This window comes from Saccopteryx leptura, chromosome 1 (assembly GCF_036850995.1).
Source record: "Saccopteryx leptura isolate mSacLep1 chromosome 1, mSacLep1_pri_phased_curated, whole genome shotgun sequence".
NCBI lineage: Eukaryota > Metazoa > Chordata > Mammalia > Chiroptera > Emballonuridae > Saccopteryx > Saccopteryx leptura.
In genome coordinates, this window is record NC_089503.1 from 198,792,195 (window position 1) to 198,863,759 (window position 71,565).

At 47.2% G+C, this 71,565-nt stretch overlaps 1 protein-coding gene and 2 non-coding genes across 3 annotated transcripts; 1 reads left to right on the forward strand and 2 right to left on the reverse strand.

Annotated features, from left to right (window-relative positions):
* Positions 1-111: 111 nt before the first annotated feature.
* On the reverse strand, positions 112-187 carry TRNAT-AGU (transfer RNA threonine (anticodon AGU)). The gene has a single exon. It is a non-coding gene; the product is annotated as a tRNA-Thr (tRNA).
* Positions 188-21,274: 21,087 nt separating this feature from the next.
* QRFPR (pyroglutamylated RFamide peptide receptor) lies at positions 21,275-52,703 on the reverse strand. The gene is made up of 7 exons (XM_066360164.1): positions 52,337-52,703; positions 33,173-33,331; positions 30,571-30,632; positions 24,998-25,233; positions 23,399-23,496; positions 22,364-22,703; positions 21,275-21,386 (listed from the first exon to the last, which is right to left on the reverse strand). Exons 1-7 carry the CDS (start codon positions 52,701-52,703, stop codon positions 21,275-21,277), a joined length of 1,374 nt encoding a protein of 457 aa, XP_066216261.1.
* Positions 52,704-66,861: 14,158 nt separating this feature from the next.
* Positions 66,862-66,938, forward strand: LOC136389784 (small nucleolar RNA SNORD58). Its single transcript, XR_010748357.1, has one exon. It is a non-coding gene; the product is annotated as a small nucleolar RNA SNORD58 (small nucleolar RNA).
* Positions 66,939-71,565: the final 4,627 nt, after the last annotated feature.

Here is a 71,565-nt window from a genome sequence, read left to right on the forward strand (position 1 = left end):
GCGCCTGGGCCATCTTTGCTCCAATGGAGCCTTGGCTGCGGGAGGGGAAGAGAGAGACAGAGAGGAAAGCGCGGCGGAGGGGTGGAGAAGCAAACGGGCGCTTCTCCTGTGTGCCCTGGCCGGGAATCGAACCCGGGTCCTCCGCACACTAGGCCGACGCTCTACCACTGAGCCAACCGGCCAGGGCCCAGAAATGATTCTTGTGCATTGTGTTATTCATAGGGAAAACTTGGTAGCTAAAAACATCTCGCCTGTTCTGAATGAAGTATTACATACAGTAATAAAGTGTGTTAATGCTATTAAAGCTAGTGCCAAATGTGAGCGTCTTTTCAAGCTATTTTGTGAAGAACAAAATGAAGACCATGTGAGACTTTTACTTCATACTGAAGTAAGATGGCTATCTAAAGGAAACTGTTTGAAAAGATTTATGGAACTGTTTGATACTCTTAGTGATTTTTTAAGCGACAAACCTGAAATGAAGTATCTGTTAACAATAGGTGGTAAAGCATTTGTGAGTTATTTAGCCGATATCTTTGAAAAACTAAATATATTAAATAAGCAACTTCAAGGAACAAATAAAACTCTTGTCGATGCAAAAGCAAAGATATTTGGTTTCATTACCAATATTGACTTATGTCAGAAACATATTAACAACAAAAACTTTAAACAGTTTCATTGGCTCCAAAAATGTGAAGTAACTGATGCCGCTTTACTTGTTATTGTCAATCATTTGAATATTCTATCGGCTGATTTAAAAGAAAGATTTTCTGATTTAAAATAAATTGATTTCCCAACATGGATGATGCAGCCAATGTTAGTGGATTTGTCTGATATATCAAATATGCAGTATCAAGAAGAATTAGCAGAATTGCAAAATGATGAGTCAGTTAAAGCTTTATTTAATATCAAAGGAGCGATGGCATGGCTTTGTGAGGAAACAGAAATCAAATACCCAAATTCAACCAAATGTGCAAGAAAACTATTGCTACCATTTCCATCTTCATTTTTAGCTGAATGTGGATTTAGTGCTGTAAATGATTTACTGGTAAAAAAAAGAAATCGGCTGGATATAACACAACGTGGAGAGTTGAGACTAAAGCTAACCAAATTGGAACCTAATATAAAATCTCTGTGCAGCAAGCATCAAGCTCAAGGATCACACTAAATTAAAATAATAAATTAATATAGAAAAATCTGCATTAAAATTATTTGGAATTTAAATTTCTGTTTTTCATTATATGTTTTGAAATTTTACTTACTGTGTTTTGTTACCAATTTCATAGTGATTTCTTCCTAGAACCTATCATTTATGTTTATTAAGTGAACAAATCAATTTTTTAATGTTAAAAATTATGTATGTTACATAGGGGGGGACATAAAAATTTTAGAAAGGTTAAGGTGGGGCATGGCACAAAAAAGGTTGGGAAACACTGGCCTAGGGTGTTTCTTCCAAGAAGCAGGTAAACTGATCTCATTTGCACAAGGGCCACTTAACTATGTCTTGCCTGAATAGTCAGGTTTTTTATTCTTCCCTCAAAGATCTCTGTTGTGGGTGTTGATAGTCCTATTTTCTGCTGCTTTGTTTAATATATAGTGTTTCCTTTATTCCTCCTACCTCAATGTCCCACTCATATTTCAGGCTGGGACCTACTCCTAATTTAGAGCTCTCTTTCCCCCTTTTGCCAACTTCTATTATGAATCTACTTTGCCACCCAGCTTAGTGTATCCCAAGGTTCTATTTACCAAGCCACAGTCGCAGAGCTCCAGGGAAAAGCAACCTGGTCTCATCTCTCCAGGCAGAGGGGAACAGAAGCTCCATCTCCACACATGCTGCAGATGGCTTTTCCAGTCTACCTGAATCATTACCAGCTAGAAGCAGCATTCATTGGGACTTGGACGTGAGCTGCAAAGTATAGAATTGTGACAACAATTCCAGTGCCATGTGGACTTTTCCTGGACTCCTGCTCTTTGAGACAGCTCCTAACAGACTGAACTGGGGTTGGGTTGCACTTTTCAGGGATTTGGCATGGTGTTGGGGTCAACTTGGACTTGGTAAACATGTTAAGGACACTACTCTTTTACGGATTCTTGCTGTATTGGCCAAGAGTTTGCTTAAAGGCTTTAATCACTGTAAAAAAAAAAAATGAAGACTGGATAAAGAAGATGTGGCACATATACACCATGGTATACTATTCAGCCATAAGAAATGATGACATCGGATCACTTACAACAAAATGGTGTGATCTTGATAACATTATACGGAGTGAAATAAGTAAATCAGAAAAAAACAAGAACTGAAAAATTCCATACATTGGTGGGACATAAAAACAAGACTAAGAGACATGGACAAGAGTGTGGTGGTTATGGGGGGTGGGGGGAGGGAAGGAGGGAGAGGGGGAGGGGGTGGGGGAGGGGCACAAAGAAAACTAGATAGAAGGTGACGGAGGACAATCTGACTTTGGGTTAAATGTATGCAACAGAATTGAATGATAAGATAACCTGGACATGTTTTCTTTGAATATATGTACCCTGATTTATTGATGTCACCCTATTAAGATAAAAATTCATTTATAAAAGAAAAGAAAAGTCACTTAAGTTCTCTGTGCTGAATGTCCTCGACTGTGATGTGACGACAATGGGACTGTTGTGAGGTTTAAATGAGCCACCGCACATGAAGCTCCCAGAACAGGGTCTGGTACCCGGTGAGCCCCACAGGCGCGTTCTTTCTCCTTAGGCACAGTTAATGCTTTCAACGCACCCTCTTTCTCTGTAATCGCAATCACCTCCCGATACCCAGCGGGAACTCCTGTGCCCAGGTACCGTAGTCTACAATTCTCTGTCCTCCCCAGGGCCTCTGGGCGGGGACAACCTGCGTGGTGGTTCACTGAGTCCTGACTGTGGTTTGATGTGTGACCTGGGTGTGCACCCTCACCTCCTCAAGATGCAATTATGGTCACACCTCTCAGGTCAGTGCCATCACTCAGGGCTCCTTCCACCTGCCCTCAGGGCCTTCTGTGTTCTAGAATGAGTCAGCTCCACCTCCAGATACCAGGCAGTAGCTCTGGCACGGCTGCTGGGATCCTGCACACACTGGTGGCCCCTGCTGCCGCATCCACACAGGACATCCCTGCTGCCCAGGCCCCCATGCACACCTCCCTGGTGCCCGTGCTGGGCTCCCGGGTCACCTACAAACTCTGTCCTTGTTCCCTAGCACAGCACTCCAGCTGAGCCCAGAGGGGACTGAACAGGCCACGTGGAAGAATCAGCCCAGGCCATTACCTTTGGGCCATCTGCTGACATCATACCCCTTCCTGTAAGGACACAGAGATGTTCCAGTGTGCCCTCAGCTTGTGGTCAGGGCCACATCCTTTCACCAGGCCCGTTTCCCTATGTTGGGCAGATAAAATATATTATGCTCACTTTGTTAAAGATGGTGCTGCCCACATGGAAGCTGTCGCCCAAGTGATATTAATGTGTGTTGGGGGTGGGCTGTGGGCAGGCAAAATCCTTGTAGCCTGGGGCTTGGTTTTGGGATTAAGCCTTTCCCACCCTTTTTGATGTGGGGTGGTACAATCCCATCATGCCCCAGATGGGTGGCTTTGTATTAGAGACTTCCCTATTTTGTATATTGGATTAAAGGTTTTGATTTCTACACTATAAAATGGGGGGCAGAACGGAAGCTTTCTCTCTCTTGGTTCCTGAGATTATCATTAGAGAAGACAGCAGAGAGGAGAGCAGAGAGAGGCCACGTGGAGGAGGCCAGGAGAAGCAGCCAAGATGGCGGAGTGCTAAGTGAGCAGCCAGTTTGTGCAGAGTTTGTGCAGGGAGAAGGAAATAGATAGGAAACAGAGGTGAATAAAGTCTAGTGAGCTAGAAACCTTTGATTCTAGGAAACTGGGATAAGTCAGTAGCTTTGTGAGCACTGAATGTGAGTGGGTTTTGGAGCCCAGTGTGTGTTTTACTTGCCCGCCGGGTGCAAGTTAGGATTAAAGATGATGGCCCACCAGTTTTTGGCTCCGTTGTTTCTTTACCGACTGTCCAAATCCAATGTGAACCTGCATGGGCCAGGCAGCTGTGATGGTAGCCCTGGCTATTGGCTTTACACCCTAACTTCAAACTGCAAGGAGCAGAGGTTGGTGGAGCAGGGCGGGAGCTTTCTCTGACCTTTCCTCCCCAGAATGTTTCTGGGCTTCTTATGCAAATTTATCCACCCCTTCCCTAAACTCTGAGCATCAGAGGGCAAGGCTACATTAAAAAAAAAAAAAAATTTAAACCCAAAATCTGAATCACAGCCTCCAAGGGCAAGACGTGTCCTTGGCCGCTCCGAGGAGTCTGCCTCCCCCCCCCCCCTCAGCAGCCCTCCATCAGAGGGGTTCTGTCCCAGATGACCCAGCAGGTCTGGAGCAGGGACCTCTCAGGGGGCTGCTGGACCACCTCTATGGGTTATTTTAACAGCCGCTCTCCAGCATGCATGGCGATTCTGAGTCTTGAGTACTGTTTCTCGTTTTGTCTTGAACGCATTACCCAAAGCACAAAAATTAGATTATAAAATGCTGAGGGGGAAAAAAAAGCAATAAATAAAATCCTGTTCAGACAAGCTAGACCTGGCAGGGGCTGTGCCAGTTTTAGCTGTGAACTGTGTGACACCCAAATGTAATTTTTGTCTCTATTCTGGGTTTTTGTGTAAATGAGTCAGGATGTATACAAGTGAGAATTGTGGCAGAAACAGGCAAAGTGAGGGCCGCTGCTTCACATGGGTCATCTGGCCCCGGCCGGGTGCTCAGAGGGGTAGAGGGACGTCCTGATGCCCCAAGGTTCGCAGGTTCGATCCCAGGCCAGGGCACATACAAGAATCAACCAGTAAATGCATGAATAAGTGGAACCACAAACTGATGTTTCTCTGTCTCTTTCTCTCTCCCTCCCTCTTTCTCTCAAATCAATAAATTTAAAAATGTTTAATTAAAAAAATGTATATCTCTTCATCTTAGAGGTCAGGGAGATCCTTCAGCAAGAAAAACTGCTGAAGGGCTCCCCCCTCACTGAGAGAATAGTTACGATTATTGTCATTACTTGTATCCCAGCCACCTGTCAAACTGCACAGAGCACACCGCGATTTCTTCACACAAGCAGGAAACAAGTCTGCAGCAGCGAGTCCTGTTTGACGACGGAGATAAGAAAAGCAGAAAAAGACTGTGCTTTAAGTTGCTTCCCAAAGGAAAAAGAGTGAATGTGTCCTTCCCTGGGAAGAGGGCTTGCACAGCCCGGACTGTGTGGCCCTCTCCTTCCTGTCCTGGTGGGGGACCACACGACTGTTATGGTTATGGTTAGAGTGACTCCGCATCCCAGTTAACCAGGGGCAGTCCCGTGTGGCTAAAACCGGACCTCTCAGTGCTGCTATAAAGCGTCCACTTCATTATATGTTGAGCTTTAATGAATGACATGGTCACTTTTCTTTCTAAAGCACATGTGGCTGGGGACAGAAAGAAAATGAAGGAAACGAGTCTCGCTCAACTTCCTTGATTTCTTACAGGAAAAAAAAAAGGAAAACTTCTGACAGCAGAGGATTGGTTAAAATAGGTCACTCAGTTGAATCTGTTTATAAGGAAATGAGAAAGGAATCTTTCTGCGAGAATGCTAGCGTGAGCTGCCCTGCGCCCCAGCCGTGGGCGCGGCCTTGAACACACAGCCCTGTGGCCAGGCCGGGTGTCCAGACGCCTGCGCTGATCGGTAGCCCTTCATGAGTTCCTGTTCCGTGAAGGAGCTGCACTTTTACCCCTACGATGATCAAATGAGGAGCCCGTTCCAAAATGTGTCAAAAAAAAAAAAAGACACATTTAAAACTTCTGTTTCAACTAAGGGTAGAGCAGATGTTCGGGGGAGTACAGGGTGCCGTTTCGCTGATCTAATTGAGTGGTTGTGTGCAACTCGATCCTCCTTTGGGACACAATGGCTTGGTCAGCACGGGCCCCCGTTTTATTGGTGGTAGCATTCTGGGACACACCGGTGTCAGGAGAAAGGAGGCTATGTGTTGCATTGGAAAGAGCATGCTATCTGATAGAGGCCAGAGCTAAAATGGACCAGGGCCCCTGAATGTGGCCGTCATTCCAACCACTCGATGTGCAGCCTCTAATCCCACGGCAGCCTGGCTTCGGAGGAGCCCGAGAGACAATGTGGCATCCAACAGGGGGCATGCCCCAGTCTGCCCCCCACCTTGGGGTCCCAGTGGTTTTTTCCCGTGGGTGTGTCAATGGCACAGCCTGCCAGCCCTGTCCACTGTGGGGAAGGATGCCCCTGAGGGTGGTGACAGTGTGAAAAGGGTGGAAATGACCACAGGTAGATGAGAGGCATTGTGAGAGCAGGTGGGACAGGGTAAATGCTCTTTGTCCTGTAGACCCTGAGCGCTGGCGGGCGAACCATTTGAGGAAGTTAAATCTGATGCCTGAGGGATCAGCCCGAAGGAAATGGCTTGTGGTGGTAAGTGAACCACAGGTCAAGGCAGAGAACCAGAGGTTAAGGGGGTGGGTGGGGGCTAGTGCAAACCCTCAGAAAAATCCCCTGCATGGGTCTGAGGCCCTCTTGACATGAGCCAAGTCTGTGTTTTTCCTTCTAAAAGAACCAATTGGGTTCAACAGGCCATGACTTTTATTGATTGCTCAGTAAGCATGTTCATGGTATCCATACTATTTTCAAGAGTAAAACAAAAAGAAATACACACACACACACACACACACACACACACACACACACTACGTATTACCTGAGGAAAAGGAGCAAGTAGCTTCTGCAAATCTACTTAAAATTCATTGTGCTGATAAATCTTGCTTGCCTGGAATTTTGTTCCCTATAAAACAAACAAAAATAAATAGTTTCCCCCTAGGTAATCCAAATATGACAGAAAAAAAAATGTGATTGAATCTTATTAGGGGTCCAGGATGCAGTAGAGGTAGTGAAGAGGGTCAGAAGCCAACCGTCTCTACCTACCGGGGGGAACAGTCCCCAGGTGTCCCCACACTGGGCTGGCCTCAGTCTGCTAGGGGGGCGGGAGGAGGGACCCGTCTATATTCTCACCAAGGGCCCAGAATGTGGGCATCAAAAAAGAACTCTCCACTCACGGGGCATCACATTGGATGGAGGCATAAGAAGGGAATCAAAACTTGTGGCTAGCTGCTGCTCCTTGGTGTCCTTCATTTTCTAAATAAAAAGGACTGATGGCCAACATCACCCGGAGCTGGTCAATGCTCGCATGTTCCAACCCAGAGGGGTAGCTCCACAGACCAGGTGTGGGGGTAGGACCCTCAATCCAGCCTGAGCATCTGCTGCCTGGCTGGCAAGAGACATACGCAAGCTCAAAACTACTTACAATCCAGCCACTCCCAGCTGAGTGGCTAAATGTTCTGAGCAACGCCTCCAAGGGCATGAGTCCAGTGAACACCTTCTACCCTGAGATCTCAAGAATCTTCAGTCATGTATGGAGATGACCATAGACGTGTCCCCTCGCCAAAGCACACAGTAACTGGCAGTGTGGCCCTCTCCCTCCTCACAACCCTCTGTTCCCTGAGGTCAGTGGACCAGGAGTGGGAAGAGGGTACAATGACGTCACTTAGAAAACACTAAAATCCACTTTTTTTACTTCAGGTTCTAGCCTTAACTAAGATCTCAGTATGAAGAATGAAGGAGATGTGCTAGGAAAATTCTATTAGTTGACTAAAATTCAATTCAAATGTTGTGTGTGTGTGTGTGTGTGTGTGTGTGTGTGTGTGTGTGTGTGTGTGTATGAGAGAGAGAGAGAGAGAGAGAGAGAGAGAGAGAGAGAGAGAGAGAGATCACTTTGATTTTACATGTGGAACAAATCTGAACCTTGTACGCAAATTAACTTGCTAAGCCAGGAGTCTCATCCAGGTCTGTACCTACTCTAAGATGTATTCCTCTCACCACACAAATTTAGAGCCACTCAGAGTACATTATTTCAGCTATGCTGGTGGTGAAGGTGCAGAAAAAATAGGGCAAAGCACTTTTACATCCCTCATCTACTGAACGGGGACAAATGCTCGCATACCACTCAAAGGCTGGGGTGTCGACAAGTCTTCATCTTAGGCACGAAGGCTAACATCACAGGAGGCGCCTTTCTCAGTACTTAGCTCCTAGTTGCTAACAGGCCAGTAATCTAAAACAAATTTATATCACTAAATGTACCCTAAGAGGGTTGTTGTCTCCTGGAAGTTCAAAAGGACGCTTTTATTCATAATGACCCTAAGAGGGGAGAGGATGTCTATAGAGTAAAGACACATTTCCTGATGAATCATTCCTGATAGCACCATTTTTCTAAAGTTTGACGGATGGGGATTTTATGAAAACAAGTCTACTTATACATGTAGGAGGCTGGTCCAAACTGGGCTCAGGGCTTATGCTCTCTTGAATATTCTAGATGCATCTCCCTTTCTGCCCTAGAAGTAAGTGAGTCTCAAACAATGTTTTGTGGAGGTTCTCCGAGTACAAAAACATGTGTAACATCTTTGCTTTGCAGGAGGAAAACCAATTTATAGCTAGAGAAGCCCTTCTGGTATGAGCCTATAAATATTGGTGTCAATAATAATTTCTTTAATACAATTCTGAACTATTTGAAGTCAAAGCTTCTCCTCTGGGCTTTTTCACATCATTTTAATCTGCTGTTAGGAACAGCCCCTACCTTCCCATGGTCTCCAAGCTCTTCCCCACCCCTCCATACCAGAGTGACCACAACGAGGGGCCACTGTCCTCAAGAAGTCGCTTTAAATTTTACTTGCTGCATCTCAGATAGATTCCACCACCTGCTCAATTCCCTTGATACTTTACATTGAAACGTTTATAACACTCAGAAAAAGAAGCATGCAGCATGTCCACATGCAAAGGAGGCTAGCTCAGACAGAACCGGGCCAGCTCAAAGATGATTTTTTTTTTTTTTTTTTTTTTGCCCAACATGTACCCTGTTCCTCTAGTGTGGTTCACAAGCCACATGTGGCTCTTTGGCCCCTTGAGTGTGGCTCTTCCACAAAATACCACATGTGGGCGCTACCTCGATAAGGAATGTGCCTACCTATATAGTTTAAGTTTAAAAAACTTGGCTCTCAAAAGAAATTTCAATCATTGTACAGTTGATATTTGGCTCTCTTGACTAATGAGTTTGCCAACCACTGCTATTATGAGATATCTTCAGAAGGCCAGTTTGAGTCTTCTCTTAAGAAAGGAAGAAGACTGGGGAGGGAAGGCACTGTGGGTTGAGGCTTCATCAGAAGGCAGTAGTCAAGGGGCTTAGATTCTAGGGTTTCAAAATCCCAGTGTCCACTTCTCACCCTCAGCCAGCCCTTCCATTCACTTCCAATTCTGCGAGAGCCATGATTTCAGAATTGCACCAGTGGTCCCAGGAGGGGAGCCTCATTCTTTCTGGTGTCTAGCTTCAAGTGGCTTATTCCAGGACAAGCTTCCAAAAACCTACCCAGGCTTGGAGTGGGTTCTAAAGCATTTAGGAATTCAGATTCTCAAGTCTTGCCTCAAACCTAACTCCCTCGTCATCTCAGCAGGCGGGATCCTGAAGCGTCTGCTTTACGATACAAACACCACTCTTCCAGGCTACACTGGGTTTTCTGTTTGTTTCTTTTTCTTTTCTTTTCTTTACTTTTTAAAGCATAAACCGACAAAAATCTTTACCTACTGAGAATGTACTCACACTGTCGAACTATTTTCTTTCAAGCACAGAGCAGATCACAGCATTGGAAAGACAGTGAATTTCCCTCGAAGAGCAGACCTCAGAGCCATGGCGGGGTGACCCTCCCTGGTCGGTGCACATGGGGGCGATGGGGCTGTTGTTCATTTCGCAGTCTGAGTAGGTGGTTAGTGCAGCTGCACAGCCGGACCAATGCATGGCAGCTCGATTTCCAAGCAGCTTTTCTAGGACTGATCACCCACCCCACCTACACTCACATGTGCTATAGAGTTTCCAGAGTGGAAAGGAAGGCTCCTTCAGGTGCATGCCCGGCTCTACGCCGCGGTGGATGAGTCTCAGTGTTCCTCTGTATCTGGGCTTCATTGCTTATATTCAGATTCCACTTCCATTGTTCTTCCAAAAAAAGAAAAAAAAATGAAGTTTTGAAGGAAGGATTTATTCCATAAAGCCAAAGTCAGAAAGAGACACAATCAGTGCGTCGTCCCTGAGGTCAGCTGGAGGTGGCATGGACGTGAAGGACCCCTCCCTCACAGTCCCGCCTCTTCCTACCTGGGCAGCTCTCTCAGCTCGGCTTCCCATGGGCTGTGACGGTCTCCGGAGCAGGGGGGCATGCTCTTACACCAGCCCAGGGGAGCCCTGAAAAGAGCCAAATTGGGCACAGGTGGGGCTGTCCAGAGCGTCCCCACCGAACGCCCTGGCACTCACGGCACCTGCTCTCTTGTGACGAACCCACTGGGGACTGCCACACCTCCAAGCCTGTTTTAGCTTTCACTTTCCAGACAGTAGAGACAACCGACCAACATCTAACCGCGTACCAAACTTGAAAACGCTTAGCCTGGGCCCAGCCCTCTGCTGCGGTTCCAGGAGCCTCATGTTCTCTGAGACTTCATTCCTTTGCCCCTGAGCGGCCACTGTGCTGCACTACCGCCATCTACAGGACAAGGTGAAAAATGAGACCGAGGTCAGATGGGGGGTGAGGGGCAGAGGGAACAAATGTCTTTTTTTTTTTTTTTTAAAGTATAGTCCAGCCTGACCAGGCGGTGGCGCAGTGGATAGAGCGTCGGACTGGGATGCCGAGGACCCAGGTTTGAGACCCCGAGGTTGCCAGCTTGAGCGTGGGATCATCTGTTTTGAGCAAAAAGCTCACCAGCTTGGACCCAAGGTCACTGGCTCGAGCAAGGGGTTACTCAGTCTGCTGAAGGCCCACAGTCAAGGCACATATGAGGGGGCAATCAATGAACAACTAAGGTGTCACAATGCACAAGGAAAAACTAATGATTGATGCTTCTCATCTCTCTCCATTCCTGTCTGTCTGTTTCTGTCTATCTCTCTCTCTGACTCTCTCTCTGTCTCTGTTAAAAAAAAAAAAAAAAAGTACAGTCCAGTGAATTTTCTGCATGCGTTTGGTAGGGTAGTGGCCATCTTTGCTTTTAAGGGGCTTCTCCGTGTTTTAAATGCATCCACGATTTATTTAAATATGTGAAAAAGAAGGCCTACTGAAAGACAGAAAATAGTTGATTTGGAAAGAATGAATCAAATCCAAGCGGCTCGTGATGCACGAGGTGGGTGCCCAGCAGAAGCGGCTTCCAGCCCGTCCCCCGGCTCCATACTTCATACCTTGTGAGAGCAGTTCCTACCAGCTCGGCCCAGAGCCTGCTTCTCTGTTTCCTGTAGGAACATGGCACGTCACCCCCAAAGGGCCCCTTAAACTCTTTTCTGCCTCAACTGACAAGAGGGTTGCCCGTTGCTTTCCACCTAGCCCTCACTCCACAGGACGACACAGGCCTGAGATGGACCGATGGGTGGGCGCGTGAGGCCAGGGCTCCTGGGTCCTCCTGCCTGTGCCTCCCTGCGGAGCCCACCCCAGCCGTGGAGGAGGGCCTCCTCCTGAGGGTCCCCTGTGCTCTTAAAGGGGGACAGAGTGGCAGTCACTCAGGAAGAGAGGCAGGGCTGACAGGAGGGTCTCTGAGACAGCAGGCTGCTGCTGGGTCAGGAGGAGCCTGACCCCACAGCGTCTGGGAAACGTAGCCAGAGCCTCCAGACCACAGTGTGTACGTGTAGGAAGGTCCGTTTCCTGTGCAGGGGCTGCAGGGAGTGAGCCAGTTCTCAGGGTCGGCCTCTAGGATTCTGGCCCGAAGGTCTCATCCGGGACTCACTGGGCTCCTCTTCGCCCTCATTTCAGAAAGAGCTTTGTTCAGCGAGGGCTACGGGTCGGGTGCTGGGGTTATGGACCCCTGTCCTTCCTGCTCCACAGTCAGGCCTGAGACCTGTTCGCTGTCTTTCGGAATCTCCTGAATATTTTGACTGAAGTGTTTTTCTAAGCAAGTATATCTGAGAAACCATAAGGATATCACCGTGACATATTTTTGTCGAGGACACACTAAGATCAATACCTGACACTTTAGTTTTAAACCCCAAAATGCATCCCACCTGCCCCTCTGAGCTCCGAGTGTGTGGATGGAGTGCAGGTGTCTGTGTCCAGGTGACCCTGCCCCACCTCCCCGAACCCCACTAAGATCACACCTCTATCAGCCCAGGAGGGTCCAGACAGTACATCAGACCAATGCTCCCAAAACAATAAACTGTTAGATTTTTTTTTTTTTTTTTGTGACAGAGAGAGTCAGAGAGAGGGACAGATAGGGACAGACAGACAGGAAGGGAGAGAGATGAGAAGTATCAATTCTTCATTGGGGCATCTTAGTTGTTCATTGATTGCTTTCTCATATGTGCTTTGACCAGGGGGCTTCAGCTGAGCCAGTGACCCCTTGCTCAAGCCAGCAACCTTGGGCTCAATCCAGCAACCATGAGGTCATACCTATGATCCCACACTCAAGCCAGCAACCTCACGCTCAAGCCAGCAACCTCTGGGTCTCGAACCTGGGTCCTCTGCATCCCAGTCCAATGCTCTATCCACTGTGCTGCCACCTGGTCAGGATAAACTGTTAGATATTTTCTGACTTTCCAAGGTTCTACAACCATCACTGATCTCTCTGGAAATTTAAAGTTTTTAAATATATGCTACTTGACAATGATCTTTCAGTGGGGTATGCTGGGATTTCATTTAACAAGACAACCCAGGACAGAGTTGATAATAAAGCCAATGTTGTCAGCCGTGTCAAAAAAAAATGCTAAAATCACTTTTCATTCTTCAAGCTTTATGCTATGATTTGCATATATGTGTAGTATACTCCAATGAAAAGTTTATGAGAAAAAGAACTCCCAAGAGAATTTATTCAGATAAACTTGGACATGGATGGATTCAGTTAGACAGATATTTTTTATGGAAAGAATGGGCCATGAACACAGAGCAGGTATTCGTGGAGAATGAAGAAAGATCGAGACAGCTATGTTCTGGGACTCTCGAGCGTGTCCTGCTGTTAAAGTCTAAGATTCTCTTATTTTGCACCATAATTCTACAAACAGATTCCAGTCAACAGAAAATCACCCTTCATTCAGGGTTCTAAACTGGCTATTCTCCCCACTGATTTGAGTGGAGGTGATGTATGTATTTTAATTAGAGTGTTCACCCACTGTCCTATAATTTGTTTGTTTTCTTTCCTTTTGGCTTCAAGTAAATATTTGTCTCTATAATACTGTATCACTCTAGTCACAGGCAATTTCTAGTCTTTCAAATACTTGGTAAATAGAAGTACTTTCTCATCCCGGGAGTATGACAATGTCATGAGGAGGAAATGGGGGTGAGCTGTAACCCGGAAAACAAGGTAGAAACCGCAGATAGTGACATACACGTGAGGGATGCGGGGAAGGGGTCGGAAGGTCTCTGAAATAGACACCAAAAGCGACAGGGAACTAGGAGCCCCTTGGAAAAGGTATCATTGGAGAGATTTTCAGCTGAGAGAAAATGACTCTCCCAAGTTGGCTAACATCTGTCAGCAGCTCAAGGGATATGGTGACCAACAGAAATGATAATAAGACATTAGGACACCTGAGTGTGTGGGTCCCAGCCGTAACGGCTGGAAATGAATAAAACTAGGGTGAGTGCAACCTGGACCCTACTAGTGAGGGCAGTCATGGGGTGGGTGGCTTTTCTGTGGCAGCTGTTCAGAGGTCCTCAGTGATTCCCAGCCCTGGGGACAGTCTCAGTGACAACTAGTGGGTAAACCATGGCTCCCTCTCCAGCTCTTCCCGCACCGTGGTGGACGGTGGCGCTCACACTCTGACTGGAAGGTATCCTTCATCTTCTATCCCAGCTCCCTGCCCGGGCAAGCACAAGGGCTTCTTGAATGGAGAATCAGAGACCACCTCTCAGAACCTTCAGGAATGTCATAATCCAGATCAGAGAGCTTATTATAAAGTTCTCAAAAGCAAGGATTCAACATAACGGTTTAAGCACTTGCAACCTTGTCCTGCTACAGTCCTGTCTCTAATAAATGTTGCACGGACCTTACAACCACTGCCTTTCTGCTGGGCCCCATGACTCGAGTTATTTAAGAATACAGAGTGAGAACAGTGGCGATTACATAAGGAAATATGTCAGCTCATCTGCAAGCAACCAGCTTACCCGCTGTGAAGGACAAAGCACTGAGCTCTGGGCACCCTGTACGTTTAGGAAGAGAGAGACCTTTCCCTCCAGGGAGCCCGCAGATCTGTTGGCAAGATAAGATATAAATGCAACTCGCACAACACTGAGCATAAGATCAAACAGCAGTTTCCTAACCTAGTTAGCAAAGAAAACATTTAACACGTTAGCCAGATGTATTCAACTGGATATTTGAGATCTCTTGGAAGACTCAAAGACAAAACAATTCAACTGGCCCAAGGGAGGAATGATCTGCGTCACCCCAAGGACTTGGGTAGATGATACCCATGTCTCCCCTTGTCTTACACAGGCATCCGGGATCCACCCGGCCAACCCTACCCCAAACCTATAGCCAAGGGACAGCGGATCCCACCCATTCTGACTGCTCAGCACCTCTTGACTCTCTGTGGTTCTTCCCCTCCTGATTTTGATGTGTGTCCCTAGTAAATAATGTCTAGCCTCTCGGCCGACAGTAAGCTCCACCCACGGGGGACCATCTATAGTTTTCGCTCACGAGTCTTGGAATCTAATAAGATCCCTGGTACAGACGGAGCTCACGAGGAATGGACTGAGTGAGTGAAGGAGCAGGCACCCAGAGAAAAGAGCGAGGCGGTGCTGGGCCAGGGACCCGCTGCCATGTGGAACCCCACGCTGGCCAGTAACAGCCCTCTGGCGGTCCCTGTGTGCGGGTCCACGTGCAAACCTGCGCAGAGAGCTGTAATGCAGCTTTATTTGTACAGTGGCTTCTTCGTTTTCAGTTGTAAGTGATTAAAAAAAAAAAGAAAACACAAGATTTGCCAGTGGCTTAAGCAGCACTGATTGGACTGCCACCTAGGTGGGCATGGTCTTGGTGACAATCCCTGGTAAGGCTCAACCCGGGGCCTGTTTCTCTTCATCCACTGCACCCACCTCCTCAGGGGAGGCCTGGTCCTCAAGTCACCACTGGGTGTTATTCACAGGATGGCCGCCTCAGCCCTTGTCCAGAGTCCAGCAAGAAAGTCAAAGCTTTTCTGTTCTAAAGCTGGGCCTGACTCTCGTTGTCCAGAACCAGGCCACATGCCCACCCCTTAACCAATCCCTGCGGCTTCCACTAACCATGGAACGGTCCCAGAGTCAGGAGGACAGACAGACGGTTCCAGTCAAACGCCACACTATTGCTTCGTATTCACTTCAAAAGGTCCCCTCATTTTTGTGAGCAATGTATTTGTGCTTATTCAGATGCTGGAATCCAGAGTGGGCACAACCCACCCACTGCCCCTTTTACAGAAATCTGTGTGTATATACATGTCACCCGAGGGCATATGAACTAACAAGAGCTAAGACAACACAGCGCAAAGCGGGAGTGATTGACGGAGATGGGCTACTGGCCAAAAACGTGCCTGAGGAGTTGGGGGAGAGAGGAGTTCAGGCCTAGCTCTTCGGGGACAAATGCAGACAGTCATATATTTTGTCCCTCGCTGCTGAAGATGATTTCTCTCCTCCCCCCCCCCACCCCCCACCCCCAGTAAGCAGTAGCATCCTGAAGCGACCCAGCCACACACTGTGAGCCTGTCGCTTTGTAAGCGAGGACTGTATTTATGAAGGACCAGCTAAGGGCAAGGATGTTGTCCCTTACCATGGAAACACAAAGCTTTCATCCGTTCTTGGGCAATCTTCGGAGCCAGCATTTCCTGATGACAGCAGCATTTCCTTGACTCTTCCAGGACCTTCTCTGCACTTCCACAGTAATAGCTGTAGCTCTCCTTGACCCACTCTTCGCTGTTTAATGTGAATTGCTTTTTATACGGCGAGTCTGCCTTCTTGAGAAACAATGACTAACTCTCAGGGGCAAAAATCATGAGATAGGCCCTGGCAGGTTGGCTCAGCGGTAGAGCGTCAGCCTGGCGTGCGGGGGACCCGGGTTCGGTTCCCGGCCAGGGCACATAGGAGAAGCGCCCATTTGCTTCTCCACACCCCCCCTCCTTCCTCTCTGTCTCTCTCTTCCCCTCCCGCAGCCAAGGCTCCATTGGAGCAAAGATGGCCCGGGCACTGGGGATGGCTCCTTGACCTCTGCCCCAGGCGCTAGAGTGGCTCTGGTCATGGCAGAGCGACGCCCCGGAGGGGCAGAGCATTGCCCTCTGGTGGGCAGAGCGTCGCCCCTGGTGGGCGTGCCGGGTGGATCCCGGTCGGGTGCATGCGGGAGTCTGTCTGACTGTCTCTCCCCGTTTCCAGCTTCAGAAAAATACAAAAAAAAAAAAGAAAAAAAAATCATGAGATAATGCTTACTGCAGCCTGAGAGTCTGTATTGAATAAGGGTGCCTTTTAAAGCAGAATTTATTTTATATGTGCTCATAGGTTCGTTTTTTGCACAGAAATCCTAGCTTTATCACATTCTTGAGGCTGTAGAAATGACAGCAAAAAGATGAGGATGTTCTTGTCTTCAGTGTGATTGGTTAGCTTTGATCAAAGATATATCCCAGGGGTCAGGAACCTATGGCTCGCGATCCAGATATGGCTCTTTTTATGGCTGCATCTGGCTCGCAGACAAATCTTTAATTAAAAAAAATAATGTTAAAAATATAAAACATTCTCATGTATTACAATCCATTCATTTCCTATCACTCATGTTCATGGTTGTGGGTGGCTGGAGCCAATCACAGCTGTCTTCCGGGACAACACCGAATTTTTACTGGATAATATGTAACATACATGGGTCGTTGTATGGCTCTCATGATATTACATTTTAAAATATGTGGCATTCATGGCTCTTTCAGCCAAAAAGGTTCCGGACCCCTGATATATCTCATTCTCTGGACTGGACTCAACGGTAGCGAGAGCAACCAGTGTGGCAGATGTAACTTTGGCATGTAGAGGTCATTCAACAAATATATATTGGAGGGGTAGACAAACAGACAGGGGTGACATGAGCATGGCTCCAACCTCACTGTGAGAGGAATTCAGCTGACCTCACAATGGCCCGGGTTGCCAGGCGGAAAGTTGGCAGCCAGGACGGTGTAGATTGCTGTTTCGATGACTGTAGCCCTCCTAACACAGTTGGAAGGCAGGGAGCAGGATGCTGCCACCCTTGTTCATCTTTCTTGAGATTGCCTTGGCTCTCTGAGATCTCCTGTGATTCCCATACACATTTTAGCTGTGTGTGTCCCAATTCCGTGAAAAGTGCCGTTGGAATTTTGCTAGGGGTGCCACTGAATCCGTAGATTGCTCTGGGAAATGGGGACATTTGAACAATAGTAATTCTTCCAATTCGTGAGCATGAAGTAGCTTACCATTTATTTGTGTCTTCTTCAAATTCTTCTATCGATAACGTAGTTTTCAGTGTACAAATCTTTCAGCCCCTTGGATAAATGCATTCCTCCATATTATCCCTTTCAGTACAACTGTAAATGGGATTTTTTTTTTGCTTTAATTCTTTTTCATCTAGTTTGCCATCAGCATATAAAAACACAACATATATATTTTTTTTCTATACTGATTTTATATCCTGCAACTTTGCTGAATTCACTCATTAGTTCTCATAGTTTTTGATGGCATCTTTCGGTTTTCTTCTTTTTTTTAGTGTTTTCTCTATATAAAATTATGTCTGCAAATAGTGACAGTTTTCCTTTTCCCTTTTTAATTTGGATGCCTTTATTTCTTTCTCCTGTCTCATTGCTCCAGTTAGGACTTCCGATATGATACTGAATAAACGTGGTGAGAGTGGGCATGCTTGTCTTGTTTTTCATCTTAAGAGAAAAGCTTGTAGCTTTTCACCATTGAGTTTGATGTTAGCTGAGGGCCTATTATGCACAGCCCTCATTATGTGGAGGTATTTTATTGTTCCCTCTAAACCCATTTTGTTAAGAGTTTCTCACTGCAAATGGATGTTGAATTTGGTCAAATGCTTTTTCTTTAGTTATGGGATGATCATATGATTTTTATCTTTCATTTTGTTAATGTGGAGTATCCTGCTGAGTGATCTGCAGATGGCAAACCAGCCTTGCATCCCTGGAGTAAGTCCTTCTCAGTCATGGTAGATAAGCCTGCTAATGCATTGTTGAATTCAATTTGTGAATGTTTTCTTGGGGATTTTTGCAACCATGATTCAGGGATATTGGCCTTTATAAGTTTATTTTTTCAGTGTCCTTGTCTGGTTTTTTGTATCGGGGTAATGCTGCCCTTATAGAATAAGTTTGGAAGGATTCCCTTCTTTTCAATTTTTGGGAAGATTTGAAAAGGTTAGGCAGTAAATCTTTGAATGTTTGGTAGAATTCACCTGTGAATCTGTCTGGTCCTGGACTTTGGTCTCTTGGGGGGGGGGGGCAATTACTGATTCAGTCTCCTTACTAATGATCAGATTTTCTATTTCATCACGATTCAATCTTGCAAAGTTGCATGTTTCTAGGAATTCATCCATTTCTTGTAGGGTGTCTAATTTTCTATCCTGGGAGTTTTGCCTTTTCTGGGATTTCATGTGAATGGAATCCTAGGTTGTATGGTCTTTCCTGCCTGGCTCTTTTCACTTACTGTAATGTTTTTGATATGGGCCCTTGTTGTTGCAATAGTTAATTCTTTTTATTGCTGAGTTATTGAATAACTTTCCGAGTGAGATAGCTTTAACACCATTTGCTTATTCATTCACTGGTTGGTGAATATTTGGGGTTCCCAGTATTTGGTTGTTTTGAATTGGCTTCTATGACCTTTCATGCTCAGGTCTATTTTTTATTTCCTGGGTGGTGTTTGTTTGTTTTGATGGAGTTCATTAAATCAATTGTTTCTTCTAGGCTCCTGGTTCTTAGTGCCTGGTCTATGAAATCTCTGTCTCACCACATCCAGGGTTCAAAAATGTTCTTCCCTATTTTATTTTGGAGATTTGCACATTTAGCTCTTCTATTTCAGTCTATGGTGCATTATGAGTTGTGTTTATATGCAGTGTAAGGACCAAGGGCCTGTTTTGGGCACTCGGATGTCCAATTGTTCCAGAGCTCTTTGGTTGAAAGATTTCCCTCTCCTCACTGCGTTATGTTGCCCCCTTGGTCAAAATACGTTGACCATATATACATGTGCTTCTACATCTGGTCTCTCTATTCTTTTGCCATTCCATCTGTCCTTAGGCCAATGCCACACTTTCTTGATTATTGTACTTGATAATAAGTCTTTGAATAAGGTGGATAAGCCCTGCACCTTGGCCCTTCTTTCTAAAGTTGTCTTGGACTTAGAAAGTAGTCTTTAAGTCAAACTGGTGTATAGGAGGCTGGTGTCCTGATCCATGAGGCACCGTGATGAGAGAAGGGGAGGGGGTGTCGTTTGGTAGAGTGGGAGACACACAGCCCTTTGTGGCCAAATGATCCAAGCAAATTCAAGGGCTCAGCGGTCTGGGCCGGGGTATATATATGTGCCTTTTCACCAGTGTCATAGCCATTTTACCCAAGCGTTAAGAAATGGCAGACTTGTTCTCTGTACCCTGTCCTCAGCCCTACCGCCTGGATCCAAAGAGACCTTTACCATTGTCACTCCAAGCACCAGCTAAGGGGAAAACCAGAGAGAATAAGATGAGAGAGGAAAAAGGGGGGAAGAACATATCCCTGGGTGGAAGACCAAAGGGTTTAAGAGACGTCAGAGGGGACTGTGATGTCAAGAAGAAGAGAAGGAACGGCTGTGACCAGGGCTCCTCTTGCACATGCGAGCGGAGCTCCCGATAGGCTCACAGCCCTGTCTCGCCGTCTCGTCTTGGGGCTCGGCGTCCGTGGCCCACAGCAGGAGTTTCTCACTTTCTCACCCAGACTTTTACACCAGCAAAATGATAGGTTTCCTGGGAAAGAAAGGGGCTAAAACTACTTCTGTTTCTGAAACAGCTTTAATACAACGGAGGGAAAACAAGGAAGCAAGGAAAAGAAAGAAAAGCTTCTGCAAGGCTGTCTGGAAATTCTGCAATGAATACTGAAATTGTTATCTAATATCCAGGTGTTTTAGATTAAGCTCCGATGTGGTGAAGACACTCATCTGGGTGACTGAGTGGTTCCTAACCGTGTAGACTCGTTTGCTTTTCGTGGGTCATATTCACAGCACATACACATCCAAGTTGGGAGGAGTCAGGGGGCTATTCGATGATGAGAATAAGCAAAATAAGAATAAGCAAAAATCAGTGAGTCCGATTCATTTGTAATGGTCTAACGAGTCAGTGATCATCGTTGTTTGGTTACAGGGTTTCTAGGCGTCGCAGGAGGACAGTGCATATAAACAAACCATAATGAGTCCATTTCAACACAAAACAAAACACCAGCTCTGCTCTCTTGACTTTGCTCATTTTCCTGTGCCGTGCAGACGTTTTTATCCTAACGCTGCACAGTTTCATCCTTGTTTTTTGTCTTTTTATTTTCACTCATGCTTACATGAACACACACACACACACACACACACACACACACACACACACACACACACACACACACAATGAAATGTCCTCCTGAAAGATCCCAATGGCCTGCGTTCTCGGTTCCCAAACCATGAGGCTGGACCACTGAAATTCCCCGCGAGTCCGCGAGCTGCCCTTCCTCCCTGCTGCCCAGCTGGAGTGGGGAGCGCAGGTACACCAGGCGGAGGGATCCATGGGGCCATGAGGCTGCCGCTGACCCGGAATCTGGGGTGCTGACGGGGTCCTTGCTGTTTTGGAGGGAGGTAGGAGGCTGAGGAGCGAGGAGGGGGAGAGGGGAAGGGAGCGTCGGGTGAAGCGCAGAGTGGGAACCTTGCTGGCCCCCTGGACCTCTCCGTGGGGCCCGTCTTGGGCACAGCAGTGACAGGGCACAGGCTTGGCATGGATTCTCTGTCACCCCCTAACTTCACTAATAGCCCTTTGATGTGGCAGGACGCCTCTCCACCCACGGGTGAACATGAAGGGCTTAAAACCACCAACACGTGAGATGGATTTGTCCTTCTGGGCAGAGAAACCCGTGACGACACGGGCACGCGTGGGCAGCTGGGCAGGGCTGAGGGCAAGTCTCAGGAAGGAGAAGGGCGCAGACAGGGAGGCCCGTGACGTGCGGGGCTCTGATCACACTTCAGAACTCGGGGCGCGCCGGCGTGACAGTGCTTTCCTGCTCCGGGGCCCACGCGGGGGCTGCGGCCGCCGTGCCCTCAGGGAGGAGTGGTGGCACCTCCTCTGTGGTGACGCTGGCAGGAGGACAAGAAGCTCACACCCGGGTATCCGCCTCTGAATCTCATTCGTCGGTCATTCTGCTGCTTCTCGGTGGTCCTCCACGTTATGATATGGGACAGACTTTGTCTGCCAAAGACGGGTTCCCCAAGTTTCAACACTGCCTCCCCAAATCACACTACAGTGCTCACCTCTTACTCAAGAAGGAAGGCATTGTTTGTATCTTCTCATTCAATTTAACAACACAAAAAAAAAAACCCACACTGTGTCGACGGGATAGGGGAAAACTACCAGCTACGTCTGTACAAGACTGTTTAAAATGCACTTTATCAGCTACAAGGACGGGGGGTTTTTTCACTACTTTTTTCAAAATTGTGTTTTCGGGTAAAATGGTGTATTTTTATAGGGGGAAAAATGGCTTGTGTGTCCTTCTGTTCATCGTTGTACAGATGGAAAAAAGATCTTTTCCCTTTGCACAAAATGATTTCCTTTTCAGATTCAGAGATGAATGACATTAGCCCTGGCCAGTTTGCTCAGTGATAGAGCGTCAGCCCGGTGTGTGCAAGTCCTGGATTTGATTCCCAGCCAGGGCACATAGGAGAAGCGCCCATCTGCTTCTCCACCCTTCCCGCTCTTCTTTCTCTTTATCTTTCTCTTCCCCTCCCGCAGCCAAGGCTCCACTGGAGCAAAGTTTGCCCGGGCGCTGAGAATGGCTCTGTGGCCTCTGCCGCAGGTGCTAGAATGGCTCTGGTTGCAACAGAGCGACGCCCCAGATGGGCAGAGCATTGCCCCCTGGTGGGCATGCCGGGTGGATCCTGGTCGGGCTCATGTGGGAGTCTGACTGCCTCCCGCTTCTCACTTCAGAAAAATACAAAAAAAAGAGAGAGAGAGAGAGAGATGAATGACATTAATGATGAAGATGCCATTATAATGAGTGCCTGCAGCCTAAAGTGGAACCCTCAAATGTCCAGAATGAAACAGGGAACACTGTCACTTGTGGGGGCGCCACTTCTCCCCTGGTGGGTCGCACCACTTGACTTGGAAATTGCTGTCCCCAAAGGCCTCTCCTCTGGTGTCTTCCACGGGGTTCCCTCTCCTGCGAAGCACGGCTGACCTCTGCCTCATGGTCATCCCCACGTGCCCCCGCCTCCGTGTGGGAGAGATGGTTTCCCTCACTAGGCAGTAACACACCACGAACAGGAAGTTCTTCCTGAAGTTCTCGTTCATGAACACATAGACGATGGGGTTGCAGATGGAGTTGGAGAACCCGATGATCTGCACCATGGCAAAAATCATCTTGATAGTGACCTCATCGCTTTCCCGCTCAAAGTTGCCTGAAACAGGAAGGACACGCTTGAGCACACATAGCCATTTTAGTGACCCGAAAAGTAACGTTTCTCTTTATCAAACGTCTGTAACCAAATGCACTTGGGTGAGACAGATTCCCCAGGCCACTGTGGGGTGGGGAAGAATGTCTGAAAATAAAAACCAAAAACAATCCTTGCGAGGAGTCTTCATTTTAAGAGCATCAAGTCTGACCAGCGCAGCTCAGGGCCCAGCACCTGTTGGGGTGGGAGGGGAGGGTTGTTGCATTTCTACTGGATTCCAAGCAGCACAGAACCTGGGGGCGAGAGCTGCCCTTCACCTGTTCACCTGTGTTCTAGAAACCCAGTCATCTTGAAGTCGGAGATTCTTAGGGATACTTGCCTGAGGGGCTGAAATCCCAGGTGCTGTCGACTGCACATGGCTCAAGTCAGGGTCTCCCACCTCCCCTGATACGGAAATGATTCAGGAGAACCGCCCGCATGGCGTGAAGGAAGAGCCGCCCGCGCCTTTCCCTGATCTGCTGTGAGCATTCAAGGCTCGGTCACCATCACACAGAATTATTCAAGGTCTAGGGACCTTGAAAATGGGAAGAAGCCCATGAACCATTTGCTACTTGGTCTCCCCCATGAAGAGCAACGGGTCTGGACGGCTCTCGCAGGAGAGAAAGGAGGCCCCCTGCAGGAGGAGGAGGGCAGACACTCACTGTATTCGAGCATCATGTGAACGATGTGGAAAGGGGCCCAGCACACAGCAAAGAGCACCACCAAGGTCACCATCATGACGACAGCCCGTTTCTTCCTCCTGGACTCACAAGGACAGCTCGTATCGGTTAACCTCCCCTTGGCAAGTGTGTCAGCTCAATGGCAAAGCTATGACAATAAAGTCTGAGTCTAGGTCTCCCAACCAGAATTCCGCTGAGAGGGATCAAGTCCACAAGTTAAACGTGGGCTGTGTGTCCTCTTTCCTGTCATGGGGTCACCGTCATCCTGCTCTCCCTCGCCTCGTAAACATCCTTGTGATTGATCAGGGAGGGCTCATGGTGGGTCTAGCCTTCAGCTGGGTGCTTGGTGTTGGGTTATGTCGTCAATCTTCCCAACAAGCCTGGGGCAGGTGCAGGGACAGAGGCACAGGGACAGGAAAGGTTTAGTAACTTGCAACGTCAGGTTGGCTAGTAAGAGATCTAAACTCCTAAGGGCTCGTTTGGATTTAAACGTTAGGCTGTCTAACTTCAGTGCCTAAGTGCCAATTCATTTTCCATTGAAGAGCACTCATCCATGGGATAGGAAAACATCAATATTTATGAAATGTGGGAAGCCCTCAGGATACAATTAAAATGCGAACCTTGGTTATGTCTCTGAATAACATGGCTGACCAGGCTTCCACACTGGTTTTCTCCAAATATGTGAAAGGACTCTACATGCTTGCATGGTGCTTTCAGTGTATAAAAAGTTGTCATCGTTTATTTCTTATTTCACCACGGTAGCCCCTCTGCCGAGGAAGCGGGAGGGCTGGCTAAATCAGCATTAAGTACCAAGATGCTGACTGAGCACCTGTCCACTGAGAGGAAGGATGTCTTCCCAGGCACAGGGCACTAGAGGGCACTGCACACTTGGAGGAATGCTAAAAAATCTCATCAAACCCCTAGACTTCTTATCAGGTTCTGCTTGTTTTGTTTTTAACAGCTATTCGGTGTAAATTACAAAATGAACCCCTTGTAGTGCCACGGCAGTGAGTTGGGCTTCATATATTTTCTGTTAACGACTGCCATCTGAAAGCAGTGCCCTCAGGGAATATAACATCTACCGAGAACTAAATCGCACGCTCGGGTTTCCAGAGGGTGTTTCGACACGTCACCTCATGTATTTCAGCCTCATGCTCGGGTGGGAGGCAGGAAGGATGAAAGCGTGCTCCCTGAGACCCACGAGGAAGACCGGGCAGGGGAGGAAGGAGTCTTACCCACATCATGGGGCTGGTGGGTGGCAGAGAGGGGAGTGCCCACAGCCCCCCCCCCACACACACACACACACAGTGCCGTATGGACACATCAAGGAAAACAGAACAATGTCTAAGTTCCAAGAAAGTTTCTGTCTGTAATGGTGGATTTGGGAGCTGGTGAGCTGGCTATTTCTTCCTGCCACCCACTGCCTCTCAAAAGGTTAAGGACAGCTCACACCCTGCATATGAACAGCAAATACACAAAGACCCAATCACCCAGGAATCCTGAGACCCCTGGTAACACGGTCCCTTCCAGCACAACACAATAAACACACGTGAAAGTGGGATAGTGTTTCATCACACCCACCTGGCTATTTTTGACATCTCTTTTCCATGAATGGTTTGGAGCACCGAGCTGTCCCCCACTCTCTTATTGATCCACAGTTCATACCCGATTTTGCTGTACAGAGTAAGCATCAGCACCAGGGGCAGGAGGAAGAGGATGACAAGGATGAAGGTGGTGTAGACTCTCTGGTGCACTGGGCTGGTCCACTCCTCCAAGCAGCAGACGTGTTGTTTTTCATATAAGAAGTCATACTTAATCTTTGAGGGAAGAAGGATTCTGTTAGGAGAGCCCACCGTCTGCATCATGGGACAGAAAGCCAGGAGCTGTGGGGACTCCGCACGATTCACCCCCTAATGTGTTTACCACGGGGTGACCACGTCCAATGACGTACCGTTGTGACTGCTTTTTTGTTCTGAAGTGTGGGGGTGACCCGCTCCCCATCGCTGATGACCTGCTTCAGATGCTTATACTTTCTTTCCTATATTTCAAATGGACTCGAGGACCAAAAACTGTTTCACTTTTTATCTTTCTCAGCTTTTTACCTTCCTGTCATAAGTGTTGACGGGGCACAGGAGCACTTCAATGACCCACGTATGAACGGGGGTCATCTCCTGTATGGCGGGCCGGCTAGTTTAACATCACCTCATTTTGCTTCCTCAGTTGTGGAGGAGACAAACTTTTGACCAGGGGTCAACTCCCCCACACCCCACCCTAACCCACCCCACCCCCAAGGTGGAGAACCGGAGTCTGGTTCTGTTAGTGCTACTTCAGGTCACAGTGATCGGGTTGCTACACAGAGTGTGAAAAAGGCACCGGTAGCTTTTAGGTTCTGAGAGGAACAAGACATGGGGGTTCGAACTGTCGCTAATCTACCCCTATTCGGACTCAGTTAGAAGCCTTTGAGGGGTGTATTGCATGGAAGGCCAATGTTTGTTTATCAACACCGTTTCTGACAGACTCACTTTAGGAGTTCCCATGTCTTATTATATAGCAATATTAATAAAAACAGCAAGTGCGAATTAGGACACACTAAACATGTAACCTCTATTCAAAGGTCATTTCTTCAGATAATAGGAATAAAAGCCAGAGAATTTATCACAACTGCTGTCATTTTACTCACGCTGGAGCTTTCCAGATGAAGAATACTTAGGTCTTTGATGTATGTTTTGCTGCCAGCAGATAATCTGCCTTCCAGCAAATCTTATCGCCAGTCATCCATGCCAATAGAAGGCGGAAAGAAAGCTTTTCCATACACTCACCAAAGATAAACCCCGAGTTCTGGTCTTGGTGTTGTTTACAAAGACAACGAACTAAGAATGAAAACACTCGGTGAATAAGAAGCTCAAGATCCAAAGTGCCCGGGAAGAGGATATTAAAACGAAATTCATTCTGACTCCCGGCACACAGACGGGGCCACCACTGCCAACAGGCACAGGGACCGGCGAAGGACGCACCCTAAGTGAGCACAGGGCAGCCGATCCCAGACAGGTGCACCTTGTCTGGGACAGAAAGGACTGACAGCACACTCACTCGTGTGGTTTGGTGAAAACCAGCATCAAGGACTTCTATTTCCAAACACCCACGTCTCTAAAAATCCCACTGCCTCAGAGGATGGCTGAGCTGGAGGTGTGACACTGGGTCCACACTCCACTCCCTCTCTCATCGTCACCTTGTCCCAATCTACACCAGTCCCCTCACCCCACCGATGTTACTCTAGGGCATCCGAGCTTGTTTTTTTTCCTGGTTCAAACTGCTGATGTCAGGGGACCCACCTTGACCTGGGTGCCACCAACCTACGAGAGATAGGGCTTTGTGCTTTTCCCTGCATTAAGTATATTTCTATTCAGGATAAAGCTTGATATTAGAAAGGAAGGGGGGAGGTGTTTTGACAGGTGTTGAGATGTCCTCTCACATTTTTTCCACAAGGAAGGGGCAGAAGAGGTGAGAGTTTTAACTGAACCACCCGGTGGCTTCGGGCCCTGACAGTTGTCAAAGATGTCAGCCCCGAAAGGTAGCCCCACGCTGGGAGCAGAGCGGAGGGGGCCGGTGGAGACGCGGGGTAGGGGCTCTTGATTTCACGCCGGAGGGAGCTCCCAGCCCCCCGTCATGCTCGCGCGCACAGTCTCTAATAGAATTTCGAAGCGAGAAGGAGGCCGGAGGAGGCATAGAAAGATACATTCATTTGATTTGAAAAAATGAACTCATATTTTTCCTGACAGAAAGCAGCAAATATGATTTGGCTCATCGATCTGACAGCAAGGGCTGACTTTGCCAATTAGGTGACAGGCATTGTCTACAAACTAAATGAGTTCTATGCCTCTGTGTAAATATCCTGCTCACAAAAATTAGGGGATCTTTTATCACTTCATATCCATTTTGAAATATCCCCTAATTTTTTGTGAGCAGGAATATATAAAAACTCATCTATATAATGTAGTTAGAGCATAAGCTAACACTGTATTTTAAAAATGCACAAATCTCCTAGAGCTCTGTGGGTGCAAAATGGACCCCACAAAATGGCATAGGATTGGGCCACTTCTTAAAGGGCTCCGACAGTGGGGGGGGTCCCAGGGCAGGGTCGGGTCACCGAGTCATGTGCAGAAGCTGACGGGTCTTCCTGCACCGTCACAGTGGGAGCGGCAGGTGGAACCTAGTGAAGTTAACCCGAAAACACCCAAGAAGTAAAGAATCAGTCAAGAGCAACAGTCACACTCAGAAGCCACCACATGAGACCAGAGGACACCTGCCCCGTCCTCTCCCCACTCTCCTCACCGGCTCCCGGTGGCTGAGAGGAAGAGAAAGAGAAACAGGAGAAGATGCAGAGAAGGGGACCACTCCCCTCTCCTTAGGGCTGGACTCCAGGCCTGAGAACAGCTCACGGCGGGGGAAGGGAGACGTGTCTGATTCATTGACAAATTCAGTGATGTTGACTCTGGACCGGACATTCTAATCACAAAACTAGCACTGTACTTGTTGACAGAAAGTGACCAGAGGAATCTGACAGCCCAATTGGCTGGAAGAGTCCAGGGCCTGCACAGGCTCCATCCAGGGCGTGTGTCTAGGGAGCAAGGAGAGGCGTGGGACTGCTCTCTGCACTCACCTGTTGAGCCCCCTCACTCACTCTACCACACACATCAGAAAGTAGGCCGCATCGTCCTGGACAGACATGTGCAAAAAAAAAAAAAAATTAAATTAAATTAAATTAAACAGGACCACTCTCTTATATCCTATACAAAAATAAACTCCCAATGGGTTAAAGATTTAAATGTAAGGCCTGACACCATAAAACTCTTCAAATAAAACATAGAAAGTAATTGTTTGACATCAGTCTGAGTAATATAATTTGAGACATGTCCCCTCAATCAAGAGAAACAAAATAAAGAATAATCAAACTAAAAAGCTTTTGCGCAGCGAAGGAAACCATCGACAAAATCAAAAGACAACCTACTGACTGGCAGTCTACATTCACAGATGATATATCCAATAAGGGGTTGCGATATAAAATTTAAAAGAAATTTATACAGCTCAGTAACAAAAAAGTAAATAAACAACCAATCGAAAAATAGGCAGAGGGCATGGAAAGACGTTCCTCCAAAGACTCACAGATGGCCAACAGACCTATGAAAAGAGGCTCAGCATCACTGATCATCAGGAAAATATAAATCAAAACCATAATGTGACACCACCATACACCTGTCAGAATGGCTAGTAATAAAAAAAATTAACAATTCACAAGTGTAGGTCAGGATGTGGAGAAAAGAGACCCCTCATGCACTGTTGGTGGGACTGCGGACTGGGGCAGCCACTGTGGGAAACAGTATGGTGATTCCTCATGGTACTAAAAAGAGATTGACCAGGGGACCCAGCAATTCCACTCCTGGGTATTTACTCAAAGAAAACAAGAACACTAATTGGAAAAGATATATGCACAATGTTCATTGCAACATTATTTACAATAGCCAAAATATGGAAGCAACATAGGTATCCATCGATAGATGAATGGCTAAAGAAGATGTGGTACATTTACACAATGGAATACTACTCAGGCATAAAGAAAATGAAATCTTGCCATTCTTAGAACAACATAGGTGGGTCTAGAGCAGGGGTCTCAAACTCGCGGCCCGCGGGCCGCATGCGGCCCGCCGAACAATTTTGTGTGGCCCGCAGACTAATCCATGAAGTTCAAAATATTTTGGATAAAATTAAGTAAACCTAGGGGCCTACTTGTATTTTTCATTTCTCTAGCATCCTAGCTAGATATTAGCTTAGTTAACAGCAGTTGTGATGCGAACTACAGTTTCTGGTTGTTTTGTGACACTGAGTAAACTGCATGTACGATTGTGCTTGTTGTACTGATTTTTTTTTGTTTTCAACTGCAGTGAGAAAAGTGTTGCGTAACAGTTGCCTTTTGTAGACCTAGTGCGGCCCGCTGAACTGCTGTGATCTTGCTCTGCGACCCACATGCTGAGTTGAGTTTGAGACCCCTGGTCTAGAGGGTATTGTGCTAAGTGAATAATACTAGGCAAAGAAAGACAAGTACCATATGGTTTCACTTATATGTGGAATCTAAAAACAAAACACAAACAGACTGATAGATATAGAGACCAAAAGGATGTTTACCAGAAGGGAGGGGTTGGGATGGAAGAAAAGGGAATGAGGGGAATACAGTCAACAATATTGTGATAATTTTACACAGCAACAGAGGATGACTAACTAGCATTAGTGGGCTGAGAGCATTGGAGGTATAAAAATGCCAAATCACTCTATTGTACACCCAAAATGAATATAACCAACATAAGACTGTGTACCAGATATACTTAAAAGAAATAAATTTAAAAAAAATAATGCCACATTTTAAATGTCCCCTTGCCGGAGGGTACACCTGATGTCCTTGCTCATGGATATCACATGCCTATGTGGACTTCAAAAGGTACAAAAATACAGTTTAAAGTCATCTCAGGGAGCAGTGTACGACCCCCTTCCTGTGTTTGAAGACTCATCTGTGCCAGATGTCCCCCAGTGCAGGATGCCCCCTTGGATGGACAGGGCCACTGGAGGCCATCACAGTGCTGCCCTCATCGTGACTGTCCAGGCAAGGCTGGATCTGCCTGACAGTGTTTCCTATTCAAATTACCATTTGCCACCGAATAGGAGGCAGGTAAGAAAGGACTTAAGATAGAGACATCAATTAATAAGGAGACAATCAATCACAACTGTGTTTTATGTGACTTAAAAAAAAATTAGAGTGACCACCAGACTCTGCCGATGTAACTGGACCCTGAAGGATGCGAGAAAAGCCGTGTCCACCTGGAAGGGAAATGTAGAAAGTGACCCTGGTACATTGTATTTTAAGTATTAACATCTTGCCAATATAAGATCAATAGAGAGCTAGAAAAAGTGTGTGTGTGTGTGTGTGTGTGTGTGTGTGTGTGTGTGAGGAAATTTTAAAACAGATTATTTGAGGCCACCTGAAAAAGTCCAGTGAAATAATTGAGATCATGAAAATTTGCCACAAATCTCTTGCGTGAAGGAAATTATAATCAAGAGCATGGGAACACATTCCCATAGTAGGATAAGTATCAATCCCAGCCTACCTCAAGTCGTTGTACGTGCCACATGGGGGATCCCACGATGACCGCCACCAGCCAGACCACACCTGTAAAAATGTTATGGTCATCGGAATACGACTCAGCCAAGCAAAATACATCATGCTTAATTCTCTACCCACAAAGATTCCTTCCACCCAACAAACTCACCCCATCACCTCCGCGCTGGAGCCATACAATGGTCTCCTCATGTGTTCTCACCTCTACCCTCTCACTACCCTCAAAATGGCTGCTGGGAGAGTCTTCCCAGAATGTGTTTTAAATGTTTAAAAGTCTTGACTAGTGTGTCATAACCTCTAAGATAAAACCCAACCCCTTTCCACCATCCCTGAGGTCTCCACAATCTCACTCGCCTCTCTCCTTCCTCTTATATTTCAGTCCATGTTCCTCGCACCCGGGTCCTCTAATCAGACTTTATAAAGTTGGTTTTGGTCCCCATATCCCAGGTGTGCTGCTCATCGCCTCTGGATTGTCACCCTGGATTGACACCCTATCCCCACGCTGTGGACTCATTTCCCAGGACATCAACTCAAGAGTGACTTTCTCTAGGAAAGCTTCAAGGGCAACCACCCTTTCCAGATAGAACTGACCTCTTGGATTTCCCCAGGAAAGTTCCCTTAGTAGGAGCCTTGACCAGCCAAATGGCATTTGTTGAGAGAATGAAAAACTTAAACATGCTATAGGTCACCCTCTAAAATTTCTTCTTAAAATGGAAAGTACATTTACTTTGACCATCATGATATGGGCATTCTTTTCTTATATAAACATATACAACATCAGAAACCAGGGAGTCTGTTGAGAGAATTACTTTAGCAAGGTGTCTTTGGCAAGGAACAAAAGAGAAGCTTAAAGCCCAGGACAAAGCCAGAGCCAAGAGCCCCAACATCCAATTTGAGGGGAAAAATCCCAGCTCAGACTCTGCTTGTTCTTTCTTTACTGAGTGGGACCAGGAGGAAGACTGTGCATTGTCTTGGGTTTCAAGGAATACTGAGACTTGCTTAAGCCATAATGGGGTTTATTATAAAGACACACATGACCCAGCATGATTCAAGATAGCCCTGGGGCTCCCAAATCTCTCTCTCTCTCTCTCTCTGCATGTGGCCATGTACATTTATTCTAGCCCAGCTCTCATCCTATTATGTTACCTAGTGTCCAATCATCTTCCAGTCTTTAATAGAATCTTGAGAGGAATCAAGTCTAATTGGCTTAGCTCAGTGCCAATCCTCCATGGTCCACAGCCTGCCCAGGGATAGACGCAAGGCTGGGTGAATATGACTGATGGGATGTGGGAGCCGTTCTGAGCAGGACAGTCTAGCAGGTCTCGGCTGGCTGGGGCCCAGGGGTATACAGTTTCAGCTAGAAGGTGGTGCTGCACGTGACAGATACGCTGGTTCCCAGTGTCACAGAGCTAGAGAGACTAGTGACACAACCATGTACAGAAGCCCCCCCCCCCCCCCCCCCCGGGAGAGGAGTCTACTTGCCTTAAAACCTTCCCGGCCCGTGACTTTTTTGAGCGGGGACTGCCTATTATCCACTTTGCTTTCAGATGTTGAGATTCCCTCTACTCTTTATTTTTCTTTTATTTTTTAATAACTCCCTTCTTCCAAGTATTCTCTCCTCATGCCCTTTCACACCCACCCGCTGTGTGCAGATGTTCGGAGGGTGGAAGCCTGTCCATTATGCAGGTCTCTGGGTTCTTTGAAAGGAAGGATGCAACACAAATTTGGAACTAAGAAACTAACAATTATTTTTCCCTCCTAATGGTTTGTTTGTTCATTTCAAACCACTTAACATGCGTTTGGCATTGCTGGGCCTTCAGGAGTTCTTTCTGTTCTCCTGCTACCTCACACTGGGAGAACTGTCACAGCAGCAAGGAGAGTCTGCTCACAGCACCCTAGCGGGTTGCTCGTAGAAACGGTTCTCCTCGGTGACTGATCGTTGTGGTTGCTTCCTGCAGTTCAGATGGACTGCAATATACTTACGCTATTGCGAGGTGCATTCAAGTTCATCAAGGACTCGATAACAATTATCAAAAAGAGTTGTTCCAGGTGCGTGGGTTTGGCCGGCTCTGGGACATCTCTCACGAGGTCCCTGCTCGCCAGCCTACTGACCCTGAAATGCTGGGAGCAAGCTGTGTCCTCAAGAGGCATCGCCAGCACCCAGCACCCAGCATTCCCTTAGGTCCCATGGCCTTCTGGGCAGGACCCCTGTTCTCTGTTTTAAAAACACCCTCCCTGCCCCCCTGGGAATACTCAGCAGCCCTGACAAGGGGTATCTTAGCCATCTTTTACATCAGGATGGCAGATTTACTCATGTAACTCACGTTGCTGTGGCAGCGCCCCTGATGGGTAAGCTTAGATCAGCCACACATCAGGCTTAAAAGGGGGAGACTTCACCTGAAGAAGTCCATCTGAAATGAGAGATGGCCCTTCTGGGGTAGACCCAAAGGAGAAATGGGGAGAGGGTGGGGTAGGCAGGGAGAGGACCAAGGTCCTCAAACTACCCCCCAACGCCGACCACAGGGACGAGCAGCTGCCCCCCAGCTTGCCCGGGGTTCGCTGGGCACCGGGCGGCCCTGGCGCGCCCTCACCTAGCATGGTGAAAGCCCTCCGGTTGGTGTACTGCCACCTCGTCCTGAAGGGGTGCACGAGGCCATGGTGCCTCTCCACTGCGATGCAGGTCATAGTGAGGATCTCCGTCACGATGGCCGTGGACTGGACGAAGGGCACCAGCTTGCAGACGAAAGCACCTGTGGCCCGAGAGGCAAGTCACACACACGGAAAAGAAGACGAGCTGTCACCCGCCTCTCTGCAACCCCCACAGTTCATTCACCCTGAGCCTCCCCTCCGACCTTTCATGTCTCTAATTAGAGGACAATTGCACAGTCATAGAGAAAGATCAGGCCGCCTGATGTGGTCCCTCCTCAAGTGGATGCTGAGCTCCTAAATTGTACGTAATTATGTGTAACAGAGCGAAGATGGGGTGCGTAAGTCTCCAGCCTTTGAAAAGAGGCCAGAAACAGAAACATCAGTGTGAGTGGGCTCGTAACAGAGAGGGGTCTTTGATTCTTCCCTCCCTCTCCTGTCAAGTCATAACAAAGGGGTCACGCTCATCAAAGACGCCCACGTTTCTCCTTTTATCTGTTTTCCTCCCTGGACTCCCCGCCGTAGACTTCCCATTGGGATTACACCGTGCTTCTCTCCCCCTCTCCCCGCCTCTCTCTCCCCATCTCTCCCCGCTGATCTCACCTGCTCTGCTGCAGGGGTCTCAAGCCGGTCCCCCGAGCCCCCACCCTCTGGCCAGGATTTAGTGCCCAACAACGGCTGACGAAGACTTCAATATCTAGAAGCAGGGCCAGCATCTCCTCCCTCTGCTGCTTCTGCCATCTGTACCCATCAGCCCTGGCCTGACATCTCTGCTTCGTGACTACATCTTGCCTGTTGCTGCCAAATTAATTATTCCGAACTGTTAGGGTAATATAAAAGGCACATAAAAAAGTTGGCAGGGACCTCAGATGTCACATGGCCCAACCGGTCGCCTGAGCAGAAGTCCGCTCTGTGCCTCCGTGGGGCGCCCTCTCCCTCCCCCCGCCCCCCGCTGCGGGCACACCCCGGCCGGGCCTTTGCGTGGCTCTTCCTTCCTCCCACCAGGGACCCACTGTGCACCCTCAGTCAGGCTGACCCCCCCGACACCCACATGTGTGATGACAGCCTGCCCCCCACCGCCACCCCCGCCCCTCCTCTCTACTCTTTCACCTGCCGGCATCCTATCTAATCTACGGCCCTGTGCGTTCCATTGTTGACTGACCTGCTCCCCCCCAAAACGAAAACGTGAACACTCCGAGAGCAAGGGTTTGGTTGTCCCCTCCCCAACGTACCCCCCCCCAGGCATCTACAGTGGCCCACAGGAGGCTCAGCAGGCGTGCATTTCATTGAAGAGAGTGAGTGACGTGACGGGGAGGCTGCGACTCAGTGGGCCCCGACTCCTCCTTGGAAAGGTGCTCACTGGGAAAGGTGAGTTCCAAAGATGCTGCCCACTTCTCTAACTCTCAGAGGGTTTCAGAACTCCCCAGCCGCCTGTCCAAATGATCTGAGGAAAGCTTTTGTGCAGCGGCTGGGTCTCTCTTAGCTGCCCCAGCTGTCCCTCAGCGGTGGTCCAGAGGGACCCCCCCACCCCACCACCATGCTCAGGTGTGCTCTGACAAAGGCAGATACGACAGGACTGCCCTGTCTCCCTGGGCCTGAACGCACCCTCTTCTGTGACTGTCACCACCATGTCCATCGCCCTTTGGGGCTAGACTTCTCAAGTGGTTCCTTTCCGTTGAACTTGAAGTCAACTTGACATGAACTGGGTCTGAGTAATAGACAATCGCTCTTAATCCAAGATTCCTGTGACTAAGGGGAAAAGGTATTTGTGGATGTTGCTCTCGACCCTCCCTTCCTGTTCCTTCTTGGAAGCTTTCAACTGAGACCCAAGGGCTTGTCACCCCCACCTCCAACCCCCCACTCATCCTCATTCCAGTTCCCCAAATCCTAACCCCGTTCAGAGTTCAGGCCCTTTCCTGTCTAGCAAGATAGTTTAGAGCAGGGATTGGGAACCTATGGTTCATGAGCCAGATGTGACTCTTTTGATGGCTGCATCTGGCTCACAGATAAATGTTTAATAAAAAATAGTAACATTAAAAATATAAAACATTCTCATGTATTACAAAACATTCATTTCCTACAGCTCATGTTCATGGTTGCGGGTGGCTGGAGCCAATCACAGCTGCCCTCAGGGACACCAAATTTTTATTGAATAATGTGTAATGTACATGGATCGTTGTGAGGTCAGGAAGTAAACTTCCCTCCTTTTAATCAAGTAGTCAGCTAGCTAACTGCAGAAACCCTTTTGATGAAGAAGATGGCTAAAAGAAAAAAAGATGAGGAGTATTGTACTTTTCAGCGGGAGTGGACAGAGGAATTCGCCTTTGTGTAGAGAGCAGGTTTTGCAGTGTGCCTAATATGCAGTGATAAAATTGCATCAATGAAATGGTCAAATATAAACTGGCACTTCGACACACGCCATACTACATTTGCATAGAAATATCCAGCAGGGGACAGCAGGAAGAAAGCATGTCAAGAGCTACTGTGCAGAGTGCAAGCTAGTCAGCAGCAACTCCATGTTTGGACCCAACAAGGTGACTGGAATTCGGCTAGCTTTGCTGGAGCTTTAGCAATTGTGGGAAACGGAAAGCCATTCACAGATGGGGAGTATGCCAAAACATTCATGCTTGTTGTTGCCAGTGAACTTTTTGATGACTTTTCGGATAAAGACAAGATAACCAAACGAATAAAAGACATGCCTCTGTCATCAAGAACTGTTCACGATTGTACCATCATGATGGCAAATCAAATTGAGGCAACACAAGTGAAGGACATAAATGCAGCACCATTCTTTTCTCTCGCTTTGGATGAGTCAACAGATATAAGCCATTTATCCCAGTTCAGCGTGATTGCAAGGTATGCTGTTGGTGACACACTAAGTGAGGAAAGTCTTGCTGTTTTGCCTATGAAAGAGACAACAAGAAGGGAGGATTTATTCAAGTCTTTCACTGAGTTCGCTAAAGAAAAAAATCTACTGATGGATAAACTTATTTCGGTGTGTACTGATGGTGCTCTGTGCATGGTGGGGAAAAACAGAGGATTTGTAGCGCTTCTTCATGAACAGGAAAAGAGACCCATCCTAAGTTTTCACTGCATCCTACATCAGAAGGTGCTTTGTGCTCAGATGTGTGGCGAGCAGCTTGGTGAGGTGATGTCGCTGGTCATTCGGGTGGTCAACTTTATTATTGCCTGAGCTTTAAATGATCGCCAGTTTAAAACACTGCTGGATGAAGTTGGGAATAATTATCCTTGTCTGCTTCTGCACAGCAATGTGCGTTGGTTGTCAAGAGGGAAGGTGCTCAGCCATTTTGCGGCTTGTCTGAGCGAAATCTGGACTTTTCTTGAAATGAAAAACATCGAGTATCCTGAGTTAGCTAACACTGAGTGGCTCCTGAAGTTCTACTATCTCGCGGACATGACTGAACATCTGAACCAGCTCAATGTGAAAATGCAAGGCGTTGGAAATACAGTCTTATCCCTTCAACAAGCAGTGTTTGCATTTGAAAATAAGCTGGAACTCTTCATCGCCGACACTGAAACAGGTCATTTATTACACATTGAAAAACTGGGTGAGTTTAAAGATGCATGCACAGCAAGTGACCCGGCTCAACATCTTGATCTCCAGCAGCTAGCGGGTTTCACATCTAATCTCCTACAGTCATTCAAAGCACGCTTTGGAGAATTTCGTGAGCGCACTTGTCTTTTTAAGTTCATCATCCATCCACACTAGTGTGCAGTGGACAGCGCCGACCTGAGTTACATTCCCGGTGACTCCATCAGAGATTTTGAGCTACAAGCTGCTGACCTGAATGCCTCAGACACGTGGGTGAATAAGTTCAAGTCACTGAATGAAGATTTGGAAAGACTTGCACAACAGCAAGCAGAGTTGGCGAGCAAACACAAGTGGGGAGAAATGAAAAAAACTTCAACTTGCGGACCAGCTGATTGTCAAAACTTGGAACGCGCTTCCCGTCACATACCACACACTGCAGCGTGTGAGTATTGCTGTACTGATGATGTTTGGCTCTATGTATGCATGTGAGCAGTCCTTCTCACATCTAAAGAACGTTAAGACCAACCTACAATCATGTTTAACAGATGGAAGTCTCAAGGCCTGCATGAAGCTTAACCTCACCACGTATCAACCAGACTACAAAGCCATCAGCAAAACCATGCAGCACCAGAAGTCGTATTAATGGTAAGAAGTACTTTATTCAGCCTGACCTGTGGTGGCACAGTGGATAAAGCATCAACCTAGAAATGCTGAGGTTGCCGGTTCAAAACCCTGGGCTTGCCTGGTCAAGGCACATATGGGAGTTGATGCTTCCTGCTCCTCCCCCCTCCCCTCTCTCTCTCTTTCTCTCTCTCTCTCTCTCTCTCTCTCTTCTCTCTATAATGAATAAATTAAAAAAAGAATATAATTTCAAAAAAAAAGAAGTACTTTATTCATCATTGGTTAGCAACAGCATAACAACGTTATTAAAAAGAATTCAGACTTATTGTACTTTAAAAGTGTTGGTCTTACATAAAATGCACACATTTACTTGTATTTAGTGTTAAACATATTGTATGGCTATCATGGAATTATATTTTAAAATATGTGGCGTTCATGGGTCTCTCAGCCAAAAAGGTTTCCGACCCTGGTTTAGAGGCTCAGCGCAGGAATTTACTTTCAACACGAATAGATTTTGCTGTTTGAACACTGGTTATTCTGTGAATGAAAGCGCGTGCCTCCAATCCTGTTTGGGATGCAATGCTTTCATCAACGAACATGTGAATGGACTCTTTATCTAGATATTTCTCCCTTTTCCATCACGACAGCATGGGACACTGGTCACCGGACCTCTTGATTTGCAGGACCCTCAGCAACTCTGATTCATCTGACCTCTTTGATAGATGCTCTGAACCTCCGGGTCATCGTCTGAGTGAAGGAATGACTGGTGCCCACCTGTCATGCGAGTACATGTGAGTCCTTCATATGTGACATAAGCACCCAGGACAGGATGTGTTTGTTTGTTTGTTTGTTTTTAAATAAATGGCAGATTGTTTGTTGTTTGTTTGGTTGGTTGGCTGGTTGATCATCAGGCAGCCAGATTAAAAGGATTGAGGTAAATGTGGTCCATTTAAAGTTGATAGATTATTTGTGGCCCATGTGCCCATTAGGGGACATCTAGTTCCATCACCTTATTTCCCAGGTAGAGGTACTGCAGCTCGGATGAGCTGAGTGACCTGTTTAGGTCCACACAGCTGTGTGTTGGGCCCAGGTCATTGCCTCCAGTTCTTTCCAGGACGTCACCCTCACCTGTCTTCGTCGCCCCCCCCCCCCAGAGCTGTGGCAGCCCCCTCAGCTACGTGCTCACCATCCATTGGTGAAGCCGTCCACGGGAGAGTTCTGCCTCCAGCTGGAGTTCCATCGCCTGTCCTCCTCCAGAGAGCATGGGCCCCACTCATGACTTCTGACGTTCCTCCAACCAACTTGCTAAGAAATCGCCACCATCCACGGGTCCTTCCTCACCTCTCCCCGGTGGTGTCCATGTCCCTGGCGTGTGATCGGCATACATTCTCTTAAAAATAGAAAGCCTCTCTTTGGCTACCTGCTCATTCATCTTGATCTTTGTTTCCGTTCTGATTGTCTTTGCTTTGCCCTTTATAATGCGGAGATCATTTTCCCAGGTCTAGGAGCCAGACGCAAAACGGGCACTGGGGGCTATGGTTTGGTCTCTGCCTGTTACTAAATGTCTCCCTCCGCCCCACTTCTCTCGTAGCTCCCATTTCTGGGGACTCTGCAGTCGGTTCCTTCTACATCTCTCAGCTGTCCCAGCGGGACCTGTACAGGTCTAAGCTATTTGACAAGAATAGGTCCTTTGTGACATTTCTTCCCATAAATGGCTATATTCAACTGGGATAATCTTCAAATTCCCTGGGCAGGGCCCTGTTTCCCTGAGCCATCCTTCCCTTTCTTTCTTTTGGGATCATCGGTTTTACGTCAGAGCCGCGTTTCTCCGAGCCTGCCAGAGAAATGGCTATTTCTCCTGGTTTCATTGTTCATCTGCCTGCTTTTTCCTAAGAGCACCACCATTTCCTCTGGTACATGAACTCAGCTCCGTGTGGGGAGGGCAGGCAAGAGCCCCTCCGCGGGGAGACAGGCAGGCAGAGGGCCAGGCTCTCCAGGCATTGGAAGAGCCGGTGCAGATGGAAGGGAGGTCGGAGCGTGCAGTCCGGTGTGCCCTAGACCATGCATGATTGCAGACACTGGCTCAGTTACTGCTGCCCACCTCTGAGCACCCTTGTCCCCAGCCTATCGCTCTGGCCTCACACTGATCCGGTGAGCCTCCAGCATCCTTCTAGGACAGTCCACTCTCTTAGGCCACTTAGCGATCAACTGTTCTGATAACCAAGTAAACTTACTTGATACGCTTCACTTTTATTACTTTGTCTCTGGAAGGTTATTTTCCTGAAACCTAGAATGTGCAGGTCAGTGCTCCTTCAGTGTGCACTGACCTCTCAGGTAACACAGTCCAGACCCTACAGTTACCATTTGCCTCCATGGTAGCCCCTGTTTCTACTACGTCTGACTCTTGCAGCGTGGTGTAGAGAGCGTTGGCCTGGAATGCTGAGGTCGCGGGTTCAAAACCCTGGGCTTGACCAGTCACGCACATACAGTGAGCAACGTGCAACTAAAGTGAAGCAACTATGAGTTGATACTTCTTGTTCTGCCCCACCTCTTTAAAATCAATCAATAAAATCTTTAAAAAAAATAAATGGAGTAATTCCCCTTTGCCTACTAGATTGGAAACAAATGCTTTGATTTGATACATATTGTTTCTATTTCATACCTTGACTTGCCGCTACAGTCTTATTTTCCAGAAGGCAGACTCTTCTTCTGGACCTGAATGGAGCCCACTGTCCCACACCCGTGCCTGCCCTTGGCCCCCGTCACGCACAGCACAGGTCTCAGAGACACAAACAGAAACAAGACCTCATTCCTTCTAAAAGTAAGGCTTGGGAATGGAAAGCTCTTTGACCAGTATTTGTTTTCTCCTCAGTATAGTTGTAACTCTCAAAAGGATCCAAGAGAAAAGATCAGAGTGAGAAAAATAAAAGTATTCCAATGCAGAAAAGATGAAAGGCATTTTTAGATTAATGTAGAAAATGGTATAATGAGCTCCAATGGCATGAAAGTATCTAATGATAATAACCACGCTGAAGAATCTGTTCCAAGGGTGGTTAAAAAAAGTAAATGGACTTTTAGAGTTTTATGAAGGAAAGGTTATGTTACACAACCACCGTCTGAAACAATGGTTTAGCCTATCATAAAACAACCTGACACCTAATTACCTTCATTTCCTGTGCCAAAATAAGTAAGCCACATTTAAACAATGCACACACCCTGTCCCAATGTAGCCCGGAAGGTGTGGTGCGCAGGAATAGTCTGCAGCCCAAACAGGGCAGTTATCTGGGCTCGCCTGCTATACCTGAAGAAAGGAGCAGACGGGAAGCTGAAAGGGAGGAAGGAGGGTTGAAGTGTAACCATTGTTGTTGGTTGGCGACAAGGATATAGGTGAGTTGGGTTCCAAGCAAACTGGAACTCAGAAACTAGCAGAGATTTTTTTTTTCATCTACAGTTTACATTCAGTATTATTTTATATCAGTTTCAGCTGTCCAGCACAAGTGATCAGACAACCACATCCTGTACAAAGTGTTGATGATGGCTGTTCTGACAGGTGTGAGGTGACATCTTATTGTGGTTTTAACTTGCATTTCTCCAATCCATTGCTGACGTTGAGCAGCTGTTCACAGGTCCATTGGCCATCTATATGTCCTCTTTGAAGAAGCGTCTCTTCAGGTCCTCTGCCTATGTTTTTAATTGGATTATTTGGGGGTTTCTTGATGTTAAGTGGGATGAGTACTTACATATTTTGGATATAAACCCCTCATCAAATGCATTATTGGCAAATGTGTTCCTCATTTCGGTAGGTGGTCATTAATTTTGTTGATGGATTTCTTTACTGTGCAAAAAACCTTCTTAATACTGCAGTGCCATTTATCAGAGATTCTTTATGACTTTCATTCTGAGGCAGGGACCCTTGAGTGTATATCTCCAGGAGAGGTGGCTGACACTGTAGGATGAGGAACTTCAGAACAGGGCTTGGCTTACTGACCTCCGGTCTGTTTACGGAATCCTTCACCTGGTGCTATAAGAAATATCAGCAACATCTCCACCCAGGTCAGGGAAAATGGCTATCATTGGACCTCTGCTGCCCACAAGCGATTTTCAGCAAGCACCATCCAGCAGTTTAACTGAATGCTTCCCAGGCTGTCCCTGTGATGCCCATTTTCAGACTGGTAGTTTCATGTTCAGTATCGGTTGATTTCTCCATGTGAGAGTCAACGCCCTCCACACCTCCTTCACCAACTGAGTCTCAAAGCCATTCTTCTTTGCAAGGGTAACAGAGGCCAAAAATGAGTAAAATGACTTGACATTCCTCCCAGGGCCCCCACCGTCTATCCCACACCGTCCTTGTGGACACGTGGCATGCCTTTCAAAACCCCTCCTTCTGATCTGGGTGGTCTACCTACTGATTGGAAACATAGCTCGAGACTTTTCCTACATGTAACCTTTAGTTAGGAATGTGTTATTCAGTTTGCGACCATACATTTTTCTCATGTTAACATCCACTTAAAAGATCATTTCGTCCAGTGATGCAGTTTCACCTAAAAACCAGGGAGGAGGAGTCGCTGGGTAATGATGAAACGAAGTCACATTCTTCAGGATGCTCTATAAATACGATATATGACTTAGTTTATTTCTAAATTAATCCACTAAAAAAATCCATTTCTTACTAATTTATCAGTTTGTCTTTTTTTTTTCTTTTTCCTTTTATCCTGCAAGTTTTTTTCAACTGTCTGACAATCCTTTGTTGTCTTTACATATTTGTGCACAGGGCACTGTGAAGACCACAGGCTTCTCCGTGTCTGTGGGCTGCAGCTGTCCCCACAGCACGACTCTGATTTGGGGGGAGTGGGATTCCACTCTGGGCCCCCCAAACTGAGAATCTTGGAGGGTTTTCCATGGAGAGCCAAAACTCACACTAATTCCATCCTTCTCCTCAGAGTGCACCCTTCAGTTACTGATCACAAGGGACTTCGGGCTGTTCCTTCGGGCCAGGAAACAAGTTAAGTGGTGTCTTCTCTGGTATTTTCTCCTACTTCTTATTATTTTAATCGCTACAAATACTAGTCTAGAGAAATAACCGAGTTTTTTGTTTGTTTGTTTGTTTTTCCTCTCCCATACTGGCATTAATTAGACATGAGGAAAAAAATAGGATAAAATAAGCCTGGGTTAAACATTAGGGCAAGAAAGCAGAAAACAACATGGTTTCAGTATGTTGAAATGTTCAAATAACTCACTGACAAGTAATAAAAGAAAGATTTTTTTGGATAGTAGGGAAGAAATGTAGGTCAGTTAGACATTAGGGAAAAAGTCTTGAATGTGGAGGCTATCAGGCAAATAAATAAATAAATAAATAAATAAATGCATCGTATCCTTCGGTAGAACTAATAACATTTTTGGGATATTTATGTCATTTTTGTACTCAGTTGCTCACCAAACATTTAATAACCTCAAATTAGTATAAACAAATGTCAAAAATAGCAAAAAGACTCAATAAATTATGACGTGTCAACATAATGTAAATTATTAAATCATCTTGCAATGGAGGTTTGAAAACAAAACAGAACATGAAGGGAAATGAAGCAGTAAACAACTGATTCCTGGACGCACACCTTATGTATCAGACACAGAAGGATTCAATGTTGCTAAAAATGTTAGGTAGGAAAACAGCAAAACGCAACACAATAAGATAATGACTGTAATAAGCTCTGAACGTGGGAACAAATGATTTTTACTTTCTCATTTTTCTTTATTTAAACTAATCAGGATGTGTCGGTACATTCACAGCTTCTTCCTGCTGAGCTCCACAAAGCTGCTGCTTTGGGTCCTACTCAGCCTCCTTAAGACCCGTCTGCTACTGCCCTTAAATTCAAAAGAGACCTCCCCCTCCCTCTCCTTTATGGCTACAAAATAGCCTTCCCCTAACTCCAATTATTTGAAGTAAACTGGAGTCTTCTTCATTCCTTGCAACCACAAAAAAAAAAAAAAAAAAAAAAAAAAAAAATTTGAAAGAAGGTAAAATGACAACATATGCAGAAGATAAATCCAATGTCATTCTTCTGCATACCACAAAAAAATATAAATACAACCCGTTCCTTAAAAGCCTCAAACACCGCACAGTGACCAGTAACATGCTATCCGTCAATTCACTTCAGTATATTTACTGAGCACTTTCTGTGTGTGGGTGAGAACTTTCTATCACTGGGCAGCAAGGAAGGCTGAAGAGAGGGGAGGGACGGAGTCTGTGACCCACACAGTTCACGGACCACGAGGGGAGGACGCTGGACACAGGCAAATGAATGGCGTCCTTGCTGTCACATCATTTTAGCATGCGGTTCTCATCCCCGAACACCTAACCTGACCAGTGTGCTCGTGACTTCCCCAGCTGTCTTAGCATCTTGCAGAGACCGTGTGGGAAGCTCTTCTTCCTTTTCCACCGAAGGGCTCTCCTCGCAGAAAACGTGTCACACCTGCATGGACCTCAGCGTTTTGCCCAGGACGTCACCGTGCCTCGTTACAGCCTCCCTCCGTCTGTTCCATGCCCTAGACCACCGCTGTCTTCCAGGGCCCCATCACCTGGCTCTTTCAAGAAGTAAAACCATTCTTTTTAAAATTCCTCATGACAGTGTTTTCCTTAGAACCCATGGAGGACATCACCGCTTAGATTGGGTTCACAGGAACTTAGATTAGATTGGGATCCAATAAGATTCCTCCTCATAAAGAGACAAACCCTTTATTGCTGGTGAGTGTCGCAGCGCAGGAAGATATTTACAGAGCCCAGCACAACAGCTACTTCCACACCTGGCTGACGTGGACTTCGGGTGTGTGTGTGTGTGTGTATGTGTGTGTGTGTGTGTGTGTGTGTGTGTGTGTGTGTGTGTGTGTGTGTCTTAGGGGACAAGCATTCAAGAGGTCAATTTGCAGGAGTCATGCTCATGACCGTTTTTGAGGAAAAGGCAATGGCAACTTTTTTATTTATTTCAGAAAGTTTTCCACAGGTTTGTGAGGTCTAGGGCTGCAGCTCTGCAGGCGGATGCTGTGCACAGACAGGTCAGGAGCAGGGGCCCTGCAGGACATCACTGACCACTGACACCATCCCTCCTTGCCTCTGTTTTTTTTTTTTCTCTGTAAAATGAGGGTGAGAATATGCTTGTCACAGAGTAATTCTATGTAAGAAATGTGGTAATTTTTTATTGTGGTAAAATATATAATATATAATAAAATTTGCAATGTCAACCGTTTTTATTTTTATTTTATTATTTCATTTTTCTTCTTTTCCAAGTGAGAGGAGGGGAGATAGAGAGACAGACTCCTGCATGCATCCCAACTGAGATCCACCTGGCAACCCTTGCTTGGGGTCAATGCTCTGCCCATCTGGGGTCATGCTCGTAACAGAGCTATTTTTAGTGCCTGAGAGGCAGAGGCTCCATGGAGCCATCCTCAGCGTCCCAGAGTAGATATGCTCAAACCAATCAAGCCATGGCGCAGGAGGGGAAGAGAGAGAGAAAGAGAGAGAGAGAGAGAGAGAACAGGGAGGGGTGGGTGGAGGAGCAGATGGTCCCTTCTCCTGTGTGCCCTGACCAGGAATTGAACCCAGGACATCCACACGCTGGCCCAACACTCTTCCACTGACCCAAGCAGCTAAGGCTAAACCACTTTTAAATATACAGTTCTGTGACATTAATTACTTTCACAATGTTGTACAACCATCACCCCAAACAGAAACCTGTACCTATTAAGAAATCACCCCTCTTTCCCCTGGCCTGTCAGCACCTAGTAATATCTAATTTTCTTTCTCTCTATGAATTTGCCTATTCTAAATAGTTCAGAACATCGGACTCCTATGAAATTTCATTTTGTGTCCATTTACTTCACAGATCATAATGCTTGATATCAGAACTTTATTCTTTTTTATGGCTGAGTAACACTCCATGATGTATCTGTACCCCATTTTGCTTATCCACTCATCTGTGGATAGACACTTGAGATGGGGAGTCTTAAAGAATACGGGAGCCTACAGCTCTGGAAGCACCTCTCCCACGACCCGGCAAAAGACAGCCCCCAAAGGGAACCACAGGCCAGAAGGACAGGGAGCGAAGCCTCGAGGGAGAAGGGAGAAGCCCTAGCATCACTGAGGGAGGACCTAGATCCAGCTGTGCCTGAAGCCAGCATTAACCCTGAGCTTTTTCCATTCCACGTGCAGAATATTTCCCCACCTTCCTTTGAATTTGTTTACATCAGGCTTCTCTGCTCGCAAACACAAATTCTGCTCAACTGACCACTAGTTAAGGGACAGGCTGCTCCATATTCCGGGAAAGTGAATTCAAAAGGCGAGAGGAGGGGTATCTTTTTATGCCTCCTAGGCAAACAAGAGAATCTCTAACACAAGCTCCTGACTATGTCCATTCCCGTCCTCATCTTAGCTGTCAAATGCAGTTGTCTGAAGCAGAGAGAACCTTGTCTGTGAGTCCTGTTGCTCCACTGCCGACCTCCAGTCCTTCCAGAAAATGTCATTTCCTGGGCCTAAAGAGTCTTTTCTTTTCATGCCATCTGCAAAATTGATTCTAGGGAAGATCACCCAGTGGCTGGCCCCAAGGCACAGTTTTTAATTTTCCTGCCAAACGACTGTCGCTACCCAGCCCCCCTTCGTGCTCATTTACCTTCTTTTACACTTCCTGCTTTAATGAGACCATTCTGCCCCAAAGGCCCTCAGAATTCCTATGAACAAATTTGTGGAAAGCCCCACAATACCTTAATGTCACCATGTTTAAAATGTTCCAGGAACACTACAGTGTGTGAGATGGTATAGAAAGGGGGGAGAGAATTATTATAACAAATGAAATTTTCTAACCACCAATCAAATAATAAAACAGAACTCAAGTGGTTCCAGTCTAATCCCTCTACTCGGCACCGGCCAGAAGAAGGCCGACCTTTCTTTCCACCAAGTAACAGCTCAATGATGCCCTTTCACAAATAACCGCTTCAGGGCAGCAGCTGGAACACTCTATAAACTCCACCCACGTTTTTCTTGCTGCGTAGGCGTATGCCCCCTGATCCCCTCCCTCCCTCTGGTCCTTCCTCTCTGAAATCTCCACCCTTCTTTTTCCCCATATGAAAACACACACAAGCCTGGTCTCTTAGAGAGAAGGGGGCTAGTGTCTGTCCCCCCCGCGTCAGGCTCCTCGGCCCTGGGTGCAACCTTGCTGCAGGCTGTGCTCATTTAGAACCATTTCTTCTGGTCTTTCTCTGCACCTTCTCCTTTCCCCACCTCTTCATCCTGTGTTAATTCTCTGTGGCTCCATTCTGAAGGACTTTCAGAAAAGGGGAAGGGCTTTCATGGAGATGTCCCTGCTCCTGTGCAACAGAAGAATCATTCCCAAGTTCCAAGGGCGACTGCGCCTCATGCAGCCTACTCCTGCATGTTCCAAGCCGTAGGACCACCACTGCTCCCCCTTAAACAAGATGACGACTGTTCATTCACGGGTACCAAGGCAGGCACTATGCTATGGGAGCCCTTCCCATCCATTACGTCTTTCAACCTTCCTCACAGCCCGAGCCTCTGTCGGCACTTAGACAACATCCATCTGTCTCACCCTGGGTTGCAAGTTGGAATTTTTTCAAAGGGGGAATGTCTGAAAATCCCAACAGGCAGGTGTCACACACAGACCAGGGAATCAGCAGCTGGGGGGGGGGGGTCCAGGACCCAGGCATTGGATTGTAAGACTCCCAGGTGACTCCCGAGTGCTGCCAAGGTGGAGACTTACTTCTCTAAAAGGGATTCTCCTTTCAGGGGCTTAGAAAACTCATCTTTGCCTTTTCTTCCCTGAGCCAGTTGCCTTCAAATGTAACAAGTACACACGCTGTGCGTTTCTCCTAACGGCACCACCATAACTTAGGGTATTTTTGGAAGTCCTTTCTTGGAATTGCTTTTAGTCCATTTGCCAGCCACTGTCTGAAAACCCTTCTCACTGCCCATGGCCAAACCACAGGGACAGCCGCAGAGCCCTGCGTGCCCATGGGGAGACGGTCCTGTCCCGGGGCTGGGACTGCGCCCACCACAGGAGGAAGGAGGTGCACCTGCCAGGCCCTCGCTCTGCCCCTCGCCCCACAGCCAGTCCCCACCTCACCTTACTGATGCTGAGAGGTGGCGGTTGGACGGCGGTTGAAACTGATGTCTCACTGCTTCTGGGAGCTCTCCAGAACGAATCCTCCACGCCTCAAGTTCACAAGACCTCAGCCACCGGAAAACCGTTATCCTAGACCCTCCCTTGCCCCTGGACATCCAGGACCTGGACACCCCCCCCCTCAGTCTGACTCAAAGCCCCCACTTCCCAACACTTCCAGTGCGCTTTCTCTGCTGTGCGTGAAATTCATCTGGGGACACACACACACACACACAGTCAGTGAATTCAGAGGAACTTTGAGAAAGAGATAAAAGGAGAAGGGAGCAAAGAGGCCAAACGCAGAGGAACCGGCTGCAGATACAGACAGACAGAGTCCATGGAGCACAAGCACAAGGCAAGTTCATCACGGGAGCCTGACCACACAGCTCAGAGACCAGACGGGAGTCAGAACTTCTGGGAACTGACTCCTGATTGCTATGGCAACATGATCCCGTTCTTAACTTGGTGATAAAAAGAAAGTTATAAGCAAACACCACTTATTAAAATTCCTGGGGGAAAGAGCCCCCACTCCGGCTAGCTCTGTGTGGGGAGAGTTTTGGGGAGAGCGTGGGAGTGAGTCGGATGGTGGATGAAAAAACCCCTGCTCCTAAGATGTGAATGCGGGCACGGAAAAGGGACCACTGGCTGCCTGTCCCTTGCTGGGCACCACTGAGAGGCTGAACCTCCACCAGGCGGCCCTCTGGTGAAGGTGATTCTACAAGAAAGCTCCACCTTTATGTTTGTGGCTACATTTGTCTCACCCAGGGCTGTCACTGTACAAAAAGGAAGCTCAACATTGTTGCTCAGTGGTGTGCTGGAAACTGACCAATTTGGGTGTTTTTGGTTTTTTTTTCAAGGCCTAATTTATAGCCATCGATTTCCATGGTGGAAATCTCCCACTGTGACCTGTTGCAGCAACAGCATGATGTTTTGCACAGGGCACCGGGCAGAGATGTGCGCAGGAAGGCTCAGTGAAAGGCGGCTCAGAGAGTGGGGGGGACCCCATCCAGACGAGCGACGGGTGTGGGGCTGGCACAGGCTGGTCTCTCTGTGCAGCCAGGTCTGAGAACCATGCTGACAGCCGGGTGGCTCAGATTCTCCTGTGAGCCACCTCGGGACCCTGTCAGGATGCAGGCTCTGATTCCAGGTCCCCACAAGGGAGACGGGTGACAAAAATACAAAACACACAAACAAAAACCAACCCAGTCAGTCATTCCCAGCCCTGTCATCATTAGAAATGATTGAGAGAGGCTTTGCAGACAAGTCACAAACTGGAGGTCTCTGAATTATTTGGAACCAAACCCACAGAAAGGTTTGCTTTCACCCAACGGCATTTTCCTTGTTAAACGGGAGTCAATGACAACATCATCAAAATCTGTCCTCCCAGCCTAGCGTGCGGAGGACCCGGGTTCGATTCCCGGCCAGGGCACACAGGAGAAGCGCCCATTTGCTTCTCCACCCCTCTGCCGCGCTTTCCTCTCTGTCTCTCTTCCCCTCCCGCAGCCAAGGCTCCAATGGAGCAAAGATGGCCCGGGCGCTGGGGATGGCTCTGTGGCCTCTGCCTCAGGCGCTAGAGTGGCTCTGGTCGCAACATGGCGACGCCCAGGATGGGCAGAGCGTCGCCCCATGGTGGGCGTGCCGGGTGGATCCCGGTCGGGCGCATGCGGGAGTCTGTCTGACTGTCTCTCCCCTCTCCCTGTTTCCAACTTCAGAAAAATGAAAAAAAAAAAAAAAATCTGTCCTCCCAGATTCTCTGGGGAAATAAAAACTAATGAAAGCAATAACAACAAAAGATGTGACCATCAGGGCACCACACTCCCCGCCCTGCAGCAGCCCTGCCCTTTAGAGGGTGGGGGAGGGCAGCGAGTGAGTCTTCTCTCTGAAGCTGTGGCCTCCTGGGGGTCTTCACACTGCTAGGCAAAGCTCCCCACCTCCACCTGAAGGCATTTGGGGGGTGTCCTTGTTTAGGTTTTATATAACTTCCAATATGCTTTTCCCTCCATGGCGCTATCCACCTGTCTCATTCCCACCACTCCCCACATATCCTCTGTGTTGAAATGCTTTACGTGCTGTTCTTGGAGTACTTCACTTTCTTTCCTGTAAACCTGGGGGTTGACCCTGGTTCCTAGATCACACTCCATCCTCCTTCTCCTTTGGAAACGGTCAGAGTTGTTCTCCCGAACCCAGCACGAGCATCCCCGCCACGGCAAAGCCTTCCTGACTCCCCCTGCTCCCCCAGAACACCTCCCAGTCTGACTCCAGCGTCCCCCAGATGCTTGGTTCCTCCTCTAACAAATCCTATTTGTTCATTTGGGGGTCTTTCCTGCACTCTGAGGCCCACAAGGCAGAAGTGAGCTTTTTTCATGTCTGTATTCCCAAGGTAGAATGCTTTGCCATCAAGGGGATCCTTAATAGCCCCGTAAATTAATAAAATGCTGAGTTAATGTTCAGCTCTTAGATTCCATTCCCTTGAACTTCCTCTTAATGGATCCTGGGAGTTCTGTAATTATGATGCCATCCTACCCAGTACAACTTCATTCTCCTGGCCTCCCTGTCCCCAGCACCTCTGCAAGCTCTCTCCTCTCCCTGAACTTCCATTTCTGTGTTGCTTATTCAGATTATAAAGCTATTTATTCTGTAAACCTGGCCCCCAGATAGATACAAGCCACCTCCTAATAAACACTCCTGCATAGAATTATCAAGTCCTCCGGTGAGAAGATCCACTGTGCCGTCCTTCCCCAGCCTCATTCTTCAACAGGTCTCAGGACTAAGGGTCTGCCTCATCCTGCCACCCAGCTACTAGACTCCCCAACATTTTGCTGAAACACTGACGTCCAGATATACAGAATTAACACATCTTAGAGCCAAACCAGGTCTTCCCATCACCAGCAGAAGTTCCCACTTTGCTCAAGTATGTTGTCCTTTAATGATGAAACTAGAACCACCCAGCAATCCAAGTGTGCTTCCTAAATCTGTCTTCGGAAACGTCTGGCAATAAAAACTCCTGTGCCTTTTTCTAAAAGAAAAAAAAAAGTTTTATAGGACGATCCAAAGATTTCACATAAATATTATGGAGTCAGGTACAGTGATTCCATCAAGTGCATAAGAACGTCACTAATCCATAAATCCATGTATAACTCTCTGCATTCCATGTCACTGTTAAGTCAATGCTCCATACTTTTATCCATTTGGAGAAATATTTATATGAGATAGGAAGGAACTTGGCATCCTGATCGACTAACAATAAACAACAAACCATGGGAAATAACAGGAAAAAAGAAAAGAAAAGCAATGCCAGGAAGAGAAGCTGCAGGTCTCAAGTTGGTGAGGGTGGGCTAAAAGAAACACCCTGCCCGAGGCTAAACGGAGTCACCGAGGGGTGGGAAGGGCAGGGCTTGAAGGCATCCTGACCCATTTCTCTCATGGTCTCCCTCTCTCTCCACCCACTTCATAAGGCCTTTGATGAAGCCACAAGAATACACGCAGCCACAGAAACGTGGGTACCACCAAAGCTTCCTCTCCAAGGGGCTCCACAGGCACTGGTGAGAATGCTTACGGGTGACAAGGACTACCATCTAGCTATGTCTCTGGAAGGATTGGACCGTGTGGGGAAGCACAGTGTCTGCCTGTCCCCAACCTCCATGCCCTGCCCTGCTCAGGGTCAGTGATGCCCATGTCCTCCCCACGGCTCTCCCCTTGCCAACTAAGGGCAGTGGCAAAGGACTCCTGGCCCCTGTCAGGGGCAGGCGCAGGGTTTATGTTTGTTCTCTCCCCTGCCTGGCTCTGTTCGTCCAATTCTGTAAAAATGACTGGTCCATTAGATTCCATGTATAAGTGAAATCACATGGCACTTGCTTTTCTCCAATGAACAAAATAAGCAAACGAAACAGAAACAGACTCCTAGATACGGGGAACAGACTGACAGCTGTCAGAGGGGTGGGGGTTGAGGGTGCTGGGTGAAAAAGGTAAAGGGATTAAGCAAAGAAAAAAAGCCTATGGGCACAGATAGCAGTGTGGGGCCTGCAGGAGGAAAGAGGGTGAGGGGGTGGAGGAGGGATTGGGGGGACTGATGGTGATGGAGGGAGACCGGATGTGGGATGGTGAACACACAGTGCAGTGTACGGATGACGTACTATAGAAATGGGCACCTGAAACCTGTGTGATGTTATATATTAATCAATGTCACCCTCAATAAACTCAAAAAAAAATTTTTTGAAATGATCTAATATATCCTTTTCTGCAAATGTATTATATATCTGTTTTGTAAAAATGTTAAGTCCATTTTGTATGCTTGGCCTGCAAATAACTGTCCCCCGAAAGCCACACAGGCACTTTGGGGAGTGAGCCTAGAGGTTCAGGGGATGTGATGTTGGAATGTTGGGGCTTTTATTATTTGATATATTTTTATCTGTTATTAAAACTCAGGAAAAAAATCTTGGTAATCACAAAAAAGGAAGCTGACATGACTGGACAGAGGTTAGCTCCCCACCTCTCCGCCCCACCCCACCCCCATCTTTCTTTCCCAAGCGGTTCCCTGACCTGCGTCTCCCAGCAACAGGGAGAGAAAACACCGGCTGGACAGAATCACACGTGGCAAAGATAAATAAATAAAACTTGCCTGCCAGTGAGCGCAGGTGAGGAAGTTCTAAGAAAGGCCGGGACTCCTTTGCTAGAGAAAAAAACGTCAGGAGGGCCGAGGAGCAGAGTGGATGTGTGAAGGGGCCCGGGGAGGGGTCCCCTGGAAGGCCGGGGACCGGGCACGGCAGACTCACCCCCCAGCCAGGTGTCGGAGACGTTCTGGAGCATCGTGACCGGGATGCAGAAGAAGGCGATGAGCAGGTCGCTGAGCGCCAGGGAGCAGATGAAGATGTTGGGGACGGTGCGCATGGCCTTGCGGCGGGTCACCACGTAGACCACCAGCGCGTTGCCGAAGAGCGCCAGCGCGAAAATGAGCCCCCCCCCCCCCCCCCCCCCCCCCCCCCCCCCCGTCAGCACGAGGGCCAGCTCGGCGCGCGCCGGCAGCTCCGGGACGGACACGAGCGGCCGCAGCCTGTACAGCGCGATGAACTGCTTGCGGGTCAGGTTGTGGTCCCGCAGCAGCCGGGAGAACTGCTCCGGGGTGATGTTGAGCGACTGCATGGTGGACGCGGGCGGCCTGGGCGCTGCAGGTGCAGGTACACAGCCAGGAGTCAGGCGCGGCCGGGAGCCCTGGGCCAGACACTCCTGGCGACTCCGGGAAAGTGCTTTGCACGCCCTTCTCCGGCGCCAGCGCAGCGCGGCGCCCCTGGCTCCTCAGGCTCTGCCCGCTTTTGTATGGCTCCTGGCGGCGAGGGTGGGGCTGTACCTGCGCGGACACCGCCTCCGCCCGGGGAAGGCACACTCCGCTCCCACATGCCTCGTTCCCCAGGTCCTGGGGAGACACAAAGCCGAGTACTGGCGCTTCCCACCACCTCTCTTGTTTCTCCTCTTAAGAAACAGGGTGGACCACATTTGTTTTTGTTTTTAAAAAAATAATCATAACACAGAAAGATCCCGCATGTCCCTCACCCAGTTCAATACTGATTCTACCTTAGTTAATATGGGACAGTAGAAAAGGAGGAATGTGACCCAGGACGGGGGAGGAGGGGGGGGGAATCTGTGTCATTTTTATCTCAAGTGGAGATTCCTGGACCCACCCTCAAAACCATCAAAATCAAGACAGAAATCTCTTCTAGCACCAGGAAATCCTCCCTCCAGCTACCCCAGCCTCTCCAGCCTTCCTAAGCACTAAACTGTTCTTCATTCTTCCTTCTGACAGGTTACGTACACAAAACCATGCAGAATAATGACTTTTATTTTCACTCAGCATAACGCTTCAGATCCATCCAAGTTGTTAGCTATATCCATATTATTATTATTTCTTCTTCATCATCATCATCATCGTCTTCCTCCTCCTCCTCCTCCTCCTCCTCCTCCTCTTCCTCCTCTTCCTCTTCTTCCTCCTCCTCCTCCTTCTTTTTTTCTGAAGGTGAACCATAGTTTCTTTAACCATTTACCGATAATAGGACATGTTGGGTGCTTCCCGTCTGGGACTATTACAAATAATGCTGCCAGAAAGAATCATGCCCAGGTGTTCCGTGTTGACATACATTTTCATTTCTCTAGGACAGCAGTTCTCAACCTGTGGGTCACGACCCTGGCGGGGGTCGAACACCAAAACACAGGGGTCGCCTAAAGCCATCGAAAATACATAATATGCGACCCCTGTGTTTTGGTCTTTCGACCCCCGCCGGGGTCGCGACCCACAGGTTGAGAACCGCTGCTCTAGGAGATGCCAAGAAGTTTGGTTGTCAAGTCTATGGCTTGTGTATCGGTATAGTTAAGACATTGCCAAATTCCTTTCCAGAGTGGCTGTACCGTTCTGCATTCCTGCCAGCCACGTGGGAGATTCGGTTTCTCTGCCTCCTCTCCAGGATTTGATGTTGTCATTTTTTTTTAATATTAGCTCTTCTAAATGTGTTGTGATATCTCACTGAATCTTAATTTCCATTTGCCTAAAAGCAATAATGCAGAACATCCTCTTGTATGCTGACCTGCCACTCTAGCTGTCTGCTGTGTACTTTGCCCACATTCTAGTTGAATTGTTTGGTTTATCGATTGTTGAGTTTTGAGGGTTCCTTTTATAGGCCAGACACCAGCACTTTGTCAAGTAAGTGGTCTGTAAATGTTTTCTTCTGCTACCTTCTGTTACTTTTCCTCTTCACGGGGTCTCAGATCAGTATTTCACTTCGGTGAAGTCCTAATTTACCCTTTTATTGGTTACACTTGTGATGTCCAGTGTAACTCTTTGGCGAGTCCTGTGCCCCCCCCCCACATTTTCTCCTGTCTTTTCTAACAGCTGTATGGTTTCACCCGTGACTTTTTCAGCCCCCGATGCAGCACCATCGAGCCATTGTTCATCCCACCACCCCATACCACGCTGCCTCGAACACTGTCACTGAAATCAGGTCCCGAGGCTACTCCCACTTCATTCTCCTTTTCCTGAATTAGACATTCTAGGGCAGGAGTCGGGAACCTATGGCTTGCGAGCCAGATGTGGCTCTTTTGATGGCTTGCATCTGGCTCACAGACAAATCTTTAATAAAAATAAATAACGTTAAAAATATAAAACATTCTCATATATTACAATCCATTCATTTCCTACTTCTCATGTTCATGGTTGCGGGTGGCTGGAGCCAATCATAGCTATCCTCCGGGACAACAACAAATTTTTATTGGATAATGCGTAATGTGAGGTCAGGAAGTAAACTTCCCTCCTTTTAATCAAGTAGTCAGCTAGCTAATTGCAGAAACCCTTTTGATGAAGAAGATGGCTAAAAGAAAAAAAGATAAGTATCGTACTTTTCAGCAGAAATGGACAGAGGAATTTGCCTTTGTGGAGAGAGCAGGTTCTGCAGTGTATCTAATATGCAATGATAAAATTGCACCGTTGAAATGGTCAAATATAAAGTGGTACTTCAACAAACGCCATACTACATTTGCATCAAAATATCCAGCGTGGGACAGCAGGAAGAAAGCATGTCAAGAGCTACTGTGCAGAGTGCAAGCTAGTCAGCAGCAACTCCGTGTTTGGACCCAACAAGGTGACTGGAATTCGGCTAGCTTTGCTGGTGCTTTAGCAATTGTGAGAAACGGAAAGCCATTCACAGATGGGGAGTATGCCAAAACATTCATGATTGATGTCAGTGAATTTTTTGATGACTTTTCAGATAAAGACAAGATAATCAAGTAAATAAAAGACATGCCTCTGTCGGCAAGAACTGTTCAAGATCGTACCATCATGATGGCAAATCAAATTGAGGCAACACAAGCGAAGGACATAAATGCAGTGCCATTCTTTTCTCTCGCTTTGGATGAGTCAACAGACGTAAGCCATTTATCCCAGTTCAGCGTGATTGCAAGGTATGCTGTCAGTGACACACTACGTGAGGAAAGTCTTGCTGTTTTGCCCGTGAAAGAGACAACAAGAGGGGAGGATTTATTCAAGTCTTTCACTGAGTTCTCTAAAGAAAAAAATCTACTGATGGATAAACTTATTTCGGTGTGTACTGATGGTGCTCCGTGCATGGTGGGGAAAAACAGAGGATTCGTAGCACTTTTTCATGAACATGAAAAGAGACCCATCCTAAGTTTTTACTGCATCCTACATCAGGAGGCGCTTTGTGCTCAGATGTGTGGCGAGCAGCTTGGTGAGGTGATGTCGCTGGTCATTCGGGTGGTCAACTTTATTGTTGCCTGAGCTTTAAATGATCGCCAGTTTAAAACACTGCTGGATGAAGTTGGGAATAATTATCCTTGTCTGCTTCTGCACAGCAATGTGCGTTGGTTGTCAAGAGGGAAAGTCCTCAGCCGTTTCGCGGCTTGTCTGAGCGAAATCCGGACTTTTCTTGAAATGAAAAACGTCAAGCATCCTGAGTTAGCTAACACTGAGTGGCTCCTGAAGTTCTACTATCTCGTGGACATGACTGAACATCTGAACCAGCTCAATGTGAAAATGCAAGGCGTTGGAAACACAGTCTTATCCCTTCAACAAGCAGTGTTTGCATTTGAAAACAAGATGGAACTCTTCATCGCCGACATTGAAACAGATCGTTTACTACACATTGAAAACTGGGTGAGTTTAAAGATGCATGCACAGCAAGTGACTCTGCTCAACATCTTGATCTCCAGCAGCTAGCGGGCTTCACATCTAATCTCCTGCAGTCATTCAAAGCGCACTTTGGAGAATTTCGTGAGCACACTCGTCTTTTTAAGTTCATCACCCATCCACACAAGTGTGCAGTGGATAGTGCCAACCTGAGTTAAATCCCTGGTATCTCTGTTCAGAGATTTTGGGCTACAAGCTGCTGACCTATGGCCTCAGACATGTGGGTGAATAAGTTCAAGTCACTGAATGAAGATTTGGAAAGACTTGCACAACAGCAAGCAGAGTTGGCGAGCAAACACAAGTAGGGAGAAATAAAAAAACTTCAACTTGCAGACCAGCTGATTGTCAAAACTTGGAACACGCTTCTCATCACATACCACACACTGCAGCGTGAGTATTGCTGTATTGACGACGTTTGGCTCTACGTATGCATGTGAGCAGTCTTTCTCACATCTAAAGAACGTTAAGACCAACCTACAATCACGTTTAATGGATGGAAGTCTCAATGCCTGCATGAAGCTTAACCTCTCCACGTATCAATCAGACTACAAAGCCATCAGCAAAACCATGCAGAACCAGAAGTCACATTAATGGTAAGAAGTACTTTATTTATCATTGGTTAGCAATAGCATAACAACGTTATTAAAAAGAATTCAGAGACTTATTGTACTTTAAAAGTGTTGGTCTTACATAAAATTCACACATTTACTTGTATTTAGTGTTCAACATATTGTTTGGCTCTCACAGAATAACATTTTAAAATATGTGGCGTTCATGGCTCTCTCAGCAAACAGGGTCCTGACCCCTGTTCTAGGGCATCTGCCTCTTTGTACAAACTTTGCAATAAACGTGTCTGTGTCTACAAAAAGCCTTGCTGGGATTTTGAGAGGAATGAACGTCTTTCCTGCGTTGAGCCTTCCAATCTATGAATATAGTTAGATCTTCTTTGAATTCTTTCAGCAGTGTTTGATTGTTTTCAACATATAAGTCCTGTATGTTTTGTTAGATTTGCACTTAAGGATTTCTTTTCATTTTCTTTTTTTTTTTTTTTTTTTTTTGCATTTGTACATGGTTGTATTTCTAATTTTCAGGTCCATATGTTTATTGCTAGCATGTAGAAATGTGATATACTTTGTATGTTGAACTTGAAAATTATAATGTGGCTGAAGTCATGGAGGAGGAGGTATTTTGTGGTTTTGTTTTTGTTGTTTTTGAAGATTCCTCGGGATTTTCTGCATAGACAATCACGTCCCTGGGAGAAGAGAGCAGCCTTAGACAGCAGCCCTGCCCTTAGGAGGCCCCTCCCGACGGTCAATGCACTGTGGCCTGCACACAGGGGCACAAAGCCCAGCTCCACCATGCCAACCAGCCTATCTCTTGTTTCTGTACAGCCCATGAGCAAAGAATGGTTTCCACATTTACCAATGGTTGAAAATAATTGTAAGGAGACCTATTTTATGACATATAGAAACCGTATGAAATTCACATTTTAGTGTCTGTAAAGATAAGAAGTTGGCTAGGAATGCAGCAATGCCCATTTGTTGACATGGTGCCTCCAGGGTGGCTCCCATGCTCCAGGATCAGAGTGGCGCCTCCGTGACTGAGCCTGGATAGCCATCGAAGCAAAAAAGAAGTACTGCCTGACCCTTGGCAGGAAAAGCTTGCCAACCCCTCATCTTGTCGGAGAGGAAGATGAAAACAAACACCCACAGCCCAAAACATGGTAGGAAGGGCCACAGTCGATCAAAGAGAAGATACAGTTATGTTCTAGAAATGCAAGCCAAGCCAGCTCCCCATGGACAAATCAGGGCAGGATCAGGCTGGGAAGACAGGATGCAGGTGAAGGAAAGGCCACGTCCTGCAAGGGAGGTAGAAATGACTGCTGGAGATGAGGTCGGGACGCTGGGAACTCACAGCAGGGAGCGCAGGGTTGGCATCCGGTACTTGTCGCCCGATAAAGTGATGAAAAGAGCACAGGAAAAGAGGGTACCTCTTCCAAAAGGAACAAGCTGGCAGCCTGAAGGTGCACGCCAAAGAGCGCTCCACCCCTCGGGGGCAGGAGTGGGGACAATGAACTCCTGTGGATAAATATGGAGAGGCAGGCAGTGCTTGGAAGGGGGTGTTCCAGAGTTTCTCCTGCAGGTGTGAGTGGGAATCAGGTCCTCCTTGGAAAAGATGAAAAAACTGTCAGAGATGGGGGAGGGGCAGTAACTGGGCGGCAGCCGAAGGTACATACTCTAAAAGCATCATAGAGCGGGAATGTTTTTCTTTACTTTGCTGAGAATTTTGTCACGCCGGAGGGAGAAGTGAATAGTGGAACTGGGATTCTATTGTGAATTCGGACCTGCGTGTTAGGAGCTGTTGGCAAGTTTGGAGTGAGTGACAGGAGGTTCTAGAAGACCGTGTTGTCCACTGCAAGTGTGAGGTGAGGTTGGAGACGCTCCATACAGTCCAATAGGGACTCAAAACATGATAGCCTGACCAAGCGGTGGCACAGTGGATAGAGCGTCAGACTGGGATACAGGGGACCCAGGTTCAAAACCCTGAGGTCGCCAGCTTGAGCGTAGGATCATAGACATGATTCCATGGCCGCTAGCTTGAGTCCAAAGCTCACCAGCTTGGACCCAAGGTCGCTGGCTTGAGCAAGGGGTCACTTGGTCTGCTGTAGCCCCCTGGGTCAAGGCACATATGAGAAATCAATCAATGAACAACTAAGGTGCCTCAACAAAGAATTGATACTTCTCATCTCTCTCCCTTCCTGTCTGTGCATATCTGTCCCTCTCTTTCTGTCTCTCTCTCTCTCTTAGAAGAAGAAAGCAAGATAATGATGTTTATGAAGGTCTGTCTTACCACTTGGCCTGAGTTACTAAAATAGAAACTGACTAAGGAGGGGTGAGAAACTCTAAATTTTAAACTTCTCCCACAGAGTAGCAGGGTATCCTGAACGAGAACAAAAAGGAGCCGGAACAGATGGTAAGGGTGCATGGACTCTGAGCACATGCGTGTTCGCAGCGCCACTATCCACAGTAGCCGAAGGTAGGCACAGCTCCCATGTCCATCAGCGAGCAGGTGAGTGGACAAGCACAATGCGCTCTGGACGTACCACAGAATACTATGCAGCCTCAAAAGGGAAGGGCACGTTGACATGTGCTACAGTGTGGATGAGCCCTGAGGACATTATGCTCAGTGAAATCGACCAGTCAGGAAAGGAAGGATACAGGATGGTTCCCCTTACCTGAGGCACCGAGCAGTCAGGGTCACAGAGACAGAAAGCAGCGTGTGGTTGCCAGGGGCTGCCGGCAGCAGGGCATGGAAAGCTGTACTTCACGGGTGGAGAGTCTCAGATCTGCAAGACGGAAAAAGTCCTAGAGGTGGATGCCCCACCACGTGAATGTACTGACTACTGAACAGTGCGCTTGAAAAGGGGTTAATGCATGACCAGGCGGTGGCGCAGTGGATAGAGCGTCGGACTGGGATGCAGAAGACCCAGGTTCGTGACCCCGAGGTCACCAGCTTGAGCCCAACGTTGCTGGCTCAAGCAAGGGGTACTTGGTCTGCTGAAGGCCCGCGGTCAAGGCACATAAAAAAAAAAAAGAAAGAAAGAAAGAAAAGGGGTTAAGATGGTACAGTTTATATATGTTTTACTGTAATTTTTTTTTAAAAAAAGGAAAAGTGCAATAATGATCTTTTTGAACGATGCTTCCTAGGCATTATTTTATGTTCACAATAACTTAAGGCAGGTGGTTTTTATATGAATGAAAAGGGGAGGCATAGAGAATATTATGACACTTGCTCCAGGTCACACAGCTCAGAACTGTTACTTTGTTTCTCCGAATCCCGGGCAGTCAGACTCTTGAGCCCATGCTGTCTTGATTACACAGAACTGGAAGGTTAGTAGGACGGAATGAGGACGGGCGGGTGGTGGAGGCAGGAGGGCAGCCAGCCGGGCAGGTATTCGGACCGGCAAGCCAGGGTTACGGGACCCTACAGCACGGGGTTGACTAGCTCACTACCAGCTTCTTGACAACCAAGGAATCATGGCCAAAGGAGAAATATCCCCCAAGCACTGCCACCCTCAGGACTTAAAGAAAAAGGAAGCAAACTGGTTCGTCAGAAGAGAGCAGCCTTTTCCTGGCTCTGGACTCCGGGAGGAATTTATCACCTTCGATGTTACATAAGAAATATCGAAGTCCATCATGCATGATGTTTTTGGTGGCAGTGAACATCCTGCACTTGGCTGTTCACAATAGAAACCCCGATGACTTCTGGAGGCATCGTTCCAGCCATAGTTCTGTAAAATGACCTGTACAGAGAGCCAGAGGAATAGCGTGTCCGTGCCTGCTGGCTGGTGGTCTGACTCGGTTGGGGGAAGGCATAGTTGATGCATACATGAATTTACCAAAACTTCCAAACTGCCCTTTTGCTGTTCTTCTTGGCTATCTGACCCCACCCTTAATGGACTATCACCCCTGAAACAGAAAAGTTCTAGGAAGCTGGTCAGCCACCCCGAGGAGAAGCGTTCCAAGAAGCCGGTATCGTAAAACTACAGAAGGGAGCATACCAGAACTGCTGATGCAACACACACTTGCTCAAAGCTCTCCCTTAACCCTATAAAAAATTTGCCTCAGAATCTGTTTGGGTGCACTTCTCCTGGAGGAGTGCCCTGGCAGGTCTTTCTCCTCTAATAAAGCCTGCACACCTGGTGTTCGAGTGCCATCTCATTCTTACAATAGGGAGGTTATACCCTTTCATCAGGTCTCTTAAGGGCCAGCCCTGAAGTCTCGCCCTCAGGCTTTGGACAGGGGAGCTGTGGGGAATACTGAGATGAATGAGGTAGCCTCTGTGGTGGATTGAAAAGAGATATGTGTGTGGCCTGTTCTGGACAGTGAGCAAGTGGGTTTGTTACGGACCTTGCATCATTGTCACTGTCCAGGTGGACCCTTCAGGTTTGGACCAGGTCAGCCCCCGACTGTGTAACCCAGAAAGCCTGAGAATTAGCTTAACCAACGCGGCTGAAGAGCCGCCCCAGAAAACCTTTAGGAAATGGGAAGACAGAAATCTTTAGGGTAGGCTAGACATGGGTAAATCGTCAGTGTTCCCAAGAAGGAAAATGGGGGGAGGGGGTTTACACCACACATGGGAGGCCAGGAAGATTCCGGAGTGACTTAAAGAGGGGGAAGTTCTGAGTACAGGTTTGGAGTAAGAACAAGTTGTCAAAGGACCGCATTTTTAAAAGTGTTGCTAGACTCACAGCAGAACACCGATCAGGGAACAACCTGTGTGCCCCTGGACCCCCACCAGCCTCCTTCACCTGCCTAACTAAGCTTCATTTCCATGACAATAACCTGAGGATGACAATACCTGCTCTATGGTTCTATTGTGAGCAGTTTTTTAAAAAATCATGTAAATTGTTCAGCATCCTGCCTAACAAAAAGTGGTTGATAAATAAACCCAGTGGGGCTGGGGGGGGTCTGGGGGGGCTGGAGGGGGAGCTGGAAGTATTGAGCATGGACTCGGACAACAGTGTGGTGTCTGGAGATGTAGGGGGGATGTGGGGTGTGTGTAGGGGGGAGGAGGGGAGGGGATGGGGGATAAATGGTGATGGATGCAGACTTGACTTGGGGGGGGAGCACACAATAGTGCACAGAAGATGTGTAATAGAATTGGGCACCTGAAACCTGGATAATTATGTTGACCAGTGCCACCAAAATAAAGAAATTCGTAAATAAATAAATTCAATTAAAAAAACCCTAGCTATTATGATTTTTTTTCCCTGTGAAAACAGCAAGCCTGAGTTTAACAGAATGATATGTGTCTAACACACAAAGCCCTCAGGAAGTGCTTTTATTTGCATTAAACTCCTTGTTTCTGTCCCTCCCTGGAGTCCCTGTGTGGAGTAACTTTCTCCATTTCCCTGTCTCCTAAGGCAGTGGTCCCCAACCTCCAGGCCACGGACCAGTAGCGGTCCGTGGGCCATTTGGTACCGGTCCACAGAGAAAGAATAAATAACTTACATTATTTCCATTTTATTTATATTTAAGTCTGAACGATGTTTTATTTTTTAAAAATGACCAGATTCCCTCTGTTACATCTGTCTAAGACTCACTCTTGACGCTTGTCTCAGTCACGTGATACATTTATCCGTCCCACCCTAAAGGCCGGTCTGTGAAAATATTATCTGACGTTAAACCAGTCCGTGGCCCAAAAAAGGTTGGGGACCACTGTCCTAAGTTTCATTCTCTCAGATGCAGAAGTGACACTGTAGCTGAGTATGCGAGAGGCCGCAGGGGCCTCCAAGGGGACGTTCACATTAAAGTTTGAACTCGCTAACATTAGCTGACTTGTCCACAGGTTTTTTTGGATTTTTTTTTTTTTTGAAGTCAGAAGTGGGGAGGCAGACAGACTTGCGCATGCGCCCGACCGGGATCCACCCGGCATGCCCACCAGGGAGGGGGTGATCCTCTGCCCATCCGGGGTGTTGCTCTGTTGTAACTGGAGCCATTCTAGTGCCTGAGGTGGAGGCCGTGGAGCCGAGGTCAGCGCCTGGGGCCAACTTTGCTCCAGTGGAGCCTTGGCTGTGGGAGGAGAAGAGAGAGATAGAGAGAAAGGAGAGGGGGGAGGGTGGAGAAGCAGATGAATGCTTCTCCTGTGTGCCCTGGCCAGGAATCAAACCTGGGACTTCCACATGCCAAGCTGATGCTCTACCATTGAGCCAACTGGCCAGGGCCTCCACATGTTATTTTAATGAAACTAAGATGCCACACACTATATTGCTGAGTGAGTCAGGTATGAACAGTTGAGCCTGTGCACGAATGCACGTAAACAGTAACTAACCAAAGAGATGACACAGCAGGGTTAACAGGTGGTTCTTTCTGGATGGTATAATAGTTACTTTGTTTCGGTTATAACAAAGCCCCTATAAACTCAAACTCCCCTCGCCCAACCTCCCACTAGGGCAACATCTTTATTAAGCCTCTCCCTTGCCCAACCTTCTTAAGCAACTCCCCCCACCCTGGGAAGATTCTGAGAAATGTCCGTGGGACAAGGCCATCATGAGGGACCTGAGAGTTGGGAAAAGGAGACAGTCTGTAACCAAGGCAACAAACCAAGATATGCTAATCTGAGCATGTCCAGGTGAACCCAACCCCGTCCCAGCCAATGCCTGCAGCAACTCCTCTATCAGACACCCCTTCCCTGCACCACCGGGGTCTCAGCCCCTCTGTTTTGCAGATGCTTTAATAAACGTCTTGTAAAACTCATCAGGCCTGTGAGTCCCTCCTTCAGCCAACCTAACTGTATTTTCTATCTTTTCCTACAACGAATACAAATAAGTAAGGAAAATTGATTCGGAATTTTAAAAAGTAGAGCGGTCAGGATTGTCAAGATCTAACATTTGTACGATTGGATGTGACTGCACACAGAATGTATCTGTTTACATGTTCTCGTCAGTGGGTCTGGTAATGAGGTACCACAGCCTCCAGCCTGAGGAAAAAAAGAGTATCAGCATTATCTATTTACTTATTCATCAAACCCCTACTCCCCAGGATGGGCCACATGCCAGGTGAAGTGTTAGGAATAAAACAGTAAGTTAGAGACCTTGTCATCTTGGTGGCAGAGGCTTGCAAAGAAGAGAAGCCACATCTTCAAAGTCAGAGGTTATCTGGCTTCCAGGCACATTAGACTCAGCTGCCTGGGGGGGGAGGGGGGCTCCCCCGGGCCGATTCAGATTGAATGAAAAAGTTATTCAGGCGACTTTCAGAGGAGGCTGCAGCAGCCGAGGAGAGAGGTTATTGTAGCTGCTGGATGAGAGGCGTGAGGAGGGGCTGCAGGGATGAAGGGGGGGGGTGTGGGCAGGGCCTGGACAGTGATGACCGGAGCAGATGGGAGGAGGGAAGCCTGCTGATGTCCCAAGAAAATACCGTGCACCTGCTCACAGGTGTGTCCCGTTTCACAGTGGTGTTCCACCTGGCCCTTGGAATAAAGCAGCAAGCTGTGCCAGGTATCCTGAGACACAGCTTGGTAAAAACAGCATTCCAAGTATATATACATGTATATGCGGGATATATATAGATATATATATGTAATTTATCACAAGTCCCAAGCTCCAGTGCAGAGAAGGCTGCCAAACCTCAGGTGGCTCAAATGGCACTTGGGATGCGGAAGGCCAATAAGCAGAAAAACACCCCAAGCCAGGGCCAGGGCAGGTCCCTGGGACACGTCTCAGCAACAGGTAATCCAGTGAGAACCCTCGAGGGATTGGCAGAGCCATGCGAGAGGCCTGTCCCCAGGCCAAGGACTGTGGGAGCGGCCATGTGTGTCAGCGGAGGCTGAGGCCGCTGGTAGTCCTGGCTGGGCTGGATGAACTTGGAGGCACAGACGACACACCCCAGAGGACTGAAAGGGAACTGGAAGTGGCCATTGTCTCAGGTCAGTCGGCGTCAGAGGCTGGGATGGGAAGGAGAAGAGGAAAACAGTTCTTCATATGAAGTTTCAGAAAGGGCCACGCTCTCAGAAGTGGTCAGCAGCCCGGGAGCGGACTATAGGTCAGGCTGTGCCCGACAGCCGTGTATTCTCTGACTTCACAGAGGGACACTGATGCCCGCTGCGGGGGAACGACCAGGCTCCGTGTCAGCAGCTGCAGAGAAGTAGCTGGACCCGCTGGGCCTTGAGGACCTCCCATCAGTGCACCTGCTGGTCCTGACCAGGCAGTGTGGACAGAGTCCAAGCGGGAGCAGCAGCCAGAGGCCCTGCTCAGAGCCTCAGGCTGAGAGAACCCCCGCCTGCTGCTGGCCCTCGGGGAGGAAGGGAAGTTGTTCCTCTGGGTCTTGAGGGCCCATGAACACTTGCTCTCTGTGCTGAGCCAGGGATAAAGAAAGCAGAAAGCAGGTAAATCAGGAACGTTGAGAAGACAGCATGGGGTCCGAACACCTGCCCCTCTCGGGCTAGGGGCACTCACAGGTTCCCTAACAGTGGGCAGTGGGTGAGAGCCAAGGAGGTTCGCTGGCTTGTTTTGAGGGAAGAATCACTTGTTGGTTAACTTAAGAGAATGAAAGGCAGGACGATTCTATGAACACGAGTTCTATGGCAGCGCACATTGTCAATGTGAACAAACGGTTCCAGGCTCGAGCCCCCGGCACACAGTATGCGGTTTAACTGCAGGTGCAGAAGCACTTGGAAGAGACATCTGTTCTGAGACTAGAGCGATAAAAAATCAAGGAGGATTAGATCAAGCAGTGACTGGTCAGAGCTGGTGTTTGCTCAGGAACCTCGCATCACATCCACGTGCTTCCAGGTGGACTGCCCCGGCCAGGCCACCACTGTTCTATCACAAAATGAAAAGACAAGACCAGAGGCAGAAAAATATAAGCATTATGAGCCAAACTGAGGGCGCAGAACATCATGACACTGCCACTTGCAGCAGGGGGCGGCTTCATTTCTGTCTCGATTCCCGTCAGCTGCAACAACACGGAGGTAACAACACCATAGAGTCGTCGCAGAGGTGGGTTTAACGGCGGGTGGACCAGGCATGCGCCCTGGGCTCCGACTTCTGAGGGGCCCCGTAACCCCCAATATGACACTTTTTTCTAATGGCACCCAGTGTGGTTTCATATGTGCAATTTTAACACTAATAGTACATAATATTTTTTATTTATTTTAAAATATGGTAGCCTGACCAGGCGGTGGTGCAGCGTCGGACTGAGATGCAGAGCACCCAGGTTCGAGACCCCGAGGTCGCCAGCTTGAGCATGGGCTCATCTGGTTTGAGCAAAACTCACCAGCTTGGACCCAAGGTCGCTGGCTCGAGCAAGGGGTCTGCTGTAGCCCCACGGTCAAGGCACATATGGGAAAGCAATCAACAAACAACTAAGATGTCGCAATGAAATACTGATAATTGATGCTTCTCATCTCTCTCTGTTCCTGTCTGTCCCTGTCTATCCCTCTCTCTGACTCTCTCTCTGTCTCTGTAAAAAAATAAATAAAATAAAAATATGGTTAATGTGTATTTTTATTGTCCCTGTCTCTCTCTCTTTTTTTTAAGGGGCCCAATATTTTCTTCTGTGCCTGGGGCCTCACTGACATTAATCCACCTCTGGGTCCTTGTGAGGACTCGTTTAATTAAATGAGTTTCTACTCATAAAATGCCTACAGAAGCGTTTGACACATGGCCGGTGAAATATAGTAAGTGGTCCCTAAGATGCCATGTCTTGGTTAATATTACCTTTTTTTTTTTTTTTTTTTGTGGTTGAAAAGCTCATCTTTATTACTTTGTTGAGGTAGGAGGAGAGATGTGGCATGGTGAATCCAACAAGTAGCCAGTGAGGTTGGGTACAGCAATTATAGAGGTTCCTCATGCAAAAGAAAGCTCTCCTTATGAGGAAGGCTAGCTTTTCAGCTAGGAAATATGATCCTGGCATCCTTCCTGAACATCTTATTTTTCTATGACTCCATGATCTAATGTGAGGGGGACCCTATTTTTTATATTGAGGTATAATTGACATACACATTATATTAGTTTCAGATGTATAAGATACTGATTCAATATTTGTATACATTGCCAAATAATCACAATAAGTCCAGTTAACATCTGCCACTTTTAAAACCTGCAAATCATTGCTGTGATGACAGTCTTAAGACATCTTTGGATTAACCATGAAAAAAAACCTAAAAAAAAAAACAACAACTGCAAATCAGTAGTCTTGGAGAAGGGCTTTTTTGCCTTGAGCTACCAGGACGTTCTACGAGTTTCATGGACTTGCGTGTCTCAGTCTTTCCACAGGTTGGGGAAGTTCCAAGCTCTTATTTCTTTAAATTCCCTGGCTCCTTGTCTCTCCCTGCTCCTTCTGGTACAACACTCATTCACATATTTGCCCTTCTGATCCAATTTGATAGCTCTCGTCAGGTTTCTTCGTGTTCTAAAAATCTCCATTCTCTCTCCTTTTTGAATTGATTTCTATATTCCTAGTCCCCAAGTCCTTTGTCCTTCCTTCCACTTGGTCGCCCCTGTGACTGATGCTGTTTATTGGATTCTTCATCTCGTTCTTTAACTTCTTCACCAGAATTTCTCTGTGGTTCATTTTTATAACTTGTCTGTCAGTAAAGAACACCTTCTGCTCGCTCATTTTATTCCTGAGTTCATGGACTTGTCTTTTTGCATTTTCTTGTAGCTTGCTGACTTTCTGCATGGCAGCTATCTTGAATCCTTGATCAGTTAGAGGGCAGTATTTCACACCTTTGAGTTCGGTTGCTAGAGAATAATCATTTTCCTTTTCCCATACCATATTCCCTTGATTTTTTTTCCCTCAGTGATCAAAATGTATGTGCTTCTGCTTTCGCATTTGAAGCAGCAGGTACCACTTGACTTGAGGTTTTACGTCTTTTGTTTCTTAGAATCCAGCATGCTATTAGAAACCTTTCTTCTTTTCTCCACAAGGCAGCACTGGAGCTCAAGTGCGCGGTCCCTCCTACCAGAGTTGGCTCCCAGGATGCACTCAGGAGTGCCCACAAGGGCCCAGCTGCAACGGGGGGGGGGGGGGGGGGGCACGTGCGCTCGCTCAGCATCTGGGCCTCTGGGGTGCCCATGAGCCCAGGCACGGGACCGTCTTGTGGGGCACTCCCAGAGGTCTTGAAGCAGACAGCATCTGCCTCCTTCCCTTCCCTTCCCTTCCCTTCCCTTCCCTTCCCTTCCCTTCCCTTCCCTTCCCTTCCCTTCCCTTCCCTTCCCTTCCCTCTCCTCCCCTCAGTCACGGAGGCTTTGCCTCAGAAGTCCAAGTGAAGCTGGAGAGAACACAGGCCTCCCCTACTGTAACTGGCACACAACTGGAGCTCACTTACTATGTTTATTTTCCATTTCTCTGCTCGAGAGGTTGAGGCCAAGAGCCCAGCCCCTTGTCGCTAGCGTGGCCTTGGGGCAGGGGCCTCCATGGTGAATTCCTCCTCTTTGCCTCTAAACCCAACTCTGTGCTGCTCTGATGGCAAGCTGAACTCTCCCGTCAGGCAGAGGCCAGACTCCCACAAAACCCCTCCTGCCCGGAGGTATCCATCCGGTTTCGCCCTCTCTACATTCCCTTCCCACGTCACAAGTGGCAATGGGGCAGACATGCCTCTTTCAGAGCTGCAGCCCCCGCCAGGGCTCTGACCACGGCTTTCGGATGCATAGCTGGGTAGAAAGCTCCTAGGTGTCCTGGATAATGTGCAGAGGAACTTCTGTTCCATATGGATGTCCAACTAGTTATAATTATTTTTAAAAGGGGGAGAAGAAGAGGCACTACTCACGCTGTTAGGATGCTAACGTCACTTCCCTAAATCAAACTAAAAGAAAAACACAACAAACCTGTTGCCATCTGTACAATTCTGTTAAGTTCATGGATTGAGAACTGACACCATGATGTTGAGCCAGCCTATGCAAAAACATGACATTATATCATCTGATTGGTTATTGCTTACAAATAGAAGAGCTATTATTGACTTTCGTATATTTTAATATCATTTTCTTTTACCAAATTTCTCTTGTTGGAAAATTTTTATTGACTCTGTTGGTTAGTTTAGGTACATTTTTTTTTAATCATCTAGAAAGTTCTACCCTTTCTTTTTCAGTAATTGTCTCTAATTGTTTGCTATTGTTTGATTATGTTAGCTAACACTCTTATTCAACCTTAAAAACAAGAGTGGGAAGGAAGATAATGTCTTCTCTTTTACTTTAGCAGAAATGCTTCTAATTTTTCCCCATTAAATAAGAATCTAGCATTACCCATCAGTTCCTAGTTTATTAATTTGATTTATCAAGAATGAACATTAAATTTGACTGAATCTCTTTTTAGTATCTATGGAATGATCTTATCTTTCTTCTCTTTAATAGATTTTCTAATATGGAAAATTTGGGGGATGATTTACACTGGGGAACAATTTTTTTTTCATTTTCTGTTGCATGAGGTTTTAGAACTTTTTCTTTGGCCTGACCTGTGGTGGTGCAGTGGATAAAGCGTCAACCTGGAAACGCTGAGGTTGCCGGTTCAAAACCCTGGGCTTGCCTGGTCAAGGCACATATGGGAGTTGATGCTTTCTGCTCCTCCCCCCTTCTCTCTCTCTCTCTCTCTCTCTCTCTCTCTCTCCCCTCTATATAATGAATAAAAATAAATAAAAATCTAAAAAAAAAAAAAAAAAAAAAAGGTAAAGGTAGAACTTTTTCTTTATTATTTCTGCATTACTGATTCCAAAGCTAAAATCCGTTTTTTGGTGCATGCTCTAGTTTTTATGCAATTTTAATTTCTTTTGTTACAGTTAATGGCATGCATTGGTTTTTAAATTGAAGGTAAAGGGCAATGATTCTTGGATTGAACATAACCACAAGGCAATTAATGTTTTACAAACATCACTTTTACATAATTGTAGTTGTTTTTAAATGTAAAAAAATGTTATCTGATAAAAACACCTTATTTTGTTTTAAGATTGAATCATGGCTTCTTCGAGTACGGAAAAATGTAAGAATAGTTCTGATACCTTCTGTTATATATGTGGCTATTACACACTTCAACATCAAAGGCGCAATATTTCATCATTTGTGACACATGCATATATTGCCTATTTTCAAGTTCCCCTTGGCGATCAAGACAAGAATTGGGCTCCTCATATTGTGTGTCATAATTGTGAGAAAATACTTCGTGACTGGCCAAAAAAAACCAGAAAGGAATGCCTTTTGGTATTCCCATGGTTTGGCGTGAACCTAAGGACCACAGCAGTGACTGTTATTTCTGTCTGATCCATACAAAGGGCATCAGCAAGAAAAAACGGCATATGACCACATATCCTAATATTCCTTCAGCAATACAACCTATCCCACACTCTGAAACACTCCCGGTTCCAGTTTTCAATGGTTTTATTTCTTCTAAGGACGAAGAAAGTGAACATGGTGATCAAGTGTATTTTGATAAGATGCATGAGGAAAATGGTTGTAGAATCTGAAGGGTCTTCTTCTGATGCCAAATAGTCATTAACCCCTCAGCAGTTTAGCCAACCACAATTGAATGACTTAGTAAGTGATTTGGGCCTATCAAAGAAAGCAGCTGAGTTATTAGCCTCCAGGCTTCAAGAAAAGAATATACTTCACAGGTCAGCTAAAGTATCCCATTTCAGGAAGAGTAAACAAATTTTTGTGGACTTTTTTTCCGAAGACAAACACTTTGTTTACTGTCATGATATCAGTAGTCTTCTCAGCCAGCTAGGTGTTACCACTTACAGTCCAACAGAATGGTGGCTATTTCCTGACAGCTTAGAGATAGAAAGCGAACGTATCAAAGACTTTATGTAACTCGTTTTAAAAGAGAGGGAACCAGACCAATGTTGCCGAATGTTCAAAGGAGACATCACAGAACCATTAACTTCTAGGGAGTGGGAAATGAATTTTACAAATGGATGCAAAAGTGGCTCTGTCCCTCAGATAGCATGATCAGGAGGACCTTCCTGCTGTTGGCGATCTACACTGCAGAGCATTGTCGATAGTTCCAAGGACAGGAGCAGAGCCCTTTACAGAACCACGTGTGCTCCTGGGGGCTCCAGTCCACAGGAGGGATGTACGTCTGCAATGTCTGGCTTATCCCAAGGTCTTTCATATTTTGTTTTGTTGAACAAAAGATGCTTGGTAATCACTATACAACCCAATTTCTTTTTTTTTTTTTTTTCAGAGACAGAGAGAGGGATAGATAGGGACAGACAGACAGGAACAGAGAGAGATGAGAAGCATCAATCATCAGTTTTTTGTTGCGACACCTTAGTTGTTCATTGATTGCTTTCTCATATGTGCTTTGACCAGGGGGCTACAGCAGACCGAGTAAGCCCTTGCTCAAGCCAGTGACCTTGGGTCCAAGCTGGTAAGCTTTTGCTCAAACCAGATGAGCCCACACTCAAGCTGGCGACCTCGGGGTCTTGAACCTAGGTCCTCTGAGTCCCAGTCCGATGCTCTATCCACTGCACCACTGCCTGGTCAGGCTACAACCCATTTTCTAAAATAGCAATTTTTAAAAAGAGGAGCAATTCTTGAAGGAATATCCAATTCTGCCTACACATGTGGGCATATAGCTTGGTTTCCTCTGGCAGCTGACATATACGCTAAAGCACTAGAACAACGTCTTGTTTCATGCCAGCCAGACACGGTGTGATGTCAGTTCCCAGAGCTGTTACTGCGCTCACGCCGGCATCGGGCAGACACGGGGCTAGAAGGCAACCCCTGTCCTGTGGTGGAACCACCAACGTGGGCAACGGGGAGAGCAAGGTTCCGAGGGCACACATGTGACTTTATGTTCCAGGGAAGCCACCACTGGG

Bases quoted from the DNA above. Each gene is read 5' to 3' on its own strand.
- QRFPR (XM_066360164.1), bottom strand. From the start codon at position 52,703: ATGCAGTCGCTCAACATCACCCCGGAGCAGTTCTCCCGGCTGCTGCGG. The intron at 25,234-30,570 runs GTAGGCTGGGAT...CTTCCCTCAAAG, and splicing joins GGCACGTACAACGACTTGAG to ATTAAGTATGACTTCTTATA. The intron at 23,497-24,997 runs GTGGGTGTGATG...TTGTGAGTCCAG, and splicing joins GAGATGTCAAAAATAGCCAG to GAGGAAGAAACGGGCTGTCG.